Source organism: Myotis yumanensis, unplaced genomic scaffold, assembly GCF_028538775.1.
Source record: "Myotis yumanensis isolate MYYU_CA2020_CCGP unplaced genomic scaffold, mMyoYum1.0.hap1 SCAF_1, whole genome shotgun sequence".
Taxonomy (NCBI): Eukaryota; Metazoa; Chordata; class Mammalia; order Chiroptera; family Vespertilionidae; genus Myotis; species Myotis yumanensis.
Genome location: NW_027223752.1, coordinates 80,683,599 through 80,755,687, shown reverse-complemented (window position 1 = coordinate 80,755,687; position 72,089 = coordinate 80,683,599). Strand labels below are relative to the sequence as shown.

The following is a 72,089-nucleotide window of genomic DNA, read 5'->3' as shown; positions in this document are numbered from 1 at the left end:
AATTTGCCTGAGAGCACTTTTGAGGGTCTCCAGTGCTCTATCAGGCACAGAATAAGGAATAGGCAGGTTCTCATTTGTGGCACCCTATCCCTAGCTCAAACGGCCTAAACAGGATGAGAAGACCAAGATTTAAGCTGTTTCAATGAATTATGCTTGAAGATATTGGGGAGGGAGGGCGGTTGAATTAGTGAGATTAATGCTGAGTTAAATTCGGGTCTTTGCTTGTTACAAGTTGGATCACTGCATTCTCAACTCTACCACCTAGAAGGTAAAGCAAACCCCTTCCGCTGTTCTTGTGCCTTTCCCCCAGCCATGCTCAGTACCAACCCTTCTAACTCTAGCTTGCCCTATTCAGATTCCATACTCACATTCACAGGTCCATGGGGATTAGTGTGTGAATCTAAAGAGCAAAGTCAGGTCCTTTCCCTTTTCTTAGAGCTAAGAAAGGAATATATGAGGGAAGTGCAGTGTTCCAACTGATTGGCAGTGGTGGAGGGGGAAGAGGGGACAGCCTTACTCTGTGCACCTGTTTATCTCCTCATCTAGAACACTGGGGGTCACTCTGAGAAGAGCCTGGAGCAAAGGGGTCATACATCAAAGACAGTCCTCTAGGTACAAAGGAATGGCAAGGCTCTGGGGGCAGGAGTTAAAGAACAAAATTCAACCAAGTAAGTTTGAAGATCTAATTGGCTGTATAAGCAATTCAGGAATTGGGCAGCATGCCTTCTAGCAACCAGAAAGGTGCTTTGGTGAGTTGTACAAAATGGAAGGTTTTTATAGGCAGAAAGAGGGTGGTGTTATGGGGCAACCCACAGAGACGACCATCAAGGACTCAGATCAAGATTTAGGAGCCTTTATTAAGCTGGCCAGCGACTACAGTTACAGCACCCTGCCGAAGCAAGGGCTGAACTGCAGTGCCGACTATAGGAGTTACAGCGTTTTTATTTGCAAAAACTACAAAGTTAGTTACAAAGCCTTGTTTACACAATTTGTTCCTGACACAGTACAGCATCAGTACAGTGACTACCTTCCTATCTATGTGTTTTAGGAACAGAGAGCACAGCGTGCCCCGCTTGGCCAAAGCACCAGATATGCAGTCCAGCACAGTGGGACTACATAGTTAGAAGACTGGATTATTTTAAGCAAGGGCACCTTAATTCAGGGGAAGGCAGAGGGTCTTATCAGCCAGATTACCTCATCAGTGCTGACCAGATAATTCTAAATTGACTGGTTTAAAATTTCACCTCTGGAAGAGGCTGAAATTTGGTTAGTTGTTAAGTTTTAGTGTGGTGACATGGATTAGCAAACATGATTCACAATTTTTTTATAAACTAGAAGTCCAGGTCACAAAATCCCTGCACTGGTAGGGTCCTTAGTGGCTGCTGGCTGCCGGCTGCTGACCAGGTACTCCCTCCCTTCCCCCAGTCGCCTGCTGCCGCAGGCCCGAGGCCTCCTTCCCTTCCCCCAGCTGGCCCCGACCCCTGGTCGAACTCCCCGAGAAACTCCTGGTCGAGGGGACAATTTGCATACTACGCTTTTATTATATAGGATTTTCATGCCTATGGTTTTTTGACTTTACAATGGTGTGAAAGCAATATGTAGTCAGAAGAAACTGGTGGGCTAAGCTATGATGGTCAGTAGTATTGAAAAGAATGGTTGAAAACAATCCAAATTGGGGTCACTTTTGGTAACCATGTGAGTTAACTGATACATTAATTAGCTTGATTGTAGTGATTCTTTCACAATGCAAATGTATACTGAATCAGGTTGCACACCTTAAATATAAATAATTTGTATCTGCTGCAATTCAAATATGTTCAGTTTAGTCCTTTCACGTGCACATACACACACTCTCACATACATACTTTCATTTTTTAACTGCTAGTGTCTTCATACATCTCTGTTCCCCAATTTATTTCAAAATAATCAAAGGGAAAAGGGAGGGGTAAGAGAATTGTCTTTAGTAAATGACACAAATATTTCTGTGTTGTGGTCATTGATCCAATAGTTTTAAACATGGACCAGTTTATGAGGATATTAAGTTGTTGGTGCATGTTTATAAACTAGAAAAGGATTAAAAGAGGATAAAAGAAAAAAATTCCACACAAGAACCACAGCACCATCTTCACAGGTATCTGCGGTTGGAGTTCTTTATTGCAAAGAAAACATGAAAAACCTTTCTAGTCAGGAAGAGTGAGTGAGTCTTAATGATCTAGTACATTGTTAATACTCTGACTTACTACAGTGATTCAAAAGTTTGTGAAGAGAAAGAGAAAGTCCTGTATAATTTCCTAATCTTATAGGTACAAACATAACAAGGTTGTCAAATTATACAGACAGAGCTCTTATTTTGTCAGTTCATATTTCTGAATTTTTAATGGTTCCCCCAACAGCTGACTTTTGAGAATATCAAAAAGCAGTTACTTTTAAAGCACTCCCTGTGATGAAGTAGGAAAAGCCCTGGATTAGTAGCCAGTTGAAATGGATTTTTTTTTTTGAAATGGATTTTTTGTGTCAGCTTTTCTACTATCTTCATGTTCTTCAGCAAATCCTTTAACGTTGGGCCCTTTTTGTAGCAACATGAGCACCACAGTGGTGTGGTGGTATTAAAATGAGATAACTGAGATGGAAGCACCTTAAAATACTTGAAATGCTACATCATACACATAATGACTACATTCCAGAGGATAGGATTTGAGAGAGCTAAGCTGACCAGTATTATAAAAGGAAGCAGAAGAGTTTGTAGAACATTTTATTACAGAAAGCCCAGTCCCATTATACGTTTATGTCTCCATTTCTCATTGATGCATTTAACAGAATGGATTATATAGAGAAAAGGGAGTAATAAGCAGAGGAGAAAGAGCCTGAGAGAGCTCAAATGCATTACTCATTGCAATTCAAGGAATAAGTAAAAGGTCAACCATGGGGCCTTAACCCCTTGGGTAGTATCTATCCGTCAAAGTGCACAGGAACCGGGGCGTTACCTTCACAGGTGATGACAACACGCCTAGAGCTGCCCCTGCCCTGATATCTGCAGTTTTGAGGGGAACTTCCTGTAAGCCTGCAGTCTGTGACTCTCACTACACCCTCATGGCAGTTCTCCTTGCCATTCTTGCACCGGATATTGGGGGTCCTGCAGATGTTGTTAATGGCACCGATGTCTGCATGGATGAAGGTGTTGAATTGCTTGCACCTAGGCCTAGTCATCCCCCGTCTTTCCATCATCGTGTTGCAGTACGAGCTGGTGACACCTCTCTGTGTAGAATCAACATGTTGCCGCAGGAATCGTTGGTACATGAACTGGCCATAGGAGGGCTGCACCAGCCCCAGCCCCAGCAGGGTCAGCAGCGAGAGCAGAAGCAATGAAAGGGTCTTCTGGAGAGCCATCACTATTTTGGAGGTGCCTGGAGAGAAACAAAGGGGAAGGAGAAAGGAAGGTAAGAAATGGGCACCAGAGAGAGGTGTGGAGAATGGCAAGTTGATATTTCCCAACTTTACAGTCTACTCTTCCTCCCCACTTCTCTGCTCACAACTTTTCTCATCAAAGCTTCCCCAAGAGCTAAAAGTTTGCAAATATGATCTTCTCTGAAAGCAAGAGCTTTACTCTTTCATAGAGAGACGGTGCTGTAGCCAGTACAGTGACTTGGGTCAGAGACTGAACAGGTGGAAGCCCAGGTGTATATGTCCTGTATGGCCAGGGTGTGAAAAGGCAGATCTAAATGACACTGGAGTTGTCTGTCTCTTGAGGAAATTATCTAGTCATGTGATCTTTAGAGAGTGTTTTGTTCCCTGAAGACTCTGAATCCCAAAGGTTTGGATAGATAGGATATGCCAATGAGAGTTTGTGACCTGATTTTAATTCCTGACATCTGGGAATTGAGGAAGATGTAGGGAAAAAAAGGATAGAGTAATGTTTAGGGTTAGCCTCTCCTCTCATGTGTCTATACTTTTTTTAAATTAAAAAATTTCAATTACAGTTGACATATATTTGTTTCATGTGTACTACATAGTGATTTATATACATTAACAAGTGATCACCACATAAGTCTAGCATCCATCTGACACCATACATCGTTATTACAATGCTACTGACTGTATTTCCTACGCTGACTTGACATCCCCATGGCTATTTTTAAAACTGGCCATTTGTACTTCTTAGTTCCTTCACCTTTTTCACCAAGTTGGCATTCTTTTAATGGTATTAAAATCAAGTCATTTTGGAAATCTTGTTAATCCTATAAAAAATAACACACAGAGTATCCAGCCAAAGTGCTCTGAAGATAATAAATATTGACTGAGTGAACTAATAAACAAAACGAGGGAACTGGTGAACGAATGAAACAAAATGGCTTGTGGAACTGACTGATAAAAGACATTTAAAAATAAATGTCAACAGCACAATCGCCACAAAAGAGGACTTAGACTGTCCTTTTTCCTTGCTGTTTCTATGCACAACCACAAACTAGGTCCTGGTGATATAATCCATCATCATGCATGTATCCTTCATGCTGTGTCTATCTTGTCAATAGCTGTTGTTAGTTTTCTGTTGTCTCTAGTTGCAGAATCCTTTTGGCACTTTTGGCAGTGGAAAATAAACATATGTTTTATAGAGTTTAAAAACAACACAAAAACTAAAGAAAAACCTTCAGAGCCACAACAAAGAAAGCATTGCCATATAGTGTCAGAACATTGCTTCTATTGACTGAGGAAAGGAAGGAACCCAGACCTATCTGACTCTAAAATCAGTGCTTTTCCCACATCTTCTACTCCCTCTCTCTTTCCACTGTCCAAATATTCAGGATATTAAAGACATTTATGTTCAGAGTTGCTTCTTTCTAGCAACAGAGTTTAATCATGGGTGGGATAGGGGAGGAGTGGAAGTGGGAATCGCTTACCAACACCAACTAGCTTCAGCGGTTCTCAATCTGTGGGTCGCGACCCCTTTGGGGGTCGAACGATCCTTTCACAGGGGTCATTTGAAAATACATCCTTTATATCAGATATTTACATTACGATTCATAACAGCAAAATTACAGTTATGAAGTAGCAACTAAAATAATTTTATGGTTGTTGGTCACCACAACATGAGGAACTGTATTAAAGGATCCCTGCATTAGGAAGGTTGAGAACCACTGAACTAGATGCTGCCATCTAACGGTCTCTCCTGGGATTGGCATGAACTCATGAACTGTGAATCTTGACCCTGGCAATGAGACAGGGCTGACTCACTAGAGCAGTGATTTTCAACCTTTTTCATCTCATGGCACACATAAAGTAATTATTAAATTCTGCAGCACACCAAAAAATATATTATTTGTCAATCTGACAAAATAAATAGGTATAATTTTGATTCATTCACACCAAGCAACTATTGTTTTGGTTGTCATTTTTTAATTTGACAATCTAAGGGAAAAGAGGTCAGTGCTCCTGACTAAATAGTCAGGTATTGCATGTTTTAAAAATTCTTGCAGCATACCAGTTGAAAATCGCTGTACTAGAGCAAATAAAATTAATCTCTGACTCAACAGGAACTCAGCAACCCAAAAGAGAAAGGACAGTTATTTGAGGGTCATACAGGCCCATTTCTACATATGTAGTCGAAGGGCTGATCATAGCTGAAGTCCCGGTTTGATGTATATGGGTACTACTGTCCTCTGTTTTCAAAGATGCTGCTTCATGATGGCAGGTCACACTGTCTGGGTGACTGAAATGGCTGATGAGGGACCTGCATACCAGTTTCAAACACAATTTCATTCTTTAAAATGTTATCTATTATATTCACAGCCACTTTTTGCTCGTATACAAAAGGCTAGAAAGCTCTACGGCACATTTCAGTGCCCACAGCTATAGATATGCTATATAGACTTAGGAAGAGAGAGAAGTGAACAGTTGTGGGGACAAGAGTAGCAGGGAGACATGATGCTTGATTAACTCATAATCCTTAGATTAATGGATAGAACTTCTGAAGGTACACTTAGCATTTGGGTAATAGCTTCATCACAACCATGTACTTTGGGTTATTTTCCCCAAATCTAATCTTGCATGGTTAATCTTGCACCTCTGATTTTGCATGGTTTTGTCTAATTTTTTCTCATCCTGCTTCTTTGTGTCCAAGATATGATTTAGAAAGATGACTGGCTACAGAGAAGACCTAAACTATTCATGCAAGAGCAAACCCACAGCCTCAGCCACAATAACCAACTGATTTAATAAGACATCAACAAATATTTGGCAACAGAAGTCCAATATAGCCATCAATGGGTGTATCTCAAGACTCTAGCTACAACAGAAAATGAAATGATCCCCAAACCATCCCAACACATACTTTTTGGTCAGAGCTTGCCCAAAAGGCTTTCTCTACTCTACCACATTGATTCTCAATAAGAACTTTTGATACTGTGATCCCAAAGAACTAGCCCTGCCACTTTAACTATATGATCTTGGGAAGATTACTTAACCTCTTTCAGCATTATTCCTCATATGTAAGTGAGTATAATAATACCTGCCTCTAGGGATGGTATGAGGAATAAATGATAAAATCAATGTTAAGTACTTATCATTATGCCAGGTACATGGTAAGTGCTCAGTAAGTGTTGGCAATGATCATTTTTGCAATTTCTATTTTTCTTAGTTTCTTTTGCTTCCTTCAATCTGGATAAAATAATGAATGACTACACCACATTGTGTATATTATTATTCCCCTCTCTCTTATTTTGTAGAGTACCTGTATTCCTTGCAAATTAGAAGGCTGTTTTTAAGTTGAAATATCTTAGCTACTAGAATTTATACTGTGTCCTACAGAAAATTTTCCTCTTCACATTGAATGGAATTTTCTTCCTTGCATATCACCATCTTCAAAGGGCTTGGGCATTTTGAGGTTTTTGTTTTCTTTTCCTTGCAAAGTTGACCAGGACTTTAATTCCTCAAAGGATTCACTTGATGTAAAGACTGACTTGCCTGTCATATGACATTTCACTTTAAGCAGCTTTAGGTTGTGAGAGCACAAGAGACTGAGAGCAAAGAGTGCTAGGAATGGCTATCCAGCTGCTAGTTCCATCAGCAGGTCAGCAGGCAGCCCCACTCAATTGCCATGTGATTTCCTAGGAAACAGTCATTTGCCCTAACACCAGAACAGAGAATGCAACGATAAATGCTCTAAGCATATTTTTGGAGAAGATATGTGTTTTCCCAGCTATGGCACACTCAATATAATAATGGTCCATACTTGTGGCCTTCCCTATAAAGGCTTTGAGTAGGTCAATAATCTCTATGGAAGTCATCCTGCATCATCATATCAGGGTGAAAGTACTGGTTGGAGAACCTGAGAAAAGGGTCCAAATATTCTGCCAAAATCTGAACCTTTCTCACTTCCTAAGGGATTTCTGAGATTTTACAATAAGGCAAATTTTCTATTAAGAGAGGTTTGGAAAACTCTTCTTCCTACTTTCTTAGGAAATGACAGTAATATCAAGTTTGAATTAGGTTAACTCAACGAAGAAAGATTAATGTGCTGAGTGTGCACCAGTAATTTACTTCTCCATTTCTTCCGCCATAAATTTAAATACTTTCAGTGAGTCTGGGCTCTCCCTGGTGGCACCTGGACACTGATCTATAACCTGGGTATTGAAGAAGCAAGGCTTTTGGCCCATTTCAGGGCAATGTAGGCACCAGGAGAGGATACCATTGTGAATATGGTGACCAGTACAGTCATATGTTCACAAGACAGCAAAATTAGTAATTCATAACTTTAATTTACTAACAACCACTTTATAAATTATAAATAAAATATTCAGGCACCTGTTGATAGAAATTAGGTAAGGGGAAGTTAAGCATTAAATCTGTGAATTGATTAGTATATTTTATAAAGAAAGTGTCTATTCACCTAAGTATGTGTTTAATTGAAAACAAATCTAGATGGAGGAAAATAAAAGATAAGCTTGGAATCTTTCTATAAATTCCCAAAGACCTCACAGTTGCCTGACGTCTGTTGCTAAAGTAAAAGTTTAAAGAGAAAATAATGCAAAGTAATCAAATTTTAATCTTTATATGAAATAACCAGGAGAATACCCTGGGAGAAGTCTAGTCAAAGCAACTCAAAATTACCTCCTGCCTAAGACAAGAAGTGTATACTAGGAGTGAATTTTGGTGTTCATGCAGGAGTGTGTGTGTGTGTGTGTGTGTGTGTGTGTGTGCTAGAGAGAAAGAGAGAGAGAGAGAGAGAGAGAGAGAGAGAGAGAGAGAGAGAGAGAAAGTTTAAGAAGGAGGTAGATAGAAAGTTTAATTAATCTGTTGGTATTTAGTTCTAAACACTATTCCTCAAAGCTTAACTTTTGTAAAACTTATATTGGCTTATTTGACAGCCAGAACAATTTGCCTTTCCTTAAAATTTTGCTTAGCAGCCATGAGCTTTGGAATTTTCCATCTCTCTCTGTAAGATGAATTTAACATCCATCCTTCCACTCACAGGAAGGGGAAGTCTACCTCCCTATTGCCTGAGAAGGCACTAACTGATAGGGAAAAGGGCATTTGTATTCCATGCCCTCCTCTCTGGTAGCTCCTGAGTAGAGAAGATGGGGAAAAAAATCAATAGGTCAAGAATTGATGAGAAGACTTTGATTCTTACTGATTTCAGAGACATTTTTATTTATTAACATATTGTAAAACAGAAAACAAAAGGCAGCTCATTTTCTGGGCCCCTGGCAATGAATGTAGTCACCACTGTTTTGTAGTGTGTGGGGAAAATGCCAGGAATGGAAAAAAGACTCATCAAAGGGACAGGCAAGCCATGTTCACAGGCAACATCTATGTCCCTGTACCCTGATGTGTCTCTGCATCGGCAGGGGGACCAAGGGGACCCTCTTTATGCCTGCAAGTAGTGACCTGGAAAGGAGAACTGCTTATTCTGAAAAAGTTTTTATAAGACGTTCCATTCTCATCTTCACTAATAACCTTGATGTTGTTACTGGTGTCTTTGCAGAGTGAAGTTAGCTGTCATCTCCTCATTGTGGTTTCACAGTATCTGCCATTGTGGCCACTTAGATTGGCATCATAGTGCTGGGCCAGGGAGAGTCTGTACCTGTTGTCATTTGAGCCAGAGTCAGTGGGGTCAGTCCCAGAACCAGCATGAAGACAAGCAACAGGAGACCCCGGCCCATCATCATCTCTACTAACAAAGGCTCCTGCCAAGGGCAAAAGGTATGGTGGGGAAAATTAGGCTAAAAGGACAGGTATCCTCAGTCACCTAAATTGCATATTTTCTTTTCCTCATTAATCTCACATTTCTTGTCAATCCATTCCTTTGGAAAATCAATCTAAGTTTCTTGAACACAACTTTCAGCCCCAAACATTCTTTCCTATTCCTTAAGACTCACTGAGTATTTACCTTTCTATCAGTCATAGCAAGCAATATCCATTCACACTCTCATTCATTTATTAATTAATTGCATAACAAACATTACATAAGTTCCTCTGGGTATAAGGCACTGTTCTAGGTCCTGGCACACAGAGACCATTAAAATATACCCAACTCCTCACTAAAAGTAGGTGTAGCATCCATGGGGAAGGGATAGGAGCTCCAGTTCACTGAGGTGAGACAATAAGATAGGAGACCTATCAAAAAAATGGACTTCGAAAAAATATGTTTACTTGATTTTAATCAGATAGGAAGGGAGATGGGGAGAGAGAGAGAAGGAGAGAGAAACATTGATGTGAGAGAGAAACATCTATTGATTGCCTCCTATAGGCACCCAGACTAAAGATCAAACCAACACCAGGGGTTTGGTCTGACCAGGAATCCAACCGGCAACCTTTTGGTGCATGGGATGATGCTCAACCAACTGAGCTATACTGATCAAAGAGGTCAAAGGGGGGACTTCTAATGAATCCTAAACCAAGGAGAGGGCGAATCAGCAGATTGTTAAAGTCAGGATTCCAGGTATTGAAGTCAATAAACCAGCTAGCTATAAGGAGAGCAGTTGAGTGCAATTTTGCCCTGAGGTGAATGGAGACAGACCTACCAGTAATTCCCCTAGACTTAGTTGGTTTGTGGCTAAAGGTGGAATTATTATGTACTATTTAGAAAATACAGAGAGGAGCATGGAAGAATCAATGCAATTCCTTGAAGTGGGTCTCGGTTAACTTTTATAGAAAATTAAAGGAAGAAGAATTCGAGCTTTTTTTTAGGAACAATGTGGATTATTCTCAGAGAATATTTTCTAGTTTCCCTATAAATGTACATAGACTGTTATACAATAGGCAAGTGATGTTACTATGTGATAAACAACAACAAAGAAAACCTCTTCAGAACTTTCCTCAAGCCAAAGACCTTATAATGGGCTGTAATGATTTCTTAACATCTTCCTGAACAGAAGAATAAGCCCTAGCTGGTTTGGCTCAGTGAATAGAGTGTCAGCCTGTGGACCAAAGAACGGTTTGATTTAGGTCAAGGGCATGTGCCTAGGTTGCAGGCTCCTTCCTGGCCAGGGCCCTGGTTGGGGCTCCTACAGCAGCCAATCAATGAATGTGTTTTTCTCACATTGATATTTCTGTCTTCCCTTCTCTCTTCTACTCTCTCTAAAAATCAATAGGAAAATATCCTTGGTTGAGGATTAAAAAATTAAATAAATAAAGTATTTTTTTAAAAAAAAAAAAAATAAGGAAGAGAAGACAATTGCTACCATCATCTCTCAAGAGTTTTCAGTCTAAACTGTAGTGAGTTCTAAACTGTAGTGAGTTCCCAGGGGCAGTGTGTCACAGACACTCAAATAAACCCATAAAGTAAATATAATGCTTCTTCCTGGAGTATGATTTTATCTCAATGATAGCTATTAAAATAGAATTAAACAAGTATAGATTATAACAAAATAGAAAATGAATTTCTTATGAACTTTTAAAACTTTATGTATTAAGAAATGTGAAGATTTGAGAACTGAAAACTATTTGGTGTTTGCAGCAGGTAGTTTCTGACAATATCTTTAGTTCTTTGGAGAAAAATTTAAAGAACATTCAGAGCCTTTAAAAACCACCATATCTTCCCCCACATTATATCAAATATATGTGAGTGTTCCCACATCCAATAATAAAAGTGATTTTTCACAAAAATTTGAAGCAAATTAAGAATTAGAAAGAGAGCAACAAGAAAACCCCAGAGTGAGCAGAAGGAAGGAGATAATAAAGATTAGAGCAGAAATCAATGAAATAGAGACCAAAAAAACAATACAGAAAATCAATGAAACCAAGAGCTGGTTCTTTGAAAGGATAAACAAGATTGACAAACCCCTAGCCAGGCTCACCAAGAAGCAAAGAGAGAGGTCCCAAATAAACCAAATCAGAAATGATAGAGGCGAAATAACAACAGACCCCACAGAAATACAAATGATTGTTAAACAATACTACGGGCAACTCTACTCCAACAAACTAGACAACCTGGAGGAAATGGACAAATTCCTAGAAAAATACAACATTCCAAAACTCAATCAGGAAGAATCTAAAAACCTCAATAGGCCAATAACTATGGAAGAAATTGAAGCAGTCATCAGAAAGCTTCCAGCAAACAAAAGCCCAGGGCCAGACGGCTTCACAGGGGAGTTCTACCAAACATTCAAGGAAGAACTAAAACCTACCCTCCTCAGACTACTACAAAAAATTCAAGAGGAAGGAACACTTCCAAGCTCATTCTATGAAGCCAGCATCACCCTAATACCAAAACCAGGTAAAGACATCACAATGAAAGAGAATTACAGGCCAATATCCCTCATGAACATAGATGCCAAAATCCTCAACAAAATCTTAGCAAATCGGATCCAGCAGTACATCAGAAGGATCATACACCATGACCAAGTAGGATTTATCCCAGAGATGCAAGGATGGTACAACATCCGTAAATCAATAAATGTGATACATCACATAAACAAATTGAAAGAAAAAAACCACATGGTCATATCAATTGATGCAGAAAAAGCATTCGACAAAATCCAACACCCATTTTTGATAAAAACTCTCAGAAAGGTGGGAATAGAAGGATCATACCTCAACATAATAAAAGCGATATATGACAGGCCCACAGCCAACATCATACTCAATGGTCAAAAACTAACACCATTTCCCCTAAGAACAGGAACAAGACAGGGATGCCCACTCTCACCACTCCTGTTCAACATAGTACTGCAAGTATTAGCCATTGCAATTAGGCAAGAAGAAGAAATAAAAGGCATCCAAATTGGAAAAGAGGAAGTAAAACTGTCCTTATTTGCAGATGACATGATATTATACATACAAAACCCTAGAGACTCCATCAAAAAGCTACTAGACTTAATACATGAATTTGGCAATGTAGCAGGATACAAAATTAACCCCAAGAAATCTGAGGCATTTCTATACACCAATAGTGAACTTTCAGAAAAAGAGATTAGAAAAACAATCCCATTTACCATCGCACCAAAAAAATTACGATACCTAGGAATAAACTTAACTAAAGAGGTTAAAGACCTCTACTCAGAAAACTACAGGACGTTGAAAAAAGAGGTAGAGGAAGACATAAACAGATGGAAGAACATACCATGTTCTTGGATTGGTAGAATCAACATCATTAAAATGTCCATACTACCCAAAGCAATCTATAAATTCAACACACTTCCCATTAAAATACCAATGGCCTTCTTCAAAGATCTAGAACGAACTCTCCAAAAATTCATCTGGAATAAAAAAAGACCCCGAATAGCTGCAGCGATCCTGAGAAAGAACAAAGTAGGTGGGATCTCAATACCAGATATCAAGCTGTATTACAAAGCCACTGTTCTCAAAACTGCCTGGTACTGGCACAAGAACAGACATATAGATCAGTGGAATAGAATAGAGAGTCCAGAAATTAGCCCGAACCAATATGCTCAATTAATTTTTGACAAAGGAGGCATGAACATACAATGGAGCCAAGATAGTCTCTTCAATAAATGGTGTTGGGAAAATTGGACAGATATATGCAAGAAAATGAAACTAGACCACCAACTTACACCATACACAAGAATAAACTCAAAATGGATAAAGGACTTAAATGTACGACAGGAAACCATAAAAATTCTAGAAGAATACAAAGGCAACAAAATCTCAGACATATGCCAAAGCAATTTCTTCACTGATACAGCTCCTAGGGCAGTTGAAACTAAAGAGAAACTGAACAAATGGGACTACATCAAAATAAAAAGCTTCTGCACAGCAAACGAAACCATCAACAAAACAACAAGAAAACCCACCTCGTGGGAAAACATATTTGCCAACGGCATATCTGATAAGGGCTTAATCTCCAAAATTTATCGGGAACTCATACAACTTAACAAAAAGAAGATAAACAATCCAATCAAAAAATGGGCAAAGGATTTAAATAGACACCTTTCAAAAGAGGACATTCAGAAAGCCAAGAGACATATGAAAACATGCTCAAAGTCACTAATCATCCGAGAGATGCAAATCAAAACAACAATGAGGTACCATCTCACACCTGTCAGAATGGCCATCATCAACAAATCAACAAACGACAAGTGCTGGAGAGGATGTGGAGAAAAAGGAACACTTGTGCACTGCTGGTGGGAATGCAGACTGGTGCAGCCACTATGGAAGGCAGTATGGAGGTTCCTCAAAAAATTGGAAATGGAACTCCCATTTGACCCTGTGATCCCACTTCTAGGAATATATCCCAAGAAACCAGAAACACCAATCAGAAAGGATATATGTACCCAGATGTTCATAGCAGCACAATTCACCATAGCTAAGATCTGGAAACAGCCTAAGTGCCCATCAGTAGATGAATGGATTAGAAAACGGTGGTACATCTACATGATGGAATACTATGCTGCTGTTAAAAAGAAGGAACTCCTACCATTTGCAACAGCATGGATGGAACTGGAGAGCATTATGCTAAGTGAAACAAGCCAGTCAATGAAGGAAAAATACCACATGATCTCACTCTTTCATGGATAATTAAGACCATTACAAACTTTTGAACAATAATAAATACAGTGGCAGAGCTGCCTCAAACTGATTGTCGGACTGCAGTGGGAAGGCCAGGGAGGGTTGGGGGACAGAAGGGAGGGGAGTAAGAGATCAACTGAAGGACTTGTATGCACCCATATAACCATAACTAATGGACATAAGACACTGGGAGGTAAGGGAGGGCAGGGGCTTGTCAAGGGCGGGGGGTAAAAAAGGACACTTATGTAATACCCTTTGTAATACTTTAAGCGAAAAAAAAAAATTTGAAGCAAATTTATATAATTTTGTTTTTCAAATTGTTTGTGAATGAGGAACTTATTTACTTTATGACTGCCTATGATTTCCTAGCAACCATCACACTTAATGAGAAATTCTTACAATGGGAGAAAAAATTAGACCTTCAAGTTATTCTTAAGTGTGATGTAATTCATATAAATCCTAAATTCAGAGAAAACAAATGTTACGTTTTCATAGACATTAAATTAATTAGTAATCTTTATTTTGTACTTTTCTAACTAAATAAAAATTATTTTCATGTCAAATATTTTTATACCCTTAAAGATGCCACAGGTTCTAGCACTAAGCCTGTAGTATTATTAAGCAGCCCTTGGAGTATGTCTGTGAATCTAGAAAGACCAGGAAATCCAGGGTTCTGATAGTTTCATGGGAAGGCATGTGAAAAAGGGAGCTAAGTGAACACTCTTTCTCATCATGATTTGGCATTGATACACCTTGTCTGATTTCATAATAATGATACACAAATTTGGCACACTGTTGAAGAATACCAAATCATACACTAAGAAAATTTTTGGTCATTTCACAATACTGAAATAAATAACAGCTGAAAAAAATTCCATTAAGAGCATCAATTATCTATACTAATAAAAGAGAAAGATGCAAATTAACCAGTACTCTGTCACTCCACCACTCCACTACACCCACAAGCCATGCCCACCAGCCAATCAGGAGCAAGTATGCAAATTAGCCCAACTAAGATGGCGGCGGACTCAGAGCTGAAGCTAGCAGGAGGCTTGGGTTGCCCCGGGCGATCAAGGAAGCCAAGCTTCCCACCTGCCCTGGCTGGCCTGGGCTCCGCTCAAGCTTACAAAGTTTTTTGTGTTTTTTTTTTAAAATATATTTTATTGACTTTTTACAGAGAGGAAGGGAGAGATATAGAGAGCTAGAAACATCGATGAGAGAGAAACATCGACCAGCTGCCTCCTGCACACCTCCTACTAGGGATGTGCCCGCAACCAAGGTACACACCCCTGACCGGAATCGAACCTGGGACCCCTGAGTCCGCAGGCCGACGCTCTATCCACTGAGCCAAACCTGTTTGGCACAAAGTTTTAATTATAGAAGATAAATAAATCCCAGACAAAAAGAAAAACACAAGAGGCTGGCAGCTTGGGTCGCCGGGGGGCATGGACAGCCTGAAAATGGCCATCAGCCCCTCACCCAGGCTGGCCAGGCACCCCAGCAGGGACCTCCACCCTGAAGGGGGTGTGGCAAGCCTGAAAACAGCCCTTAGCCCCTCACCCAGGCTGGCCACACCCCCATGGGGTGAGGGTCCCCTCTGGGGGGCTTGGCCTGTCTGCAAACAGCCATCAGCCCCTCACCCAGGCTGGCCAGGCACTCCAGTGGGGACCCCCACCCTGAAAAAGGTGTGGCCATCCTGAAAATGGCTCTCAGCCACTCACCCAGGCTGGCCAGGCACCCCAGCAGGACCTCCACCCTGATCCGGGACACCCTTCAGGGCAAACCAGCCGGCCCCCACCCATGCACCAGGCCTCTATCCTATATAATAAAAGGGTAATATGCAAATTGACCCTAACAGCAGAATGACTGGGAATGACTGGTCACTATGACACACACTGACCACCAGGGGGCAGATGCTCAATGCAGGAGCTGCCCCCTGGTGGTCAGTGCTCTCCCACAGGGGGAGCTCTGCTCAGCCACAAGCCAGGCTGATGGCTGCCAGCACAGCGGTGGTGGCAGGAGCCTCTTCCACCTCCTTAGCAGTGCTAAGGATGTCCGACTACAGCTTAGGCCTGCTCCTCGTTGGCAAGTAGACATCCCCTGAGGGCTCCCGGGCTGCCAGAGGGATGTCTGACTGCCAGCCTGGGCCTGACCCCCTTGGGGAGCTGGCCTAAGTCAGCAGGTGGACATCCCACGAGGGGTCCCAGACTTTGAGAGGACACAGGCCGGGCTGAGGGACCCCAATTGAATGCACAAATTTTTGTGCACTGGGCCTCTAGTAATTTATAATAGAATCAAGTGAATGCATGTTCTTGGAACTTGAGCAAAAATGCGATTCATGACTAAAGAGAGAAGAGCCAGCCATAAAAAATAACAAGTATTTATACATGGCCACTGCTTCAGCAAAGCTGCTGGCCTGCCATGCTCCCCATTTGCCAAGCTCTTTACATTTACACTCTGCTTTTTAGTCTTCTGGGTGTGTTTTCTTTTTCTAGTTTTGTGGAAGATCTCATCAAAGTTTTATTGATTTAGATTCATTTAGGTCTCTTGCTCTTCAATAGATAAATATTGCCTTCTAACATCAAAGGCAATTACTACATCTCAGGCTCCCAATATGGAACAAGACCTTCGGGTTACCAAGTCAACACCTCTCTGCCTCGGGCCAGAAACCCAGAGTTCAAAATCACAAAGTAGAACCAGAGCTGTAGTAGCCAAAAGAGTCATTAGGTGGCAGTGGTGGGTAGAAATGTTGCCAACATCTTTCATGCAGTAATGGAGACCATGGGTCCTTTGTAAGATGTGCCAGTACTCTACAGGTTGTGGGGATGTTGTTGTTCAAAGAAGGGGGTCTGAGCTGCTGAGCCTGTCTAGAGTCTGTCCAAACACTCTGTGCTTAGATATTGAGACCAAGGACACCCCGTTAGAAACAAATGTCAAAGAAAAAGTCATAAAGCTCAGGATCTGCTCACAAGGATATCGCAAAATAAACATATACCTATTGCCAATTTCCACGGGTGCCATTTCCAAGCTGTTATCCAATCACCTGTCTCCTTGTCAGTGTTTCCTACTTGTGTACAGTCTGCAGGAGGGCAGAGCCCATATTATTCACCTTGAATCACAGTGCCTGCCTCACAGTAGACCCTTAATATTTTTAAATATTTTTTAGTGATTGACTTAATTTTCCTCTCCAGGTTTAAGTTTGTTTATCTATAGAATGAGAGAGTTGCTAACTCTAAAGTCAAATCCCATGGTTCTCATTAAGAATAAGAGAATCTTTTCCAGTTTTAGTAGCGAAAGTCTAGCAGAATTACAGACACAAGGTTGTATAAGTTTAGTTGGTAGATAGCATAAGGCACCTTGTGAAAGAAATAGATGATAAGAAGACCTGTGATCCAACCTCACTGAAATGTATGATTTCTTAAGTCTCAGTGTATAGGCCAAATCGACAGACCACCTCTAATTATGGCCCTCGACTGATGCTATACAGTGGCTTCATATACTACAAAGCCTCTTGTTGGTAGGAGGTTGAAGGCCTCCCATCCCAGTCTGGAGAAGTAAAGGAAAATCTTTGTTTGTAATTTTCAGAAATTGCACATTAATTCTTTAAGAACTCAGCTAAATTTTGCTCAGGCTTATTGTAATCTTGACTTCCTAAGACATACAGAATGCAAATCCTGATATACACCATGGCCACCAGTATCTAATATCTGCTCCTCCACTCACAACTTTCTCACATATATTCAATCCAAAATTTCCCCAAAAGAGGTAAAATGAAATGGCAGAAAACAAGTATGAGACATTACTTGTGGTACTCAAGTGAATCTGCCTAGGCCAAGGATGCAGAGCCTCACATCTATTGGTCAAACACATAACCATCCATATTCAATCACATAACTCATCTTTTTGTTAGTGAAATTTGTCCCCACTGTTCTTCAGACAAACTTTATGGTTAGTTAGTCTTCAGACAGTCTATGATGAGTAATTATGGTTATACTTTCCATACATGTAGCTTCACACTTTTATATATTCTAAGGCAATACTCCTCAAAATGAAAGCATAACAACCAATGCATGCTCCTTCTTTTATCTCTTTTCCTTCTTTCTTGCCTTCAACCTGTCAATATACCTTCTTTTGATCTTGGGTGTGTTCCACTTCACTCTTAAAGAGCATTCAAAACTTTTTAAAGGAAAAAATTTGTAGGGAAGATTAGAAGAAAACAGAACTAAAAGCGTACTTTTGGTTTCTTTCCTCACTGTGCCACATTTAATGCCTATTCCCTGGGGGCATCCAGATGCCCTTCAGCAATTGGCTTCCCCAGGTTTTTGGGGATTTTTATCACAATTCAGGAATTCCTCCTAAACCTCCATTGCTCCCAGTCTCACTAATCTCCATTTATACACACATACCATTGTCCTGGTGCATGAAGTTCGTGTGGGGGGGGTGGGTCCCCTCAGTTCAGCTTGCACCCTCTCCAATCTGGGACATCCCTCTCACAATCCTGGACCACTGGCTCCTAATCGCTCACCTGCCTGCCTGCCTGGTTGCCCTTAACTGATCTCCTCCCCCTGCTGACCTGATCACCTCTAACTGCCCCCCCGCGGGCCTTGTCACCCCTAACTGCCCCTCGCTGCTGGCCAGGTTGGCCCCAACTGCCTCCTCCCTGCTGGCCTGGTCACCCTTACTGCCCCCCTGCCGGCATGTTCTCTCCCAACTGCCTGTCTTGCAAGCCTACATGCCCCTCACTGTCCCCCCTCCCAGCCTATTCGCCCTCAACTGCCCCCTCCTGCCAGCATGGTCGTACCCAACAGCACTCCCCCCCAATAGTCTGGTCGCCCCCAACTTCTCCCCCCGCCAGCCTGGTCACCTCTTAATTCCCCCCTCCTGGCCTAGTTGTCCCCAACTGCCCCCCCTTGCTGACCTGGTCACCCCTCATGGCCCCCCCGCTGGCCTGGTCACCACACAAATTAATTTAAAAAATGTTTTAGGAAGACTGGGAAATTTACAGTATTTGCTTTTCTTCCAAGAAAGTTGTCACTTTTATGCCAGAGTGAGAATTATTTGTATACTTTGTATGTCAGCATTGGGCCACTGTGACTGGGGGGCACTTAGCTTGACTTGAGAGTAATTACCTTGCTCACTGGCTGGGAGGGAGGGTGTGTGGCAGAGGAGATAAATACTGGGTTCTGGATTATTCATAGATTGCTGACTTTCTGGATTGATTGTGCAAGCCCCTCCTTTTATTGATGTCCACCTTCTATTGACAGACATCTACCTTGGGAGAGAAATGAGATGAAACCCTCTTTCTTTTCATTGTAAAAAGCATTTGAATTCCTAAGGTGTGATAAGGCCACCCAGCCATCCATAGTCAAGGTACACATTTTCATGGAGGATGTTCCCACTCTTGAATAAATTAAAACAATTTTTTTCTTTTAATTTAAACTTTCTTCTATAACTGTTTTCTTGTTACTTAAAAGCTAGTTTTTTTTGAAACTGCTTCCAAAGCTTTTCAAGCTGTATATGTCCTTGGAATGAATTTATAAATAAGAATTGAGCCCGGCTGGTGTGACTCAGTGGTTTAGCATCAACCTATGAACCAGGAAGTCACAGTTTGATTCCAGGTCAGGCCACATGCCCAGGTTTTGGCCTGATCCCCAGTACAGGGTGTGTAGGAGGCAGCCGATCAATGATTCTCTCTCATCATTGATGTTTCTATCTCTCTCCCTCTTGTAGAGAAGGTCATGTGACAGCTGTTAGTACCCACTGCCCTTGACCTCAACCTCCCTGCTACTAACCCTCAGAACTATCCTTGCCATATTTCCTGGGCTTCTCCTTACTTCATGCTTAGCTGTTCACAAGAGACTAACCAGGAGCCCACAATATTCTGTTCCTTGTAGCACAGCTGCAAAACTGATTATCTCCACTGATAAGCATCACTCCTTTAATGATTAATTGACCTCATTGGCTCTCCATTTGATAGAATAGACTGAGAGAAGAATAATTGTCTTTTTCTTCTCTACAGTCTTAGTTTCTAAAACAGTGACTGACACCTAAGCCCAAAGTTCTTTTCATTGTCCCTCCTGGTCTAAAAACCCATTCTCCAATATCACTTTGGGGACCCCAACCATGCAAACTCTCCTGGTTTCTCTCAGGGCTCACCAGCACAACTGTGTTTGGAGTGGTTACCAAACAAGGCATTTAGAGTAGAAAGGTTTCCAAGAGTCACAGGAAAGCTCTGCTTCTAGCTTACTGATAAATCCTAAAAATCCACAGATATGCCTTCACTTCGAAGGTACTGGTCCCTGTTCCAAAGCACTCACCCTTAGGAGAGATAACCTCTTTAAACAGCTGTCAGTGGGTTACACATGTGTGGGCATGTGCTCTAGAGCCTATCTTAGGAACAGTTTTGGTAACCGGAAGGGCTGGAGGATTTAGAGGAAGAAAAGTAGCTGAGGCCGTTTAATAAAAACTAAACTAAGGAAATTCTCTAGCAAGTGAAATGAGGGAAAAGGAGACAAAATATTTAAACAAAGGGTCAAGCAATCGTGACAACCAGCTTATAAATCATAAGATTCTATCTTCCCCAATCAAGGACATGTAGGAGCAAGTGGTTTACACCTCTACTCCCCAACCAGAGAGTGAGTAGCTTAAATCACCTTAGTCAGGTAGATAAATAACAGAGACCCTGCAGTGCCATTAGTGCCAATTAAACCCAAGAACCAATGTAGTCACGGGAATAAATAACAAAACAAAACAAAACAAAAATTAGAGCCAGACAAATCCAAGATAGTGATAAAGATCTTCAGAGAATGATCCCAAAGCCCACTAAATGCTCATTTGATACATAAGCATGTTAAAGTACACACCTAAAAAGCTGATGAATAATCTGATGAGACCTTCACTAAAATTCCCGTCTACAGAAAACACATAAAATCCTCAAGACAAAGAACCAAGTACATACTCTCCCTTGAGCACACCTCCCTTTCCTCATGTGTGTAATAATACTTTCTCCTAAGCTCTGAGGGCCCTCCTTTTGCCTACCTTTCAGTGAGCCAAAAGCAGTCCCCACTTGGCTCACTTCTGTCACTCATACTTGTACTTCTCAGTGATCTAGCAGCCCAGCACAGGCTCACTTCTGTTACTATGACTTCCTTTCCTGAGTCTAGGCAGCCCAGTCGAGGGTCACTTCTGTTACTGTCATCTTGCTTCTTCTATCCTAAGTCCTTCCTTTGTTTTACTGTCCCAACCTTTATTAAACATAGTTGCAAGATCAGTTTGGCTTGTGTCTTGAATTATTTCCTGCATGAAGTAAACCACTCACAAATACCAAACCGCGCTTGGGCAGACCTGACGTGGCCCAGTCCTATTCCTTTCTGGTGACATGAGCAGCATGGGGAACTCAAAAAAGACAAACTTCACCTTCTTTTCAGTTGTGTTGGGATACAGTCCTGCCTCAGCTTCACTCCCCCTTCCCTCTCACCCCTTGTCCTCTCCCTTCTTCCCTAAAACCCCAACCAAATCTAGAGCTAAAAGGAAAAAAGTTGAAGGTAGTGAGAAGAGGACCAAGCAAACTGCCATAAATGGCTTTCCCTCAGTAGTTGGTGCCTCAGGGTTACTGAAGCCTCTGGAGAGTAAGGGACAGGCATGACTCTGACCAGAACATTTGTTCTGCCAAACAACAAAGTTCAATGTCTTTTACACACAAAGAGAGGAAGAGGATATGGGGTCCATAGAGTGGGGCCTCTACTGGCACCTAGCAGAGTGCCCAAACTTTCACTGTTCTTTCATGGGTAGACAAACTATTTGAGAGTGGAATTTATTTTAAATTAATCACATATCACTTTCTAACCAGTTAAATGCCACACATCCAAAACAGAAACCATCCCCACATGCCACAATATTTTGAATTTAATTAAAAAATCAATTTGCAATGAATATTATAAAAATAAATACAACTCACAATTTGGGTTTTCTTGAATATTTTCAGTTGAAAATTCTCATGAAAAATGATTTTGAAGTGTCTATAGATGCATATGGCATACTAAAGGTTAAAGAGACACTGAATAAGTGAGCTCTAAAAAATTATCAAGAAACACCAAAAGTAGAAACTGCATAGAGATTGGTAAGAGGGGTGGAGTCACCAAAGGGCTGGCTGAAAGCAACTGAAGTTTCAAAGAGATATCTTAGCTGTGGGTAGTTACCAGTGAGAATGCTGGGGTCTAATCCCCAAGCTGGCCTTCCAGCATAGAGCACCAGAACTGAGAAGGGTACCACATAACATCTGGCTGTGAAAATCAGTGGGGTTGCTGACTGCCAGGGAGAGATGGCTAGAAATTCAGGTACCCTCTCAAAGGACCAAGGCACAAAATTCCCTATGGAACCACTCACCTTGTGCTCTGGCAGAGGGAGGGAAGAGAGGACTAGACCGGTGTGAGCAGAAGCCAGGATTGGGGGCTCTGAGGTTAGAGTTCAGAAGGAAGACACCCTGGTTTCCTGTGCTGAGTCATTCCTTCATGCTGCAGAGGTCATCTTTCTCATGCAGACATTTGCTATTCAGGCAGCCTTGACTGGGGGGAAAGACAGTTGACCCATCCTATTGTAAAACACCTTGCCTCTCTGTTGGGGAGATAATGAGGCCAATTAAGACCCTTAAAATCACAGTTAGCCTTCTGGCAAAAGCAATTGCCCACCATGTTGAAAAAAACTTGCCACACCTGTGGATTATTGCCTGAGGGCAATTCAAGATGAAATCTTATCTGTAGACAGAAGTGTTCTCTGGAGGCTTAAATTTTTGCCTGATCTAATTAGTCTGAAATAGAGTTTGACACTGTCCTGCGCTAGAGATTGAGAGGCATAGCAGATGTACCTAATACATAGTCAAAAACCTAAACAGGCAGCCCTAATGAAGAGACAAAGAAACAACCCCCAAATGAACAAGAGAATTCTCCAGAAAAAGAGATAAATGAAGTGGAGATAAGAAATTTATGTGACACAGCATTCAGAATAATGATGATAAAGATACTCAACAGCATGCGAAAAGATATAGTAATTATGAATACAGAGATTAAGAATGACATAGCACAAATAAAGAACACATTGGAAAGAAGACAGAGCAGATTAGGGGAAGCTGAGGACCAAATCACTGAATTAGAAGACAGGGTTGAAAAAATCTCTCAAAGAGAGAACCAAAAAGAAAAAACAATTAAAAATAGGAGGACAGTTTAAGAAAGCTGTGAGACAACATGAAATGTAACAATATTCAAATAGCAGCTGTGCCAGAAGAGTCAGAAAGGGAGAAAGAAAATGTTTGAAGAAATAATGGCAGAAAACTTCCCTAACCTGGTAAAGAAAAAAGTCACACAAGTTCAGAAGTCACAGAGAACCCTAAGCAAGAAGAACCCAAACAGGACCATGTCCAGGCACATCATAGTTAAAATATCAAAAACTAAAGACAAAGAGAGAATCTTAAAGACAAAAAGAAAAACTTTGTTACCTACAAAGAACTCCCAAAAGGCTGACACCTGATTTCTCATCAGAAATGTTACAGGCCAAAAGGGAGTGGTTTGAAGTAGTCAAGGTAATGGATCTGCAACCAAGGTTGCTATATCCGGAAAGGCTACCATTCAAAATAGATGGTCAAAAAAAGAGCTTTCTGGGTTAAGAAAGGCTAAAAGAGTACATCACTACAAAGCCAGCATTATAAGAAATGCTAAAGGAACTACTGTAATAAAGAGACAAACCTAGGCATACAGAATTAAAATGGCAATCTCTAAGTACCTATCAATAAAAACCTTAAATGTAAATGGCTTGAATGCTCCAATCAAAAGACATAGGATATCTGAATGGATACAAAAACATGACCCAACTATATGCTGTCTACAAGAGACCCACCTCAGAACAAAAGACTCACATGGGATGAGAGTGAAGGGATGGAAAAATCCATGCAAATGGAAAAGAAAAATAGCTGGAGTAGCAATACTCATATCTGACAAAATAGACATCAAAATGAAGGCCATCACAAGAGACAACCAAAGTGACTTCATAATACTAAAGGGATTGATCCAACAAGAGGATATAACTATGGTGAATATATATGCACCAATATAGGAGCACCTAAATATATATAAAAAAAATTCTAGAGGACTTTAAGGGAGAGATTGATAATACAGTCATAGTAGAGGACTTTAACACCCACTGACTTCACTGGATATATCCTTCAGACAAAAAAATTAACAATGAAGCAGTGACTTTAAAGGACACAATGGATCAAATGGATTTAATTGACATTTATAGAACATTTCATCCCAAACTGCAGAGTATACATTCTTCTCAACTGCCCATGGATCATTAACAAAGATAGACCGCATATTAGGACACAGAGCAAGTTCTACAAGTTCAAGAGGATTGAAATAATATCAAGCATCTTCTCAGATCACAGAGGAATGAAATTAGAAATCAAACACATAGAAGCTATCCATCATGTTATTATACAATGAACGGGTTACCAATGAGATCAAGAAAGAAATCAAAAACCTTCTGGAAATAAATAAAAATGAACACACAACAACCCCAAATCTCTGAAAAAACAGTCCTGAGAGGGAAGTTCACAGCACTACAAGCCTACTTAAAAAAAAAAAAAAAACAAGAAAAAATAACAATAAACTATTTAACCCTACAACAAAAGAACTAAAAAGAGAATAAGAAAAACCCAGAGTATGTAGAAGGAAGGAAATAATAAACATTAGTTCAGAAATAAAAGACATAGCCCTGACTTGTTTGGCTCAGTGGATAGAGAGTTGGCCTGCGGACTGAAGGGTCCCAGGTTTGATTCTGGTCAAGGGCATGTACCTTGCTTGCGGGCATATCCCCAGTGGGGAGTGTGCAGAAGGCAGCTGATCGATGTTTTTCTCTGATCGATGTTTCTAACTCTCTATCCCACTCCCTTCCTCTCTGTAAAAAATCAATAAAATATATTAAGAAAAAAGACATAGAGGCTAAAAAAACAATACAAAAACTTAATGAAACCAAAAGTTGATTATTTGAAAGGATAAACAAGATTGATTAACCATTAACCAGACTCATCAAGAATTAAAGAGAGAGGACCCAAATAAATAAAATCAGAAATGCAAGTGGAAAAGTAACCACTGACATCACAGAAATACAAAAGATTGTGAGAAAATACTATGAACAACTATATGCCAAGAAGTTGGACAATGTGGATGAAATCCTTAGAAAAATTCAATCTCCCAACACTAAATCAGGAAGCATCAGAAAACCTAAATAGTCCAATAACAACTGATGAAATAGAAGCAGTAATTAAAAAACTCCCAGCAAACAAAAGCCTGGGTGTGGACAGCTTCACAGGGGAGTTTTACCAAACATTCAAAGAAGAACTATGACCTATACTCCTAAAACTATTCCAAAAAATACCGAGAGAAAGGAATACTTTCAACCTCTTTTTAGGAGGCCAGCATTATCCTAATTCCAAAACCAGATAAAGAAACTATGAAGAAAGAGAATTACAGGACAATACCCCTAATGAGCATAGATGCTAAAATCCTCAAAAAAACATTACCATATTGGATCCAGCAATCTATACAAATAAAAGGGTAATATGCTAATTAGACCGGGAGACCTTCCAGATGTCCTTCCAGACAAAGCCATAGTGGCGGGGCCTAGGCAGAGGTGGATATGCACGATCAGGCTGGCAGGGGAGGGGAGTTGGGGGTGAGTAGGCTGCCGGGGCGGGGGGGGGGGGCAGTTGGGGGCTATCAGGCTGGCAGGCCGAGTGGTTACAGGTGATCAGGTGGGGAGGCAGGTGAGCAGTTAGGAGCCAGCAGTCCCAGATTGTGAGAGGGATGTCTGACTGCCAGTTTAGGCCCATGCACTGGGCCTCTAGTATATTAAAAAGATCATCTACCATGACCAAGTGGGATTTATTCCAGGGATGCAAGGCTGGCACAATATTCACAAATCAATAAACGTGCTACATCACATAAACTAATTGAAATACAAAAATAATGTGATCATATCAATATATGCAGAAAAAGCATTCTATAAAATCCAGCACCTACTTTTAAAAAACTCTCTACAAAGGGGGAATAAAGGGAGCATATCTCAACATGATAAAGGCCATTTATGACAAAACTACAGTAATCATAAACCCAGTGGACAAAAACTAAAACCATTTCCCTTAAGAAAAGGAACAGACAGGGATGTCCACTTTCACCACTCTTATTCAACAGAGTACTGGAAGTCCTAGCCACAGCAATAAGATAAGAAGAAGAAATAAAAGGCATCCAAATTGGGATGAAGGAAGTAAAACTCTCATTATTTGCAGGTGACATGATATTGTACATAGAAAACCTTAAAGACTCTACCAAAAAAACTACTAGATTTAATAAATGAATTTAACAATGTAGCAGGATACAAAATCAACACCCCAAAATTGATGGCTTTTTCATACACCAATAATGAATTCTCAGATAGAGAAACTAAACAGATAATCCCATTTACCATTGCAACAAAAAATAACATAATTAGGAATAAACTTAACCAAGGAGGCAAAAGACCTGTACTCAGAAAACTGCAGGACATTGAAAAAAGAGATAGAAGAAGATATACACAAATGGAAGAATATACCACATTCATGGATTGGTAGAATCAACATCATTAAAATATCCATACAACCCAATGCAATCTATAGATTCAATGCAATCCCTATTAAAATACCAACGGCATATTTCACAGATCTAGAACAAATACTTCAAAAATTTATATGGAATCAAAAAAGACCCCAAATAGCTGCAGTAATCTTGAGAAAGAACAATATTGGAGGAATCACAATACCATATTTCAAATCTATACTGATAAAAGGGTAATATGCTAATTAGAATGGGAGACCTTCCAGGAGACTTTCCGGACATTCTTCCAGACAAAGCCATGGTGGCGGGGCTGAGGCAGAGGTGGTTAGGGGCGATCAGGCCGGCAGTGGGGGGAGCAGTTGGGGGCAATCAGGTCAGCAGGGGGGGCAGTTGGGGGTGAGAAGGCCAGCGGGGGGTGGAAAGTTGGGGGCAAGCAGGCTGGCAGGGGGGGCAGGTGGGGGTGAGAAGGCTGGCAGAGGGGGCAATTGGGGGCGAGCAGGCCAGCAGAGGGGGCAGTTGGGGGCGAGCAGGCCAGCAGGCAGAGTGGTTAGGGGACATCAGGCAGGCAGGCAGGTGAGCGGTTAGGAGCCAGCAGTCCAGGATTGTGAGAGGGATGTCCAACTGCTGGTTTAAGCTGATCCCACAAGCATCGGGCCTAAACTGGCAGTTGGACATCCTCCGAGGGGTCCCAGATTGGAGAGAGTGCAGGCTGGGCTGAGGGACACCCCCTCCCGTGCACCGGGCCACTAATTATACTATAGAGCCACCATAATCAAAACAGCCTGGTACTGGCAGAAGAACAGGCAATGGAACAGATCAGTGACCCCAGAAATCGACGGAAACCATTGAGCTCAATTAATATTTGACAAAGGAGGCAAGAGCATATAATGGAGTCAAGATTGTCTCTTCAATAAATGGTGCTAGTAAAATTGGACAGATATATGCAAAAAAATGAAACTAGACCATCAATTTATACCATACACAAGAATTAAACTCAAAATGGATAAAAGACATATGTAAATCATGAAACCATAAAAATCCTAGAAGAAACCATAGGCAACAAATCTCAGACATCTCACATAGTAATATGTTTACTGACACATCCCCTAGGCCAGTGGTTGGCAAACTCATTAGTCAACAGAGCCAAATATCAACAGTACAACGATTGAGATTTCTTTTGAGAGCCAAATTTTTTAAACTTAAACTATATATGTAGGTACATTGTTATTAACTTAATCAGGGTACTCCTAAGGCTTAGGAAGAGCCACACTCAAGAGGCCAAAGAGCCGCATGTGGCTTGTGAGCCGCAGTTTGCTGACCACGGCCCTAGGGCAAAGGAAACTAAGGAGAAAACAAACAAACAAATGGCACTACATCAAAATAAAAAAGCATCTGCACAGTAAAAGAAGCCATCAACAAAACAAAAAGGGAGTCCACTGTATCAGAGAATATATTTGGCAATGATACTTCTGATAAAGGGTTAATATCCAAAATATATAAGGAACTCATACAACTTAACAAAAGGAAGACAAACAATCCAACAAAAATAGGGCAAAGGACCTAAATAGACACTTCTCCAAAGTAGATGTACAGATGTCCAAGAGACATATGAAAACATGCTCAAAGTCAATGATCATCAGAGAGATGCAAATTAAAACAACAATGAAGTATCACCTCACAGCTGTCAGAATGGCTATCATCAACAAATCAACAAATGACAAGTGCTAGGGAGGATGTGGAGAAAAGTGAAATCTAGTACACTGCTGTTGGGAATACAGACTGGTGCAGCCACTGTGGAAAACAGTATGGCATTTCCTCAAAAAATTAAAAATGGAACTGCCATTTGAGCAAGTAATACCACTTCTAGGAATATATCCCAAGAAACCAGAAACACCAATCAGAAAGGATATATGCACCCCTATGTTCATAGCAGCATAATTTACAATAGCTAAGATGTGGAAGCAGCCTAAATGCCCATCAGCAGATAGGTGGATTAGAAGACTGGTACATCTACACAATGGAATACTTTGCTGCTGTAAAAAAGAAGGAATTCTTACCATTTGCAACAGCATGTATGGAACTATGCTAAGCTAAATAAGCCAGTCAGAGAAAGACAAGTATCACATGATCTCGCTTATATGTGGAGTCTAAATAACAAAATAAACTGATGAACAGAGTGGATCCAGAGACATAGAAGCATGGAACAGAGTGTGGAATCTCAGAGGGAAGGCGGAGGGGAGAGTGGGTGGGTGGAAGGTAATCAGCCAAAGAACTTGTATGCATATATGCATGGCCCTTGGATACAGACTATGGGGTGCTGAAGACCAGGGCGGGGAGTGGGGGAAGGCTGGAGGGAGTCAACAGGGCGCGGGGGAGGGGTGGTGGTGGTGGGGGCAGGTGGGGGAGGGGACATATGTAATACTTTCAACAATAAAGTATTGTTTTTTTTTAAGTTATCAACCAGTCACTTGCTAGGGAAGATGGCTGCCGGGCCCATTCCAACACCCTGATTGCCTCAGCAGTCCCAGGACACTGAGGCAGCGGCCACCTCCCACAGCCTTTGGGGACAAGATAACTTGACCAACACAACCCTTTTCTGATGAATAACCTAATAACAGAGACAAGGGACTCCACTCCAATGTCACATTCACACACAAACAGTCCCCTGGCCTGAAACACCAGTTCCAGCCCAGCTCACACAGACAGATCAGCCTCTGGGATTGGTTTGGCAGTGATGGCGGGAGCAGCCTCCAGCCTCTGAACACAGCCACATCCCTTCTCTGCCTCTAGGATTTCACTGAATAACCTTGGGGAAACCCACAACCTGCCTACATGGTTGACAGTGCAGAGTCAGGTGATTGTTAAATGGTTGCTTTCATCTTAATTGTTTTATTTTCAATTTGGCATAATGAGGTTACAATGAAAGAGAAACTTAGGTTTTTTGGGGGGAAAAGTTTTACAATTTTATTAAAGTGCATCTAAGTGCTTATACATTTGTGTTTCAAAATACAAGAAATTATAGTCTATGGTTAATAAACATTATATCTTTGCCAGTGATTGCAATAGATGTGAAACAATTGCCAACAGAAAAATACACTCATATATTTAAAAATGTTCTGACAGCTTGGACTTGAAAGTTATTCTCATTTTTCTAAAATGTTTTTCTATGTCTCTTCTTCAAGCCAATAATTTCCCTGCACAGACAGAGGAAGCTTGGGTTCTCCTTCTAAGGCAGCGGTTCTCAACCTGTGGTTCAAGAACCCTTTGGCGGTCGAATGACTCTTTCACATCCTGCATATCAGATATTTACATTACTATTCGTAACAGTAGCAACATTACAGTTATGTAGTAGCAACGAAAATGATTTTATAGTTTTTATGGTTGGGTCACAACATGAGGAATTGTATTTAAAGGGCCAGAAGGTAGAGAACCACTGTTCTAAGGACTCTAGTGTTGGTGTACTTTCCCCCTTTATACAGAGTACATATGTTTAATTCTATCATTAAGACTAATAGTAAGCCCTAACCGGTTTGGCTCAGTGGATAGAGCGTCGGCCTGCGGACTCAAGGGTCCCAGGTTTGATTCTGGTCAAGGGCATTTACCTTGGTTGAGGGCACATACCCAGTAGCGGGTGTGCAGGAGGCAGCTGATCAATGTTTCTCTCTCATAGATGTTTCTAACTCTCTATCCCTCTCCTTTCCTCTCTGTAAAAAATCAATAAAATATATATTTTTAAAAAGACTAATAGTAAAATTGTGTGATGGAGGGAAGAGTTTAATTTCCACATTTCTTTATAACTCTTACATAGTTTTGGTCTATAGGCATGAAACTTACTTAAGAAGAAAAGTAATGGTTAAAAGAGGATGATGCTCACGTGAAAAGAAGGATCATGCCTCCACTTCCAGGAAGGGGAGACAGTTCTGATAGAGGGAGACAGACCTGCTGACATGGCTCTATTTCCAAACAGAAAATAATTAATCATTCACTTTCTCACAAACTCTAGGCTTTATGCCCATTCTCTTTTAACCAAATGTTTGAAGGTGTTCTTCTGAGAATAACTATTTACAGAGATTGCTTTTTGCTCAAATACAGAATAATGGAAACTCCTAAAGAGGGGTTTTCCAGCCTGCTTTGGTCCACTTTCTTAGCCATCTACTTTAATTTGTAAATCACACTGGTAAATGCTCCCAACAATAACTTGACCAGCCTCTTACCTTTGCCTATTTATAACCTGACATCTGCACTTTCGACAAAAGCCAGAGGGAGTCCTCTTTTCCTGGAATGGCTTTCCTTATCCTCTTTGCCAAATGATAGTTTTTCTCCTCATTATAGGAGTACCTTCTTTTTCTATGAGTCCTGTTACAATACCTGGCCACTCCATGCAATCATAGAATAAGAGAGAGAGAGGGACCTCAGAGACCATTGTGTTAAATCCTCATTTTACAGATGAGGAAACTGAGGGACAGAGAAAGACAACATGTATGGCCCAAGGAACATCTGTGGTTCCTAAAGTAGAAGCTTCCCAATGCACAGCTATCAGGTTCTAACTAGTAATTTCTAGAAAACCCAAGCTAATTGTAAAGGTGCCTGTGAAAGTTGCTGTTTAAGGGAAACCTACTTTGAGTAGTTCCCTAAATTCAAAAAATATTTTACTTTATCTGTAAAAAAAAAGTTTCTTGAAATGAAATGTAACACAATTATCATTCTGCACTAACTAACTAGTTAGTAGCTGTGCAGTTTATGTAGCTCTTTAAATATTGAGGCTGCTTCTGGGACGTTGGCTACTTGCTGTTCAGATAATTATGTCAGTTGTGTTTCTAGTGATTATATTTATGGCTTGATTATTAGGTTCTTAACAACACAAATGGAGGGTCTTGGCTAAGTTAAGATTTCCCTAGTCCCCACAATGGTGCTGAGACTGTTTTTATTGTCCTTTAGAAACAAAGATGTCATGTCATGCCCATGTGCTGTTGTCTGTGGGTGTGCTGTCTCCGAGTAAGAAGACTGAGGATTCCAATGTTGCAGTAAGAGGCTGTTGGCAGTGTCTCCAAGAATTCCAGACACTGGCTATGGGTGGGTTAAGGATGAGGAGACAGAGGTGAGCAAACAGAAAATGAAAATACCAAATGTCATTTCCAATAGCAAGAACTGAACAAGTTCTGCTTCATAAATCTGGCGATCAACATAGTAGCAAGCAAAGAATCCTTGGTTTGAGCAAGTGTGGGCCTCCCTGGGCCGCCCCGGCGGTGGTCCCTTCTAATTCTAGGCTATAGGCATTCGCACTGCCATCTCTGTCCAGCTTCGGAAAGTAAACATGGGGCAGGAATGTAGCACCGCTGACTTTCAATACTGCATTTTTGCCTCCTTCCCATTCCTCAGCTCCCAGTCTGGTGCCACAAACTCCTCCTGAATTTCCTCAGCTAAGAAGGGACTACCCCGGCCAAAGCGCCCCTGGTAAACTTAGGACACGAAGCAGGAGGAGAAACAGAAATGTAATACTCTTTGTAATAATTTAAGCAATAAAAAACAACAACACACACACACAAAAGAAGAAGAAATGTGAACCCATCCAGGCCTGGGAACAAAGTTGCAGAAAAGTGCAGGGCAGTGGAAAGAGAAGTTTTTGTTTCTCACCCACTTCTTCCTCCTTTGTAAGAAAAGGGGGAGCTGCTAGAAAACGTGAAGATGTTCTGACTCCTGCTTTGGATCTGCGTGGTGTCTGCATGAGTGTGTGTGTGTGTGTGTGTGTGTGTGTATACTAATGGGATTGGGTGCAGTATGGAGGGTAGACGCAGTGGGCCAGCCCCCAGGTAGTTGGTACCAAGCCCAGTTTCTCTGTGGAGATCCCAAGTGCTGGGGTCCTGCCTTTGTAGCTGGCGCCACATCATCCCCACAGCCTCAGAGGCCCTGCTTGGCCTGGAGCGACCCTGGAGATCTGCATTGGAGACATGAAGTCAGAGAAGACGCAGCCGGCTTGGACAGCAGGACTCAGGACAGCAGGAGGTGGGACACCAGCCCTGCCTGCAGAAGTCTGAAGGGACAAAGGCTGCTGCTCCCAGGAGCAATAGGGCCCCTAGAGTCCAGGAAGCTAGGGAATTTCGTCTGCAGTACAGGTCACCTGCTTCGTGTTAGTTCAGTGCACCTCTTGTTTGCTAACAGTTTGGAACAAGCCTGGAACAGAAGTTTTGCAGTAGCTCACAAAGGAGGAAAGCAAATTTTAAAAGCTTGGGCTAGTCCAGGATTTGAACCTGGGACCTCTTGCACCCAATGCCAGAGTCATACCCTGAGTCCAGGGAGCCCAGATGAGCACCTGCTCACATTTAGGATCCCTATGGACCCCTCTATAGGAATTGATCCCAAGCCCAATTCCCAGTAAACTTCCTGAATGCAAATCTTTATCTCAGTGACTCTTCACCAGGGAACATGACTTAAGACACAAAATACAAATGTACAATGTGATGTTTTATTGTTTTCTCACATGAGGATAGGTGTTTTTTTATTTTTAGAGAGAGAGGAGGGGAGAGAGAGAGTACGAGAGAAAGAGAGAGAGAAACATCGATGTGAGAGAGAAATATCCATTGGCTGACTCCTATACCTGTCCTGCCTGAGGAGTAGAACCCTCAACCTAGGTATGTGCCATGACTGGGAGGGAATCCAACCCATGACCTTCTGGTGTGTAGGGCAGCGCTTCAACCAACAGCAACCCGGGAGGGCTAGATGGTTTTTTGTTTTTTCAAAATGTTTTTATTGATTTTAGAGAGAGTATTAATAGAAGGGAGAGGGACAGAGAGGTAGAAACATCGATTGGCTGCCTCCTGTAAGCTCCCAACTGGGGATCCAGCCTGCAACACAGGCATGTGCCCTGAACGGAATCAATCCATTACCTCTTGGTTCATGGGTCCATGTTCAATTTGAGCCACACCAGCCAGACTAGATGAGTTTTTATTTTAGAATGCATACATGTAAAAAGTTGTAAATGTTATGAATGTCCAACAATAGAGAATTTGTTTGATGGTTCATGCTACATCCTTAACATGAAATACTACAGAGCCTTCAGAATAATATAGATATTTGTTGACTTGGAAATATGTTTATGCTGCATATTTTTGAATAAGCTTTTTTGTTGTCATATGTAATATAACATATTTGCAGAAAAATGAATGAATTTTAATTATAAAACTCAATATATTAATCCAAAGTGAACATGTCTTTGTTCACTACTATCTAAGTTAAGAAACTGAATTTTAACAAAAGCCCAGATGCATTTTAAGAAAAAAAGCAGAATCTGAAGCAGTATATACATAGTATCCAATATCCCATATGTTATAAAAACATATACATAGCATAGACAAAAGTGTTGAGAATTATGCACTAAAATATCAAAGTTTTCATGGGTGATGAAAATACAAATAATATATTTCTATTTGTTTATCAGGTATTTTACTATTTTGTGCCTTTTCAATATTTACCACCCACTTGGTAACTTAGAGAAATATATACTGGAGCTTTCTTATAAATAATGACTTACTAATGACTTGTTTCCAAAATTAATTAATGAGAGCCTCTAGTTCTATGAACGCTATTCCTAGATTTATCTCTAATTTCTGGGTCTCTGATAAGACTGTATTCTTGAAATTTTCATTTATCCAAAGAATTGATGATGGAGCCACAGATAGGCTGACATTGTTTTTTCCTACTATAGAAATCAACATATAATAAATTAGTGTATTAAATTGCAATACTTATTTTTTGTGCAACTCAGCTATACAATTAAAGCTTTACATGTCTTTACTGAAGACATTGGTGTTTTTAAAATAAAAGATCAAAGTTTGTGCCTTTTTAAAAATATTAATATGTACAAAATTCATATTGGGGTAAAAATTCATTCTATTGCTCATATTTTGACAGGAATTCAGGAGGGTGGGAGTGGGGGTAAATAAGAATTTTTCTCTCCCTTTCTGCATTTCTGTGTGAATGAATTTCCTTTTTATTTAAACTGAAGGCAATTAATTGGTGAGTACTGCAGCAAAAGCAACTTTGGCTCTTTGAAAAACATAAAAATATTATGGAAATAGATGTTATATTGAGAGCCAATCTATCTTTCTGGGAAGTGTTGAGAGGAAGAGCTTTAGAAACAGAAAACACTGAAATATTGTTTTAACTGAGTGCAATCTTACAAATCATCTTTCTTCAAACTTTCATTTCTCAGAAAACAATTCCAAGGCTCAGAGAAGTCACATGGTTTGGCCACAGTCACTGCATGACCTGCTGACAGAGGCCTTGTGTTCCAGCTGGTGGAGGGGGCTGGGTGTCCTGCACCAACACTTAAGCTCACACACGTGCTTGCTGACAGAGGGATTTTCTCTCCTGCTCATCATATAAAACAACCATAGCTCTGCCGAGGTCTGCTTTTCTAGGTCCTCTGTGAGAGATAAACTGGCAAAAAGGGGGGGAAAAGTAGAGCTGAGTTTGGGGCAGTACCAGAATAACAGAGAGGGATTAAGTGTTAGCCTTTCTGGAGAAGTGAGACCCATAGTCAATGATAGGGAACTCCTTCCAGATCAGAGTGCAATGAAAGAAGGCATCAGGACGTTTAATACACAACTCAAAGCAGGTCAGCCAGTTGGTCAGAAGGTTGGACTTAGCAAGTCAATAAAAGGCTCCACTTAATTAGATGTGAGACTTGTCCCCTGAACTGGTGAAAGCTGAATTCTCTTCACTAGATATGCCTGCATGGACTTCCTCATCCACATGGTTGGTTCTTGACAATATCTCCCAGCTTTTGGAAAAGAAGCACTATTGTGCTCATTGCACCAGTCCTGATGATTAACTCAAGGAGGAAAGCAGGAGATGGAAGATGTGAGACCCCAAATATTTCTAAGCAAATGAGTGTTCTCAAGACTTTACATTCTTGCTGGAGCCAGCATGTGAGGCTTCTTAAAGAAAGGGGGAGATACTGCTTCAGGTAGATATTCTCCTGGGGACCTCTTCCTCCTAAGCTGCTTCCCTTCCTCCCAGGTCTCTAGTAGAATTAACCAATGCACCCTAGAGCCTGGGGCTGGGAGCACCGAGCCACTAATTCCCTCTCTGCCTCCCCATCCCTCACCCCAGCTGCTGCAGTTGAACTACACCTGATGGTACCTCAGTATGAGTCTCCAGCCTCTGGAACTCCACAGATGGGGGCAGCAGCAAAGCTATCCTGCCTTCATCCACCAGACTTCACAGCAGGGAGGGCAGTGGGAGAACTCTATGGGAAATCAGAACTAGAAGAAGAGATCAACTTCACGAGATATTGCAGTCTTTTGGGTGCACATCCTGGGGGCATATTCCCTACAAAGGGCACATCAGGCAGCAAAGTGTAGTGAGGACACTGCCCTGGAAGTTGGGGACCTGAAGCTGGTTTCTGTTTCTGCTGCCAAGGTTTTGTCTGACCTTGGGACTGCTGTGACCTTCAGTCTCCTTGTGTGCATAAAGGGAAAATGATGGAAGTTCCTTTCCATTTTTTATGTCCTGTCATTCCTTGAGTTCAAAGTAACTGTCTATATCTTTTACTTATTGAAGTGTTTTGCTTGGTATTGAAGGTACTTCTATTGGGGCCTACAGTTTTCTTTTCTGTGCCATCCCTCACCTCCTCTCAGGCACATAGAGGAACTTGTTATTTTCTAAATACACAGTGCTCTACCATGAGCATCTACTTCTCTCTCTAGACTTTTATTTATTTTTAAAATCTGAATTGCCCTTCCCCTATGCCTAATAAAAAACACCTATTTACTAGTATCCTTCAAAGTGGTCCCCAAAGTAATCTTTGCTTTGAAACCTTCACTGATTTCCCCCACTCCACCCTTTTTCTCCCATTGCTTTATGATAACCTGGTCCTCACCTATACAAAGTTCTTATCAAGGTTTGTTTGTATTACAACTGTAGGTGCTGCTTCTGTGGAGAGAATTCTCAGCACTTGGATCTAAAATTAAGTCCTTAAATTAAGTGCTTAGCTCTCCTCAGGAGAAGACAAGGTCTGTGGCTCTGGTGCAGACTGCAGAGTCCAGGCTCCCAGCTCCCCCAGGTGTCCTGCTTTTCTCTTATCAGTTGCATTCTTTCTTTCTTTCCTCACCTGAAAATATCTGTTTATTAATTTTTTTTAGAGAGAGAGAAAGGGACAGAAAGAGGGAGAGAAACATCAATGTGAGAGAGAAACATCAATTGGCCACTGCCCCCATCTCTCCCTCCCACACACATAATTCAATGAAGGTTTGAGCCCACAACCTCAGTATGTGCCCTTGACCAGGCATTGAGCTCGCAACCATTTGGTGCCCGGGATGATGCTCCAACTGACTGAACCACCAGGCCAGGACATCAGCTCTTTTCTTTTACTCAGAGATCTGGGTCAATATTTAATGTCACTGTGACAAGCTATCACAAGAGCTGGCACAACTGGGTTACACTTAAATAAGGAATGGAGGCACTGGTGCTCGCCCTACAAGGAAAGGGCAGGGGAGAGTCTCCTAAAATGGGTGGAACCAAGAGGACCATGAACTGCCTAGGCTGAAAGGAAATTAGGTCTTCTCCCAAGTCTCTGTCTTCCGTGGAACACCTTGACCAATATCTGACCTCCATTAAGACTCAGGGTGGCACTCGGAGTGGGAAAGGACATAGGGAAGATGCACTCAGTCTTTGGGGCTGAAGAAAACTGATAGTGATGGGAAGCATAGAGTGAGAGGGAGGAGACTGGGCCCTTCTCTGTGTGCTCTAGAGACCAGGCTATTGACTGTACCTGGTGGGCTCACACACAGGTCAGAGCCACCCTCTGGGAAAGTGCAACATTTCCCTGTTAGCCTCAAACAAGGGTTCAGATGTTGGAATCCCCTTCTTCCTAGTTCACACTGTTGGATGGATGGAAGTGAATTGGGCTTGGAAAGAGAAATGAGAAATGTAATCACATAAAATCGTCAATAGGAATGATAACCTGCACAGTCCTGAAAGCATTTTACACTTTTGTCCTTGGCTCTAAGAGGATTTCAGAGATTAATTTCCAGGCATCGATGGAAGGGGCAAAACCGTACTTCCCTTCACTTTCCCACCTACACCTGGGATCAGGCCAGTCACTAATGTAGTTTCATAATGTCCTGTGGTCTTGGGAGCCTGCCTTGAACATTCAATTTTATCCTTTCTCCTCCCTTTTGTGCTTCTTCATCTGCATGTGAATAAACTTTATCTATTCTCTCCTGTTAATCTGGCTTTCATCAGTTAATTCACAGGCCTCCAAACAGGAACCTAAATGGTTAGGAAAATTTTTCCTCCCAACACCATTCAAGATGGTAAGAGTATTATCTAAGGACTAAGAGACAAACAAAACATGGATGGCGAGTGAGGTGGTGGGTGAACTACAGAAACATTAAACTAAAAGCTTATGCTATGCCATGGCTTCCTTAGCCCCCTGCTACTTCCAATCAAATACATGTTAGGTCTGATCAAATAATTGAATCAATACCCTTCTGCTGGGAACTGACCTTTAGGCCACTTCACAATGGACATTTCTTTTGGCTTAGACCACATTCCACTTGCTGAGACCATTATCTGTCCCCTCCATACATTTCTAGAATCAGGGCCAGCCCAGAGAACTCTCCACCCTGAAAAAGCCTCCCTAGAGTCCTTAACACCTCTGACTCACTGAATCTGGGTACTGGCGCCATTTTGGGGTTCAGCTCCTTTGTTATCCAGTTGACCTAATTCTATCTAATAAAGAGGTAATATGCAAATTGACAATCACTCCAACACACAAGATGACCCCCATGTGGTCAAAGAATGCTGCCCCCATGTGAACACAAGATGGCCAACATGGGAAGGCAGTTGGGAGGGACCTAGCCTGAAAGGGAGGGCAGCTAGGGGCGACCATGCTGACAGTTGAGGGCAGTGGGAGGGACCAGGCCTGCAGGGGAGAGCAGTTGTGGGCAATCAGGCCAGCAGGGGAGGACAGTTGGGGGACCGAGGCCTGCAGGGGAGGGCAGTTAGGGGCAACCAGGTTGGCAAGGGAGGGAAGTTAGGGGTGACTAGGGCCGGCAGGGGAGGGCAGTAGTGGGTGACCAGGCTGGCAGGGGAGGGCAGTTAGGGGCAACCAGGCTGGCAAGGGAGGGCAGTTAGGGGTGACCGAGAAAGCAGGGGAGGGCAGTTGGGGGTGACCAGGCCTGCAGGGGAGGACAGGGGCATCCAGGTTGGCAGGGGAGGGCAGTTAGGGGTGGCCAGGCCTTCAGGGGAGGGCAGTTGTGGGCGACCAGGTTATCAAGGGAGGGCAGTTAGAGGTGACCGAGCAAGCAGGGGTGGGCAGTTGTGGGTGACCAGGCCAGCAGAGAAGGGCAGTTAGGGGAAATCGGGCTGGCATGAGAACAATTAGGCATTAATAAGACTGGCAGGGGAGTGGTTAGGGGGTGATCAGGCTGGCAGGCAGATGTGATTAGGGGCAATCATGCAGGCAAGCAGGTGAGCGGTTGGGTGCCAGCAGTCCTGGATTGTGAGAGAGATGTCTGACTGCCTGTTTAGGCCTGATCCCACTGGGATGGTGCCTAAACAGGCAGTTGGACATCCCTCAAGGGGTACCAGAATGGAGAGGGTGCAGCTTGGGCTGAGAGACAGCCCCCCCGCCCCACACAAATTTTGTGCACCGGGCCTCTAGTAAATTTATAAACCCTTACCACTTTGGCTTTGTGCATTCCTCCTTTAGTGACTCTAACATTTGGTGCTGAAATCTGGGAGGATTCCAAGGGGAAGAGGAACCATTATCCTGGCTTTTGTCACCCTAAGTTTGCTACTCAGAAAGCAGTAGGCAGCATCAGCTTGTCCTGTACTTACTTCAGAATCCTACTCTGGTAACTGAATTGCTGGTCTCAATAAGGCCTCCGTTTCTTACAGACCCTCCTGAATCAGCCAAGGAGGATGCAGGATTGGGAATCTTTCTCCATTGGTGACCCTTCATCCCGCACCAGCCAATCTTTTCTAGGTGAGAGACATTCCACAATTCCCCTCATTTTGTACCTTCTGCCCACTCACTCTCACGGACTCTTCAATAGTCTCTCATCTGAAAAATCCTAGTGCTAGGCCTGAAGACTCCTCAGCCATTTGGCTTTGGGTCCTTCTTGATTGGGTCCAGTGTGGAGGGTCACCCTCTTTTCTTCTGGTGATTTGTTTAGCAGTGGGGACACCTGCCCTAAACAGTCACCTTTGGATCTGTGGTCTGTCATTCACCCTTCCTCTCTCATGGGCCATGTTACACTCCCTCTGCATACTCACAAGGGAGATCATGCCCAAGCACCTCATTTTCTTTTGTAATACTGTTTGGCCACGATATAAACTAGATGATAAACTTCAGTGGCCTAAAAACGGAACTTCCAATTTTAACACATTGTATGATTTAGATAATTGCTGTCACCGCAATGGACAATGGTCAGAGATTCCCTACATCCAGGTTTTTTTACCCTCTAGTCCAAAACCTCTCTCTGTCATTCCTCTGCCCATCAGATCCTACTCCTTTACACAAAACATCATATCCCAAACACTTCTGATTCTGAATCCACTTTTGACCTAGCTGACCACTGACCTCCACCCCTTAGGTGTTCCCACTCCATCATCTGCAGTAGAGTCCAAATACTCAGACCCCCCCTAACCAACAGCCACCTTCTTGCCTGGTCCCTGAGAGCTCAAATCCTGAGAACTCAAGCTTCAATGCATCCCTTTCCCTACCTAATACTGCCTCTCAGGCCAAAACCACCTTCCTCAACAGCCACTCTATTCCTGCACCCATTATACCCTGAGAGAGATAGCAGGAACGGAGGGTACTCTCTGAGTACATATCCCATTTCCCATGTCCAACCTTGCTGGGACTAAACAGCAGATCCTGAGTGGTAGAGGAATGATTACTCTGACACAAGGTTCTGTGAAAGAGATGGCTAAGGGACTGCCTGGCTAAAGGAACCATACTATTAGCAGGGTAAGTACCCTTGAGTACACACATGTATCTGTAGTGTCTTTAAAACAAGGACCGTTTGAGGTCTAGACATAAAGATTCCAGTAAAACACCCAGGGGGCTCAGAAAAGTCAAGGCAAGGTCTGCCGCTTTGGCAAGAATCCCCTTGAGCTCTCATTGAGGAGCACTGGCTGGTGGGAGCAGTGGAGTCTGAGGCAGCAGAGTTGGACTGGGAGGCAGTGGCTGCAGAGCACCAACCACAACCACACCCACACCCACGTCACAGGCCCTGTCCTCACTTGTCCTGACTTGTCATCCCGTGGGAGGACCCGGAGCATCTTTCCCCATCGAGAAGGCCTGGGCTGAGCGAGCGGAAAGATGCGGCTCTGAGGGTCTGTGCTGCTGGGGGACTTCCTGAGGCCACCAGATGCCAGCATGGCCCTGAGTGGTTGCAGCCTCTAGCCAAGCTCTGTGGTGGGGCGGGGGGCGGACGGCTGGTGGTCCGGCTCCAGGGGCCTGTCCAGCTCACCCTCTAAGATCCTGCTGGAGCTGGGCAAGGCGGACAAGCAGCAGCTGCAGGAACTGCAGCAACAGAACTGCAGCCCCGGGCGTCACCACCCGCGGCCCCGCCAGCATCAGCCACGCGGATGGCTCCAGGCACAGGGACTCATTCAGCCACAGCAAAGGAAGGAGCTGGCGGCTTCCGGCCAGAGTAAAATAAAACAGGGTCTGTTACCTAGCTTGGATGAATTGCTGTTCTACACAATTGCAGAAAGACAAGAGAAAATACCTGTTCATACATTTATTACAGCACTCAAATCTACAGAATTGGGAACATCTGATCCCAGGTTGAAAGAGTGTATGGATATGTTAAGATGAACTCTTCAAACAACATCAGATGGTGTCATGCTAGACAAAGATCTTTTTAAAAAATGTGTTCAAAACAACATTGTTTTGTTGATGCAAGCCTTTAGAAGAAAGTCTGTCATTCCTGACTTTATGTCTTTTACTTCTCATATGGATGAGTTATATGAAAGTGCTAAAAAGCAGTCTGGAGGAAAGGTTGCAGACTATAGTCCTCAACTAACCAAGTTCAGTCCTGATTTGTGGGGTGTATCAGTTTGTACAGTTGATGGACAGAGGCATTCTATTGGAGATACCAAAGTTCCATTTTGTCTTCAGTCCTGTGTAAAACCTTTGAAATACGCCATTGTGGTTAATGACCTTGAAACAGAATATGTGCATCAATATGTTGGGAAAGAACCAAGTGGATTAAGATTCAGCCAACTGTTTTTAAATGAAGATGATAAGCCACATAATCCTATGGTAAATGCTGGAGCAATTGTTGTGACTTCATTAAAAAAGGATTGGTGGTGATCCTCAGGAAATGGGGCAAGAGGCAGAACAAGTGTTCAAAAGGATTAGCAGATAGTGGAAAAAAGGGAAAAAAGGAGGATTTGGACAGAAGAAACCTGTTGCATAAATTCTTACCTATTAAACATGTAGGAAACCACCAATATTTAACATTTTAAACAAAGCTATATAGATAAATACCTTCATAAAAGAAATGTCATTTTGTTTATAAAAAGAACATAATAAATAAAACATTGAGGTACAAAAAAAAAAAAAAAGAATCCCTTGCCTAGAGCAAGCATGTCAAACTCAAAGGCTAGCATGGCCCAAATAAACAAGGTTTAATTTTATGTGGGCCGCAAAAAAATAAAAGCTAAAATTTTCATAGAAATGTAAGCTTATTGCAATAGGTACATGCTGAATACAAATGGCTGAAATGAATGAGTAATCGTTAACATAAAATAATAGAATATTTTAATAAAAATTAGTATTTTTTATTGAACAAAACTTACCAGACACTGAATAACCACACAAATTAATAAGCATAATGCAAATAAAACTATTTTTCGTGTTCTCAAAAGTCAAATATTTCCTGTTGCACTCACCAAACAGTTCAGTCCAAGACTAATGACGTGGCAATTGGCAGCTAAAATATTCGCTGCTAGTATTAGTGGAGAGAAATGGTGTGCCTGCATGTAAGGGAACTGGATGCAACATGATTATAGTATTTATTCATTAGTGAATATTGTAGTTCATTATTAATAACTAGAGGTCCAGTGCGAGGGCATGAGGGTCTGATGACCATATGCATATTAGCTCTTTATTATATAGGATTATGTATAACAGGATATTGCAAAAATTAAGTTATGAAATTTTTATTAAAACATTTCTTACATACTGTTATATTGTGGGCTGCATGTGGCCTGTGGGCCACGAGTTTGACATGGTTGGTATAGAGTGATAGCTTCTTCCTCCCTCCTGGTCACAGGTCCTATCAGACTATAACTTCTACCATCAAAGATCAAACTGTACACCCCAAATGCTTTTTCTTGGATAGTCCAGGCGGTAGTGGGAAAATGTATCTTTATGAAGTTTTAATACATTATATTAGAGGTCATGGTGGTATAGTTATTGCTGCAAATTTCCTTCTCAGTGGAAGAACCTTTCATTCCCAATATAAATTACCAATTCCATTAAATGAAACTTCAATTTCTAGACTTGATATAAAGAGTGACGTTGCTAAAACCATTAAAAAGACCCAATTCTCCTTATTGATGAATGCACCATGGCATCCAGTCATGCTATAAACATCATAGATAGAATACTAAGAGCAATTATGAATTTGAATGTTGCATTTGGTGTGAAAGCTCTCCTCCTCGGAAGGGATTTTTGACAATGTCTCAGTGTTGAGCTGCATGCTATGTGATCAGCCATAGTACAAATGAGTTTAAAGTACTGTAGTGTTTGGGGATGTTTCAGACAGTTGTCTCTTAAAACAAACAGATCAAAGGATTCTGCTTATCTATATAATAAAGAGCCAGGGTCATAATGACTAATTAGGGTGAAAGGCTCAACCTGATGGGAAGTCACTGCTGACCCAGCACTGCCTAGGGCCACTGTGGAGGCCCAAACCAGCACTGACTGCCTAGGGGGCTTTGGATCAGGCCCAGAGAGAGGCCTGCAGAGAAAGAGGCAGGGTTTGATCCATAGCCTCTGTGGCAGCTGTTGATCAGAACTTGCATCTCTTTCTCTCCTGTCCTGGCCAACATCTGTGCCTCCATTTCTTTCCAGTCCTCCACTGGGGCTGCTGATCAGCCCCACCTTTCTGATCAGGAACAGTTGATAGGCCCAGAGAATCTGACTGGCATAGAAACTAACCAATCAGAACCAAATCTGGGTGAATGTAAGGAGCCAATGGCTGCCTAGGAGGCAGAGCTTTTGACACTGACTGGCATAGAAACTGACCAATCAGAACCAAATCTGGGTTAACTGTGAGGAGCCAATGGCTGCCTAGAAGGTGGAGCTTTTGACACTGGCATAGAAACTGACCAATCAGACCAAAATCTGGATCAACTGTGAGGAGTCAATGGCTGCCTAGAGGCAGAGCTTTTGATGCTGACTGGCACAGAAACTGACCAATCAGAACCAAATTGGCCGGCAGAGGAGGGCAGTTGGGGGTGAGGTCAGGCCAGCAGAAGAGGGCAGTTAGGAGTGATCTGGCAGGTAGAGGCAGTTAGGGTTGATCAGGCAGGCAGGGAGAGAGGTTAGGGACAATCAGGCAGGCAGGCAGAGGGGTTAAGGGCAATCAGGCAGGCAGGCAACTGAGTGGTTAGGAGCCAGCGGTCCCAGATTGTGAAAGGGTTGTCCGATTTCCAGTTTATGGTGGTTGGACATCCCCCGAGGGGTCCCCAATTGGAGTGGGTACAGGCTGGGCTGAGGGAATGCCTTCCCTCTGTGCATGAATTTCGTGCACTGGGCCTCTAAGTAGTGAATGGCTAGTAAAACTTTGAGATGACAAACTTGATAGCAGTTTTCATTTAGGAATGGATATTATTCAAATCCCCCTTGAAATGATTTGTAATGGATCTATTATTGAAGCTACCTTTGAAAATAGTATATCTGTAGATATATTTAAAAATATATCTAAACGTGTGATTCTTTGTCCAAAAAATGAGCATGTTCATAAATTAAATGAAGAAATTTTGGATATGCTCAATGGAGATTTTCACACATATTTGAGTGATGATTCCATCGATTCAATGGATGATGCCAAAAAGGAAAATTTTCCAATCGAATTTCTTAATAGTATTACTCCTTTGGTAATGCCATGTTATAAATTAAAATTGAAAGTGAGTCCAATCATCATGCTACTGAGAAATCTTAATAGTAAATGGGGTCTTTGTAATGGTACTAGATTTATTATCAAGAGATTGTGATCTAACATAATCAAAGCTGAAGTATTAACAGGATCTGTGGAAGGAGAGGTTGTTCTGATTCCAAGAATTGATTTGTCCTTATCTGGCACCAGCCTCCCATTTAAATTAATTTGAAGAGAGTTTCCTGTGATGCCAGCATTTCGATGACTACTAATAAATCACAAGAACAAACACTAGACAGAACTTGCACTGGGCAGCATCTTTGTAGAGGCAGTTAGGATACTTCCCTGCAGTGAGATTGCAGTTAGTGAGGTTAATAGGTTTTGGGCTCTGGTTGCCATTCTTGCAGACAGTCTTGGGCAGATCACAGGCAGCAGCCACATTCTGGAAGGAGTCATGCAGAAAGGTGGTTTGAGGCTTACAGTGCTGAGTATAATTATTGATACCATGCATTACCTTGTTGCATTGCAGAGGGTTTGGTTGTGTATGATGAATTTCTAAACACTGAGCCTTGGTGAGATTTTTAGGCAAAGCATTGTTGCTAGATTGGATGCTGCTGGATTTATGAATCACTTAATAAAGCCTAATTTACTCTGTTGAATTTTGTTTGGTAACAGAGGGGAAGGATTACCATGAATTGGAGCCTACAAGCTTCTCAATGGCCAAAGAACTAAACATAGGACAGTAGCAACAAGTAGGAAAGGAGTTTCAGTGGCTGAAATGTGTATAGTATATTCCTGGAACCGTAAGTGGCTAGGTATGACTGTTTTTAAGAGGAAAGTAAAGTGAATGATAGGAGATGAGGCCAGAGAGGTGAGCAAACATCAGATTATGTAAGAGATTATGTGCTGTACTAGAGAAAGTTGGTATTTTCTATAGGATATGCATGTAGTATACATGAAAAATTCCAAAATTTGGATGGCATAGTCATGCCAGTTGGTGATCATGAAGATCACAAATGTTGCAAATTGATTTTATTCATCAGAGTTTTTGGTTGCCAACAACTCAAAACAATTTGAGGTAGCTTAAGGGGAAAAATGTAAATGGTGGTGTGAGTAGGGTGGGGATTTATTGGAACAACTTGGGAGAGATTACAATATGAAAAAATTATAGCAGAAGAATTGGTCTTTGGAAATAGCTGAAATCCAATTAGCTGAGTTAAGCTGGACATCAGGGCTTAATGGGCATAAATCCACTTCCTTCTTCTTCTTTTTTATTTTAACCCTGAATCACTACTTGAAATTCTGACTCTGAAGACAGTGTAGGGGAGAAAAAAAATCTTTTTCTTTTATCCTTCTAGGTTCTCAGCTAAAGCCTCTGTAACCAAAAGCAGATTAAAGAGAAAAACAAACAAGTATTATCATGAATATCTCATACATACATGAGAAAAACTCAAAGATGAGTAACTGAAAGAGGTGGCCAGGACTTGGGCACATACTATCTTCAGCTAAAACAAAGGAAGAAGAGTGTGCAGAGGCAAGTTGTGGAAAAGTGACTGTTAAATCCGTGCTAATGAAGCATCCATCTTATATAAGAACTGCTGTTTGAAATTTTAACCCGGCTATTTTGGCTTCTGTAAACACTTGCTTGCTTAAATAATAAGGAAAATAAGACTACTCCCATTCCAGAGAGGCTATAAACTATGCTCCAAAGTTGTCAGTGCTGGCACCAGGCCAGGCCTTGAGATATGGTCTCATGGCCCCTTCCCAGCACACAGGCCTTCTTTCTCAGAAGGCCAGGAAGTCTCATTCCAAATTTGGGAGACAAAGGGCTGAAAAAAGTATAAATAGAGAAAGTTTCCTCCATGTTGGGTGCTCATAATTTGAAAGACACATTTTTCTTTGGGCCTGCGCATAATTACAATTAAAATGTAACTTCCCTTTCTTTAAGCACTGCTTGTTTTTTTCTCCGGTCTTCTGTAACACTGACAGGAGACAGACCAAGAAACATTGTGAAAGCTTAAGAAATTTTGTTGCATTCTCTCACAGTGGGCTGGGTCCAATGTGTTGATGTCAGCAAGCAAGAGTAAGAAGGGATATATATATATAATCTCCTGTGCAGGACAGGGTAACCAGTCCAACCAAGTGCAGGTGGGAGGCCAGATATATCAGGTGTATCAATTAATAATGCGGATTTTTTTCAATAGATGGAGTTACAGGTATGTTGATATATATGTGATTTGATACCTATGCTATTTTGTTGTATTGAGCACAAACTTCAAAACTTCATATGTCAAATTTTCTGAAGGTGTTAACATCATATATATTTTTATGCTTAAAAATGTTGAATTTGTGCTGAAAAAAGAGCATATGCAGGAAGTTTTAATTCATTACTTTACTTTGAAGAAAAGTGCTGCTGAAAGTTATCGTATTCTTCGGGAAGCTTATGGTGAACACGCTCCATCTGAAGATACTTGTGAACACTAGTTTAAATACTTTAAAAGTGATGATTTCAATGTGAAAGGCAAAGAACACCCAGGTCAACCGAAAAAGATTGAAGACCAACAATTAAAACCATTATTGGGAGAAGATGCATGTCAAACTCAAAAACACCTTGCAGAAAGATTAAATGTTGCTCAGCAAACAATTTCTCATCGTTTACAAGCAATGAAAAAGATTTTAAAGGAAGGAAAATGGGTGCTACATCAACTGAACAAAAGACAAATGGAAAACCGAAAAGTCATCAGTAAAATGTTGCTTCAATGGCATGAAAGTCTTTTTTTTTTTTTTTTTTTTGCATTGAACCATGACTGGCAATGAAAAGTAAATTTATTTTGAGAATCCCAAATGCACAAAAACATGGTTTGATCCAGGTCAACCATCAACATCGACTGCAAGGCCAAATCGCTTCAGAAAGAAGACAATGTTCTGCGTTTGGTGGATCAGGAAGGTGTGGTGTATTATAAGCTTCTAAATCCAGGTGAAGCCCTAACCGGTTTGGCTCAGTGGATAAAACATCAGTCTGCGGACTCAAGAGTCCCAGGTTCGATTCTAGTCAAGGGCATGTACCTTGGTTGCAGGCACATCCCCAGTAGGGGGTGTGCAAGAGGCAGCTGATTGATATTTCTCTCTCATCGATGTTTCTAACTCTCTATCCCTCTCCCTTCCTCTCTGTAAAAAATCAATAAAATATATTTAAAAAAATAATAAAACCAGGTGAAACTGTTAATACTGATCGCTACTGACAACAAATATTCAATTTGGACCACACTTTGATGGTAAAATGACCAGAATGGGCCAGAAGACATGGCAAAGTAATTTTGCTTCATGATAATACCCCATCACACACTTCGAAACCAGTTAAAGACACGTTAAAAGATCTTGCCTGGGAAGTATTAGCCCACCCGTTGTATTCACCAGACCTTGCTCCTTCAGATTTCCACTTGTTCTGATAGATGGCACATGCACTTTCTGAGCAGCACTTCAAAACATATGAAGAAGTGGAAAATTGAGTCTCTGAATGGTTTGCCTCAAAACAAGAAAAGCTCTATTGGGACGGTATCCACAAATTACCTGAAAGATGGGGAAAATGTGTAGCTAGCGGTGGACATTACTTTGAATAAAGCACTTTTGATGTTTCTCTTGAATTATCGTGCTTTCCGCATTATTAACCAGTACCAATTTATCTCCTCATCTCAAAAACTGGAGGTCACTCTGAGAAGAGCCAGGAGCTCTTTGTGTCATACATCAAAGACAGTCTTCTGGGTGCAAAGGAATGGCAAGGCCCTGGGGGTAGAAGCTAAAGAATAAAATTCAACCAAGTAAGTTTGAAGATCTAATTGGCTTTATTAAGCAATTCAGGAAATGGGCAGCATTCTATCTAGCAACTAGAAAGGCGCTTTGGTGAGTTGTACAAAATGGGACGTTTTTACAGGCAGGAAGAAAGTGGATTACCAAGTTAATAGAGTGGAATATTTTAAGCAGGACACCTTCATTCAGAGGTAGGAAGGGGTCATATCAGGCAGATTACCTTACTAGTGCTGATCAGGAAATTTCAAATTGATAGGTTTACAATTCCACCTCTGGAAGAGGCTGAAATTTGGTTAGTTATTAAGTTTTAGTTTGGTGACTTGAATTAGCAAAAATGATTCACAATTTTACTCATGAATTTTCATGCCTATGATTTTTTGACTTTACAATAGTGTGAAAGCAATATGCATTCAGTAGAAACTGGCTGCGCTAAGCTGTGATGTTCAGTAGTGTTGAAAAGAATGGTTGAAAACAGTTCAAAATAGAGTCACTTTTGGTAACCATGTGAGGTAAAAGATACATTGATTACCTTGATTGTATTGATTTCTTCACAATGCAAATGTGTACTCAACCAGGTTTCACACCTTAAATATAAACAATGGATATTTCCTGTAATTCAAATATTTTCTGTTTGGTCCTTTCACGGGGGCGTGCGTGCACACACACACACACACACATGCACACACACACACACTCACATACATATTTCCCTTCTTAGCTGCTGGTGTCTTCATACATCTCTGTTTCTCAATTTGTTTCAAAATAATCAAAGGGGAAAGGGAGGGATGTGAGAATTGTCTTTAGTAAATGACACAAATGTTTATGTGTCGTGGTCATTGATCCAACAGGTTTTAATCATGGACCAGTTTATGACGGTATTAAGGTGTTGGTGTATGTTAAAAACTAGAAAAGAACTAAAAGAGGATAGAAGAACAAAAATCTCCACATAAATACCATAGCACCATATTCACAGTTATCTGCAGTTTGAATTCTTTATTAAAAGGAATACATGAGGCCTCCTGGTGCTTACCACAGGCTGTGTTCTTACACTGACTGTACAGAAATAGGAGGCAGAGTAAACTTACCCCATATACACCTCAGCTCAGGCTCTTTGCCTGATCTGTATTGTGAATGGGGAGACATTGAAAAAAAAAAGGAATACATGAAAAGTCTTCTAAATCAGAAAGAGTAAATGAGTCTTAATGATCTAGTACATTGTTAATACTTTAACTTACTACAATGATTCAAAAGTTTGGGAAGAGAAAAATAAAGTTCTTTGTATCATGTCTTAGCCTTATTAGATCCAAACATAAGGTTGCCAATTATACAGACAATTGTACAAAATGAAGTCTCATTTTGCCAGTTTATACTTCCAAATTTGTAATGCTTCCCCCAATAGCTGACTTTTGAGAATATTAAAAAGATGATACCTTCAAAACACTCCTTATGATGAAGTAGAAAAAGTCCCGGATTAGTAGCCAGTGGAAGTGGATTTGTTGCTTCAGCATTTCCACTAACTTCATGATCTTCAGCAAATCCTTTAAGTTTGGGATCCTATATGTAGCAACATCAGCATCACAGGGGTGTGGTGGTATTAAAATGAGATAACTGAGATGGAAGCACCTTAAAATACTTGTAATGCTATATCATATACATAATAACTAAATTCCAGAAGATAGGATCTGAGAGAGGTAAGGTGCCCAGTATTATAAAAGGAAACAGAAGAGTTTGTAGAACATTTTATTACAGAAAAGCCCAGTCTCATTATAGGTTTATGTCTCCATTTCTCTTTGATGCATTTAACAGAATGGATTATATAGAGAACAGGGAGTAATAAGCAGAGGAGGCAGAGCCTGAGAGAGCTCAAATGCATTACTCATTGCAATTCAAGAAATAAGTAAAAGGTCAACCACGGGGCCATAACCCCTGCAGGGTAGCATCTAGCTGTCAAAGTGCACAGGCACCAGGGGGTAACCGTCACAGGCAATGACAATACGCCTAGTGCGGCCCCTGCCCTGATATCTGCAGTGCGGGGAACGTTCTGTAAGCCTGCAATCTGTGACTCTCACTACACCCTCATGGCAGTTCATGTCATAGCGATTTTTGCACAGAATATTGGGGTTGTTGCAGATGTTATTAATGGTCCTGATGTTTTCGTGGATGAAGGTGTTGAAATCCTTGCACTTAGGCCTAGTCATCCCCTTTTGGTCCATCCTACTGATGCAGTAAAAGTCGGTGCCACCTGGCCCTGTAGAGTCAACATGTTGCCGCTGGAATTTTTCATATCTGGTCTCGCCATAGGAGGGCTGCACCAGCCCCAGCCCCAGCAGGGTCAGCAGCGAGAGCAGAAGCAATGAAAGGGTCTTCTGGAGAGCCATCACTACCTTGGAGGTGCCTGGAGAGAAACCAAGAGGTAGGAGAATGGAAGGTAACAAATGGGCACCAGAAAGAGGTGCTGAGAATGGCAAGCTGATATTTCCTCAACTCTACAATCTACTCTTTCTTCCCCACTTCTCTGCTCACAACTTTTCTCATCACTGCTTCCCCAAGAGTTAAAAGTTTACAAACATGATCTTCTCTGAAAGCAAGAACTTTTCTCTTTTATAGAGAGACAGTGCCGTAGCCAGTACAATGACTCAGGGCAGAGACTGACAGGCTGGATGTCCAAGTGTGTGTGTCCTGTATGGTCAGGGTGTGAAAAGGGAGAAAAGGCAGATCTAAATGAAACTGGAGTTGTCTGTCTCTTGAGGAAATTTTCTAGTCATGTGATCTTTGGAGAGTGTTTGGTTCCCTGGAGACTTTGATTCCCACAGGTTTGGACAGACAGAATATGCCAATGAGAGTTTGTAAACTGATTTTAATTCCTGACATCTGGGAATTGAGGAAGGTGTGGGAAAAGGATAGAGTAACATTTAGGTTTAGCCTTTCCTCTCATATGTCTATTCTTTTTTTAAATTAAAAAAATTTTCAATTACAGTTGACATATACTATATTAGTTTCAGGTGTACCACACAGTGATTACACATTTATATAGCTTATGAAATGATCACCCCAAAAGTCTAGCACCTATCTGACACCGTACATAGTTATTACAATGCTATTGACTATATTCCCTATGCTGACTTGGCATCCCCATGGCTATTTTTAAAACTGGCCATTTGTACTTTTTATTTTTTTTAAAATATATTTTATTGATTTTTTTACATAGAGGAAGGGAGAGGGATAGAGAGTTAGAAACATCGATGAGAGAGAAACATCGATCAGCTGCCTCCTGCACACCCCCTACTGGGGATGTGCCCGCAACCAAGGTACATGCCCTTGACCGGAATCAAATCTGGGACCCTTGAGTCCGCAGGCTGACGCTCTATCCACTGAGCCAAACCGGTTAGGGCAGTACATTTTAATTCCTTCACCTTTTTCACCCGTTGGCATTCTTTTAATGATATTAAAATAGAGCTTTTTTTTTTTCTTTTGAAATCTTATAAATCCTATTTTTTAAAAAAAACAAAACGGAGTACCCAGCCAAAGTGCTCTGAAAATAGTAAATACTGGTTGAATGAACTAATAAACAAAACAAGGGAACTAATGAATGAATGAAATGATATGGGTATAGGGAATGAAGGTGTTTCCCAGGCTTGTGGAATTGACTGATTAAAGAAATTTAAAAAATAAATCTCAACAGCACAGTCTCCACAAAAGAGGACTTGGACTGTGACTTCTTTCCTTGCTGTTTCTATGCACAACCTAAAAACTAGGCCCTGCTAATATAATCCATCATCATGCATGTATCCTTCATGCTGTGTCTATCTTCCCAATAGCTGTTGTTAGTTTGCTGTCGACTCAAGTTGCAGAATCATTTTGTTGGCATTTCCGGCAGTGTCAAGTAAGCATATGTTTAATAGAGTTGTTTTTTTATTTTTTTATTTTTTTTATTTTTTATTGCTTAAATCATTACAAAGGGTATTACATATGTTTCCTTTTTTTTTCCCCCCGCCCTTGACAATACCCAGGCTTCCCCTACCCCCCAGTGTCTTATGTCCATTGGTTATGCTCATATGCATGCATACAAGCCCTTCAGTTGATCTCTTAACCCCCTCCCTCCTGCCCCCCAACCCTCCCCGGCCTTCCCGCTGCAGTTTGACAATCTGTGTGAGGCAGCTCTGCCTCTGTGAGTTGTTTTTTTAAAAAAACACAAAACTAAGCAAAAACCTTCAGAGCTACAACAAAGAAAGCATTGCCATATAGTGTCAGAACATTGCTTCTGTTGACTGAGGAAAGGAAGGAACCAAGACCTATCTGACTCTAAAATCAGTGCTTTTTCCACATCTTCTACTGCCTCTCTCTTTCCACTGCCCAAATATTCAGGATATTAAAGACATTTATCTTCAGAGATGCTTCTCTTTAGGAACAGAGTTTAATCAGGGGTGGGATAGGGTAGGAGTGGAAATGGGAATCTCTCACCAACACCAACTAGCTAGATGCTGCTATCTGATGGTCACTCCTGGGATTGGCATGAACTCATGAGCTGTGAATCTCCTTGACCATGGCAATGAGGCAGGGCTGACTCACTAGAGCAGCAATTTTCAATCTTTTTCATCTCATGGCACACATAAACTAATTATTAAATTCTGAAGCACACCAAAAAATATTATTTGTCAATATGACAAAAAAATTGGTATAATTTTGATTCATTCACACCAGGCGGCTATCGTGTTGGTTGTCATTTTTTTAATTTGACAATCTAAGGGAAAAGTGGTCAGTTTCCCTGACTAGTCAGATACTGTCAGTTTTAAAAATTTGAGGGGCATACCATTTGAAAATCACTGTACTAGAGCAAATAAAATTAATCTCTGACTCAACAGGAAGTGAGCAACCAAAACAGAAAGGACTGTTTTTTGAGGGTCATACAGGCCCATTTCTACACATGCAGTCTAAGGCTGATAGTAGCTGAAGTCCTGGTTTGATGAATAAGGGTACTACTGTCCTTTGTTTTTAAAGAAGCTTCATGATGGCAGGTCACACTGTCTGGGTGACTGAAATGGCTGATGAGGGACCTGCATACCAGATTCAATCATAACTTCATTCTTTAAAATGCTATCTCCTATAATCACAGCTGCCTTTTGCTTGTATACAAAAGGCCAGAAGGCTCTAGGTCACATTTCAGTGCCACAGCTATAGATATGAGATATGGACTTAGGAAGAGAGAGAAGGAAACAGTTGTGGGAAGAAGAGTAACAGGGAGAAATGATGCTGATTAACTCCTCATCCTTAGACTAATTGATAGAATTTCTGAAGGTACACTTAGCGCTTGGGTAATAGCTTCATCACAATAATATACTTTGGGTTATTTTCCCCAAATCTAATCTTGCATGGTTAATCCAATCACCTGTCTTCTAGTCAGTGTTTCCTACTGGTGTACATGATACAGGAGGGCAGAGCCCATATTATTCACCTTGAATCACAGTAGACCCTCAATATTTATTTTGTTTTTAGTGACTTACTTCATTTTCCTCTCCAGGCTTAAGTTTGTTCATCTATAGAATGAGAGAGTTGCTAACTCTAAAATCTGAAATTCCATGGTTCTCTTTAAGCATAAGAGAATCTTTTTCTGTTTTACTAGCAAAAATGTAGTGGAATTACAGAGACAAGTTTGTATAAGTTTAGTTGATAGCAGAAGGCACCTTGTGAAAGAAATAGATGATAATAAGACTTGAGCCCCAACTCACTGCGATGTATCATTTGTTAAGGCTTAGTGTATAAGCCAACCCCATAGGCCGCCTCTAAGTAAGGCCCTGGACTGATGCCACACAGAGGCTTCATAGTCTACAAAACCACTTGCTGGTGGAGATTGAAGGCCTCCCACCCCAGTCTGGAGAGATAAAGGGAAATCTTTGCTTCTAAGTTGCAGAATTTGCACATTAATTCTGTAAGAACTTAGCTAAATTTTGCTCAGGCTTATTGTAATCTTGAATCCCTAAGACATCCAGAAACCAAAGCCCAGTTGGTACACACCATGGCCCCCAGTATCTAATATCTACTCCCCCACTCACAACTTGCTCACTCATATATTCAATCTTAAATTTCCCCAAAAGAGGTAAAATGAATTTGGGAGAAAACAAGTATGAGACAGATTATTGTGGTGCTGAAGTGAATCTGCCTAGGCCAAGGGTTAGAGCCTCACATCTGGTCATCAAACTCACTCACACATAACCTTCCATAGTCAAGCACATAAATGTCAGTCAGCTTTTTGTCAGTGAAATATGTCCCCACTGTTCTTCAGACTAACTTTATCATCTGTCTCAAACCCATTCTTTAAACCTCAAAAGCATTAATATTCTCTTCCTCATTCCACAGGCAATGTTTTGTATTCAAGAGATCCATCCAACTTTACACATCAGGGACTTAATTTACAGTTCATGATAAGTAACTATGGTTTTAATTTCCATACATGTAGCTTCACACTTTTATATATATATTCTAGGGCAGTATCCCTAAAAGTGGAAAGCATAACACCCAATGCATATTCCTCCCTTTACCTCTTTTCCTTCTTTCTTCCCTTCAACCTGCCAATGTACCTTCTTTTGGTCTTGGATGTGTTCCACTTGGCTCTTAAAGAGCAATCAAAACTTTTTTTAAGTAAAAAAATTAGTAGGTAAACTTAGGAGAAAATAGAGCTAAAAACATACTTTTTTTTTTTTTTCCTTGCTCTGCCACATTTAATGCCTGTTCCCTGGGGGTATCCAGATGCCCTTCAGCAAATGGCTTCCCCAGGACTTAGGGGATTTTATCACAATTCAGAAATCCCCCCCGAAACCTCCACTTGCTCCCAGTCTCAGTAATCTCCCTCCATCCACATATATGTAGACAATCCCAAAAGAAATCTGCTTTCATTTTAAACTTTAGAATCTGGTTCACTTTCTTCTTAATTCATAAGTTGGCCCCAGAGATTTTAAAAGGGGATAAATGTTTCATTGAAATAGCTAAATGGCTAGAAATAATAGGTACAAATAAACAAACAGAGAAATAGATTATTCAGGTGTAAGAATCTTACAAAAATCTGGAAGAGTTCCTCCAACTGAAGATGGTTTCCAGCTCTTTGTTCCTGGAGATGGGTTCCAGCTGTGTGCACTGGATCCCTCTGGTTCTGATTATATACCGATCAAATGAACTGGGTGGGGAAACTAGTTCCAAAGAATCCTAATCCTGGCAGATGTTTGCAAACTAAGGACACGCCCCTTGACAAACAAGGAAATTCACATTTTCTTGCAAATGACTAGATCAAATATTTACCCACTAGAGTGGATTAAAGATTTATCTGGGAGGCTATTTTTTTTATTGGTAAGCATGGCCCTTTGTCCCAAAGCTGCCCTTTTTCTGATGTTCATGGTTCTTACTCTTGCCCATGACAGGACCAAGGTTTCATTGTTCACATATATGATCTGGACCCACAAGACCTTGTTTCAACTCCAAACACTGCCTTGGAAGAACCCCACAGAGAAAAGGTGGTCTCCCAGCAGAATGCTGTTCCCCTGCCCTGTCTATGTATCCACATAATTTGATTTCATGAAAGGATGCCATATTAATAAGTAGGTTATTCATAGATTTCACAGAACCAGGAAAGCACTTGTAGAGAAGGTTATGTAACAGCTGTTAGAACCCACTGCCCTTGACCTCAACCTCCCAGCTACTAACCCTCAGAACTATCCTTGCCATATTTCCTGGGATTCTCCTTCCTTCATCCTCAGCTGTTCACAAGAGACTAATCAGGAGCCCCCAATATTCTGCTCCTTGTAGCACAGCTGCAAAACCGATTATCTCCACTGATAACCATCATTCCTTATATGGTTAATTGATCTCATTGTTTCTCCATTTAATAGAACCCCTTGAGAGAAGAATAACTGTCTTATCATCTCTACAGTCTTAGTTTCTAAAACTGAATGACTCCTAGGCCCCAAGGTCTTTTTATTATCTTCATGGTGTAAAAATGCATTCTTTGATCTCACTTTGGGGACCCCAACCATGCAAACTCTCCTGGCTTCTCTCAGGCTTCACCAGCACAACTGGGTTTGGTAGTGGTTACCAAACAAGGCAGGTAGAGTAGAAAGGCTTCCAAGAGTCCCAGGAAAGCTCTTTTTCTAGCTTACTGATAAACCCTTAAAACCCACGGATATACCTTCGTTTTGGGGGTCTTGGTCCCTGTTCCAAAGCACTCTCTCCTAGGAGAGATTAACTGTTTAAACAGCTGTCAGTGGGTCACACATGCTTGGGCATGTGCTCTAGAGCCTATCTTAGGAACGGTGTTAGTGACTGGAAGGGCCTGAGGAGTTAAGGAGGAAGAAAAGTGGATGAGGCAGGTTAATAAAAAAACTAGGTAAGTTCCATGGCAAGTTCCAAGGAAAAGGAAGACAAAATATTTAATCAAGGACACTTAGGAGCAGGTGGTTTACACCTCTGCTCCCCAAACAGAGAGTGAGTAGCTTAAATCACCTTAGTCAGGGAGATAGATAACAGAGACCCAGTGGTGCCATTAGTGCCAAACCCAAGAACGAATGAAGTTGGGGGAATAAATAACAAATTAGAGCCAGACAAATCCAAGATAGAGCTAAAGGTGACCAGAGAATGATCCCAAACCCCACCATATGCTCCTTTGATACATAAGCGTCTTAAAATACATGCCTAAACAGCTGGTGAATATTCTGATGGAGACCTCCTCTAAAACTTTCTTCTATAGGAAACAGATAAAATCCTCAAGACATGCTCTCCCCTGAGCACACCAATGCCACCCTTTCCTCAGGTGTGTAATTTTACTTTCTTTCTCCTAAGTTCCCAGGGTCCTCCTCTTGTCTAACTTTTCAGTGAGCCAAAAGCAGTCCCCACTTGGCTCACTTTTGTCTCTCACACTGTTACTTCTCAGTGACCTAACAGCCAAGTATAGACTCACATCTGTTTCTGTGACTTCTTTTTCTGATTTTACACAGCACAGTGTAGGGGTCACTTCTGTTACTGTGACCTTGCTTCTTCTACCCAAAGCTCTTCCTGTGTGTCACTGTCCCAACCTTTAATAAACATACTCTCAAAATCAGCTGGGCTTGTGACTTGAATTCTTTCCTGCATGAAGTCAAAAACCCACACATCCCAGTCCTGCTGGCCCAGTGCTGTCCCTTTCTGGTGACATGGGCAGCATGGAGAACCCAAAAGGGACAAACTTCCCCGGCTTTTCAGTTGTGTTGGGACACAGTCCTGCCTGAGCTATACTTTCCCCCATCCTCTCCCTGCTTGCCTGCATCCCCAACCAAATCCTGAGCTAAAAGAAAAAAAGTTGGGGGTAGTGAGAAGAGGACCAAGCAAACTGCCATAAACAGCTTTCCCTCAGTACTTGGTGCCTCACGGTTACTGAAGCCTCTGGAGAGGAAGGGGCAGGCATGTCTCTGACCAGAGCATTTGTTCTGCGAAACACCAAAGTTTAATCTCTTTTAGGGGCAAAGAGAGGTAACAGGATATGGGGTCCTTAGAGTGGGGCCTCTACTGGCACCTAGCAGAGTGCCCAAATCCTCACTGTCCTTTGTGGGCAGACAAGCTATTTGGGAGTGGGACCTACTTTATATTAATCACATATCACTTTTTCAAGAGACACTGAGAAGTGAGTTCCAAAAGTTATCAACCAGTCACTTGTTAGGGAAGATGGCTGCCAGGCCCATTCCAACACCCTGATTGCCTCAGCAGTCCCAGGAGACTGAGGCAGCAGCCACCTCCCACAGCCTTTGGGGACAAGATGACTTGATCAACACAACCCTTCTCTGATTGTTCGCCTAACAACAGAGACAAGGGACTCCACTCCAATATCACATTCACACACAAACAGTCCCATGGCCTGAAACTCCAGTTCCAGCCCAGCTCACACAGACAGAGCAGCCTCTGGGATTAGTTTGGCAGTGATGGCGGGAGCAGCCTCCAGCCTCTGAACACAGCCACATCCCTTCTCTGCCTCTAGGATTTCACTGAGCAACCTTGGGAAAACCCACAACCTGCCTACACAGTTGACAGAGCAGAGTCAGGTGAATGGTGAATGGTTGCTTTCATTCTAATTATTTTTATTTTCAGCTTGGCATAATGAGACTATGAGAAAACAGAAAATTATGTTTTTTGAGAAAAAAGTTGTACAATTTTATTAAAGTGCATCTAAGTCTTATCCATTTGTGTTTCAAAATGTAACAGGAAATTATAGTCTATGATTAATAAACATTTTATCTTTTAAAAAAATCTTTATTGTTCAGATTATTACATATGTTCCTCTTCCCCACCCCCTCCCATAGCTCCCCTCCACCCTGTTCCCACCCCACCCCATGTCCTCCCTTCCTCAATGTCCTCATCCATAGGTGTAAGATTTTTGTCCAATCTCTTCCCTGACATCCCATATCCCCTTTCCCCCTGAGAATTGTCAGTCTGCTTCCTTTCAATGCTCCTGATTTTATTACATTCACCAGTTTATTTTGTTCATTAGATTTTTTTATTCATTTGATTTTTAGGTTCACTTGTTGATAGATATGTATTTGTTGTCACTTTGTTGTTCATAATTTTTTATCTTTACCTTTTTCTTCTTCCTCCTCTTCTTAAAGAATACCCTTCAGCATTTCATAATACTGGTTTGGTGGTGATGAACTCCTTTAGCTTTTTCTTATCTGTGAAGCTCTTTATCTGACCTTCAATTCTGAATGATAGCTTTGCTGGGTAGAATAATCTTAGTTGTAGGTTCTTGCTATTCATCACTTTGAAAATTTCTTGCCATTCCCTTCAGGCTTGCATAGTTTCTGTTGAGAAATTAGCTGACAGTCGTATGGGTATTCCCTTGTAGGTAGCTAACTGTTTTCTGTTGCTGCTTTTAAAATTCTCTCTTTGACCAACTGAAGGACTTATATGCATGCATATAAGATTAACCAATGGACACAAGACACGGGGCGGGGGGGTGGGGGGGTGGGGGGGTAGGGGCCGGGGGAATGTCAAGGGGGGGAAAAAGGAGACATATGTAATACTCTTTGTAATACTTTAAGAAATAAAAATTATTAAAATATTAAAAAAAAAATAAAAATATAAAATTCTCTCTTTGTCTTTTGCCCTTGGCATTTTAATTATGTGTGTCTTGGTGTGGTCCTCTTTGGATTCTTCTTGTTTGGGGTTCTCTCCGCTTCCTGGACTTGTAATTCTTTCATCAAGTTTTCTGCCATTATTTCTTCAAATAAGTTTTCAATATCTTGCTCTCCCTCTCTTCTTCTGGCACCCCCATAATTCGGCTGTTAATATGTTTGAAGTTGTCCCAGAGGCTCCTTACACTATCTTAATTTTTTGGATTCTTTTTTCTTTTTGCTCTTCCAGTTGGGTGTTTTTTGTTTCCTCTTATTTCAAATCTTTGACTTCATTCTTGGGATCTGCTAGTCTACTGCTGAATCTCTGTATATTATTCTTTATTTAAGTCAGTGTATGCTGAATTTCTGACTGGGCCTTTTCCATTTTTTTGGCATTCTCACTAAGATCCTTGAAGGTCTCACTAAGCTCCTCAGAGGTTTCTAGAAGATTCTTTAGTAACATTATAACTGTGGTTTTGAACTCTATTTCCAGTATTTAGCTCTCTTCCATTTCTTTCATTTGTGACATGTTTCTTTGTCTTCGCATTTTGGCTGCTTCCCTGTGTTGGTAGAGTGGCCTTGTGTGGAATGTGTCCTAGAGGGCCCAGTGGCTCAGCCTTCCCAATCACCTATGGTGGACACTCTTGGTGCACCCCTTTGTGGGCTCTGTACACAGTCTTGTTGTAGTTAAGCCTTGATTGTTGTTGGTATCACTGGAAGGAATTGACCTACAGGCCAATTGGATGTGAGGACCAGCTGTGTCTACAATGAAAGAGCTGCTGTCCAGGAGACATCCTTATGGGGCAGGACTCACTTCAGTGGGGCTTTGGTGCTCACTGAGTCTTCCCCTTGAGCATGTTGCTTATGGATGTGAAGAGTTGTAATCTGGTATGGTCTCACACTGACCACTTGGTACACTGGCTCTTGGATCTCCAAGGAGGTGCAAAGTCAGCCACTGCCTGGGCCCACCTAGCAGGAGCTACAGAGAGATCTGCAGATTCCTCCTCTTTGTATAGGATTTGGAAATGCTCAGATGAGGCCTAGCTGTAAAGTAAGGCAGGCTGCTGCTGCTGAGCCTTGGGCCTTCCTTTGACAGCTTTGGGGCTCTCAGACACAGCTGCTGCCTGTTTGACAGGTTTTAGGCTAAGAAAGGATAGGCCATTTGTATGCAAAAACTGCTGGGCACAGCTTGGGTAGGGTTGTAAATTGGGTGGGGTAGAATCTCAGGGAATCACCAAGGCAGAGCAATGGCTGCCAGTCAGTCCTGCACTGGAAAGGTCCTGGTGCAGGAACAATGATCACTGCCAGCACCTCCATCTGAAAGAAAGCCGCCCTCATGTTCTGGCCTGATGCCAGGCAGTCCTGATTCTCCCTGTATGAGTCTGGGTCCACAGAGTCTCGCCCGGATCTGGAGTTTAGAGCAATCAGGAGCTTGTATCTCCCTCCCTATTAAAAAAAGCAGCACACCTGGTTGCCACCCTGTTCTGAGGGTGCCTCCGCACCTCCTACCAATCTCAATGTGCTTTCTTCTTTACTTCTAGTTGTAGAACTTCCACTCAGCCAGCTTTCCCATGGTTCTGGATGAAAGCTTTTCTGTCTTTTGGTTGTAATTTTAATGTAGTTTTGAGAGGTAGCAAGTACAAGTATTTACTTATGCCAACATCTTGGTTCTCCTCAAGCACAATATCTTTGCCAGTGATTACAATAGATGTGAAACAATTGCCAATTTAAAAATATATTCATATATTTAAAAAATGTTCTGACAGCTTGAACTTGAAAGTTATTCTCCTTTTACTAAAATGTTTTTCTATGTCTCTTCTTCAAGCCAATAATTTCCCTGCAGAATAGGGTAAGTTTGGGTTCTCATTCTAAGGACTCTAGTGCTGGTATATTTTCCCCCTTTATACAGAGTACATATGTTTAATGCTATCGTTAAGACTAATAGTAAAACTGTGTGATGGAGGGAAGAGGTTAATCTCCACATTTCTTTATAACTCTTACATAGTTTTGGACTATAGACATGACGCTTACTTAAGAAGAAAAGTAATGGTTAAAAGCGGATGAAGCTCATGTGAAAAGAAGGATTATGCCTCCACTTCCAGGAAGGGGAGACAGTTCTGATAGAGGGAGAATGGGACACAGGCCTGCTGACATGGCTCTATTTCCAAACAGACAAACAATAATCACTCACTTTTCAACAAACTCTGGGCTTTATGTTCATTCTCTCTTTCTCACATATTTCAAGGTGTTCTTCTGATAATAACTATTTACAGAATTTGCTTTTTGCTCAAATACAGAATAATGTAAACTCCGAAAGAGGGGTTTTGCCAGCCTGCTTTGGTCCACTTTCTTAGCCATCTACTTTAATTTGTGAATCACACTGGTAAATGCTCCCAACAATAACTTGACCAGCCTCTTACCTTTGCCTATTTATAACCTGACATCTGCACTTTTGACAAAAGCCAGAACCCTTCCTCTTTTTCTGGAATGGCTTTTCCTATCCTCTTTGCCAAATGATAGTTTTTCTCCGCATTACTGGAATACCTTTATTTTCTATGAGTCCTGTTACAATACCTGGCCACTCCGTGCAGTCATAGAATAAGAGAGAGGGACCTCAGAGACCATTGTGTCAAATCCTCACTTTACAGGTGAGGAAACAGAGGGACAGAGAAAGAGAACATGTGTGGCCCAAGGACCATCTATGGTTTCTAGAGTAGAAGCTTCCCAATGCACTAAACAGCCATCGGGTTCTACTAGTAATTTTTAGAAAAACCAAGCTAATTTTAAATGTGCCTGTGAAAGTTGCTGCTTAAAGGAAACCTACTTTGAGTATTTCCCTGAATTCAAAAAATATTTTACTTTATTAAAAAAAGTTGCTTGAAATGAAGTGTAACACAATTATCATTCTGCACTAACTAACTAGTTAGTAGCTGTGCAGTTTAAGTAGCTCTATGAATACCTGAGGCTGCTTCTGGGAAGTTGGCTACCTGCTGTTCAGATAATTATATCACTTGGGTTTCTAGTGGTTACATTTATGACTTGATTATAAGGTTTTTAATGACACAAAGGGAGATCTTGGCTAATTCAAGATTTCTATAGTCCCCACAATGGTGCTGAGACTGCTTTTACTGTCCTTTAGACACAAAGATGTCATGTCATGCCCATGTGCTGTTTGTTGTTTTTGGTTGTGCTGTCTCCGAGTAAAAAGGCTGAGGATCCCAATGTTCCAGTAAGAAAGCTTAAAGAGGAGGCTGTTGGCACTGTCTCCAAGAATTTCAGGCACTGGCTGTGGTTGGGTTAAGGGTGAGGAGACATAAGAGAGCAAACAAAATGAAAGCATCAGACGTCCTTTCCACTTGCAAGAACTGAACGAGTTCTGCTTCATAAATCTGGCAATCAACATAGTAGCAAGCAAAGAATCTTTGCTTTGAGCAAGTGTGGGCCTCCCTGAGCTGCCCAGGTGGTGGTCCCTTGGGATTCTACCTTCTAGGCCAGGGGTGGGCAAACCATGGCACGTGTGCCAAACATGGCACGCCAGTAACTTTTGCTGGCATGCGAAACACTCTCTTATAATCTTCCATTTACAATTGTGAATCTTTGTTCTCAGTGATGAATTTTGTTAAGTCTCATAATAGGAGTAGCCTGACGGATGAAAGTAGTAGCTCCTGCATATCTCTGAAGGTCACGAAATATAAACCTGATTTAAAATCTCTGTCATCAGTGATGTAGCAGCAAAAGTCCCACTGATAATATCAAACGGAATCATAAAGTTTTCTGTCGGACTATCAGTGTACATGTATACATTAAAAAATAAATGTATTTTTCATCATAATATTGTGTTTTTGTAGCTCGAATGAATTTTATTATTTCTTCAAGGTTCTTCACATAAGTACACCTTAAGAGGTATCAAGTTGCCGTAACATGTTCTCAAAAAATTAGGGTTGGCACGCAGAAGAATTTTGAGTCAGAGATTTTGCTGGTTTTGGCACGCACTCACAAAAAGGTTGCCCACCCCTGTTCTAGGCAATAGGCATGTGCGCTGCCATCTCTGTCCAGCTGCGGAAAGTAAACATGGGGTGGGAATGCAGCACCGCTAACTTGACAAAACTGCACTTTTGCCTCCTTCCCATTCCTCAGCTCCCAGTCTGGTCCCACAAACTCCTCCTGAATTACCTCAGCTAAGAAGGGACTACCAGGGCCAAATTGCCCCTGGTAAAGTTAGGACACAAAGCAGGAGGAGGAACGGAAATGTGAACCCATCTTGGCCTGGGAACAAAGTTGCAGAAAAGGCAGAGCTTAGAAAGAGAAGTTTTTGTTTCTCACCCACTTCTTCCTCCTTTGTAAGAAAAGGGGGAGCTGGTAGAAAACGCGAGTATGTTCTGACTCCTGCTTTGGATCTGCGTGGGGTCCGCCTGAGTGTGTGTGTACACTAATGGGATTGGGGTGCAGCGTGGAGGAGAGACTCAGTGGGCGAGCCCGTGGATAGTTGGTACTATGTCCAGTTTCCTGGAGGAGACCCCAAGAGTCCCGCCCCAGTTGCAGTGGGAGAGTCCCTGCCCAGCCCTCCAGTGACCCTAGAGATCTGCTTTGGAGACACAGGTTCCGCAAAGACGCTGCTGGATCTGACAGCAGGACTCAGGACAGCAGGAGGTGGGACACCAGCCCTGCCTGCAGAAGCCAGAAGGGATACTGGCTGCTGCTCCCAGGAGCAATGGGGCCCCTAGAGCCCAGGAAGCCAGGCAATTTCGTCTCCAATACAGGTCATTGGCTTCCTGTTAGTTCAGTGCACCTCTTGTTTGCTAACAGTTTGGAAGAGGCCTGGAACAGAATTTTTGCAGTAGCCCTCAAAGGAGGAAAAGCAAATTTTAAAAGCTTGGGCTGGGCTGAGATTTGAGCCTGGGACTCCTTGCACCCAAAGCAAGAATCATACCCTGAGCCCGAGGAGCCTAGATGAGCACCTGCTCACACTTATGATCCCTGGACCCCTCTATAGGTATTGATCCCAAGCCCACTTCCCAGTAGACTTCCTGAATGCAAATCTTTATCTGAGTGACTTTTCGCCAGAGAACCTGACTTATGACACAAAAATACAAATGCACATGTGATATTTTATTGTTTTCTCACATGAGGATAGGTTTTATTGATTTTTAGAGAGAGAAAAGGGGAGATATTGTGTGTAAGAGAGAGAGAGAGAGCCGGAGAGAGAGAGAAACATCGATGTGAGAGAGAAACATCCATTGGCTGACTCCTATGCCTGTCCTGCCTGAGGAGTGGAACCCTCAACCTAGGTATGTGCCCTGACTGGGAATCGAACCCATGACTTTTTGGTGTATGCGAAGATGCTCCAACCAACAGCTATCCAGTCAGGGCTAGATGGGTTTTTTGTTTGTTTGTTTTTTCAATATGTTTTTATTGATTTTAGAGAGCACAGGAGGGAGAGGGACATTTAGAAACATCGATTTGCTGCCTCCTACATGCCCTCCATTGGGTATCTAGCCTGCAACCCAGGCCTGTGCACTGATCAAATCAAACCATGACCTCTTGAGTTCATAGAGCATACTGACCACCAGGGGACAGCTCCTGCATTGACGTCTGCCCCTCGTGGTCAGTGTGCATCATGGAGACCTGTCTTTCCAGTCGTTATACTGTATTGGTCACTTAGGCTTTTACTATATAGATGCATACATGTAAAAAGTTGTAAATGTTATGGAAGCCCAACAATAGAGAATTTGTGTGATGGATGATGCTACATCCCTAACATGAAATACTACAGAGCCTCCAGAATAATATAGATATTTGTTGACTTGGAATAAATGTTTATGATGCATATTTTTGGATAAGCTTTTTTGTTATTGTTATATGTAATATAACATGTATGCAGAAAAATGAACCAATTTTAAGTATAAAACTCAATAAGTTAATCCAAAGTAAACTCACTACTATCTAGGTTAAGAAACTGAATATTAACAGGAGCCGAGGTTCATTTTAAGAGAAAAAGCAGAATCTGAAGCAGTATATACATAGTATACAATATCCCATCAATACTAATAACAGGGTAATATGCTACTTAGACCAGATGTTTTCTGAACATCCTTCGTACAAAACCACGGTGGCAGGGGATGAGGCAGAAGTGCTTAGGGGCCATTAGGCCAGCAGTGGAAAGCAGTTAGGGAGCGATTAGGCTGGCCAGGGAGAGCAGTGAGGCACCATCAGGCCAGCAGGGGAGAGCAATTAGGGGGCGATCAGGCCAGCAGGGGAGTGGTTAGGAGCAGTTAGGCCCACAGGGAGGGGGGCAGTTAGGGGCAGTCAGGCTGGCAGGCAAGCGGGTGGTTAGGAGCCAGTGGTCCTGGATTGAGAGGGGGATGTCCAACTGCCAGTTTAGGAGCGCCCCCCGCCCCCCACATGTATATCGTGCACCTGTCCTCTAGTCTCTCTATATAAAACCCTAATATGCAAATAGACAGAATGGTGTAACAACTGAACAACCAGTTGCTATGACGTGTGTTAACCACCAGGGAGAGCATGTGGAACATGGCGGGGGTTAGCAGCAGGCTTCATAGCATGGAACATGGTGGGCATTGGTGGAGGTGGGATGGTGGAGCAGGTGAGCGGAGGCCCCAGACAAAGGCAGGGTGCCAGTCACTATCATAGGAGCGAGCCTCTGGTGGTTACTGAAAATTCTTTGCTCGCCCATGCCACAGTTCTGCCAGGTGCTCCCACCTGCTGTTGGCACCAGCCCCACTCTCACCTACTGCTGGTGCTGCAGCTGCTGCTCTCACTTGCTACCAGCGCCGGGTGCCAGCCCTAATTTCTCGGTGCCGTCAGCAGGTGCGGGTGGCATCTGCTAGCCATGATTGCCCTTCAGGGATTCTCCATCTCCCCCTGCTCCTGAGGGGCAATCAGGGCCAACAGCCTCCATTTGCACCCACTGCTGGCACTGGCAACACTCGCACCCGCAGCCAGCACTGGAGCCACCGCTTGTACCTGCTGCTGGTGCCCAACACTGTTCCTGATTGCTCGGAACTGTCAGCAGGTTTGAGCAGTGGCTGCTGGTCCTGATTGACCCTGAGGGATTCTCCACCTCCCCCTGCTCCTGAGGGGCAGCAGCTGCTGCTCACACCTGCTGACGGTGCCAGCCCTGCTGGCACCCACTGCTGGAGTTGGCCCCACTTGCTCCACACTGTCAGCAGGTGGGAGTGGGGCCAGTGCCATCAGCATGTAGGAGCAGCAGTGGTGGGAGCAGGGCTGCCGGCAGACAGGGGACCAAAGGCTGCGGCAGAAGGTGCCGAGCAGGGGCTCAGAGGATGGGCCAAGACACACCCCTGTGCCCATCGCAGCCTCGTGGCCCACAGTTCCTTTCAAGGTGCACAAATTCGTGCACTGGGCCCTAGTATGTTATAAAAACATGTACATTGTGTAGACAAAAATGTGATAAATTATGCACTAAAACATCAATGTTTTTATAACTAATGAAAATATAAGTAACATATTTTTATTTATTTATCAGGAATTGTATTATTTTGTGTTTTTCTCAATATTTACCACCCACTTGGTAACTTAAAGAAATATATACTGGAACTTTCTAATTGAATAATTACTTTCTATTGAATTGTTCCCAAAATTAATTAATGAGATGTAGAGAGCCCCTGGGAAGGCACATGGGCATTTCTTTAATAAATTGTCAGCTGAATCCAGGGCAGTAGGCAGAGCCACGTCCTGGAAACACATCTTGCCAAAAAGGCAGAAGTGTTCTCAGCTTGACCTTCATTTCTGCCCAGGTGCCGGGGAGTGGGTTTAATTATGTAAATCCAGCCAAGGACCAGGAATGAATATGACTCGGGCCCACCCAAAACTGACATTACAAGAATGAACATAATCTCCTTTGTCTTGACCTTTGGTGAAACTTCCTGGTATTTGGGTATAAAATAAACACACTGTATTGGTGCTGGGTCTCTGTCTCTCCATCAGAAGAGGGCAATGGTCCCACCTGGCCCCAGCTTTTCCTTCCATCTCTGTGTCTGTCTCTTTCTTTCATTTTCTCAATCCCCAGCAGCCCCTATTAAAAGAACCAGACCACACTAGTTGCGCTGGATGCGGAAAAGAGAGAACCCTCCATAATGAGAGCCTCTAGTTCTGAACTCTATTCCTAGATTTATCTCTAATTTCTGGGTGTCTGATAAGACTATGTTCCTGAAATTTTCATTTTCCCATTGGATTGAAGATGGAACCACAGATAGGCTGACATTGTTTTTTTTCCTACTATAGAAATCAACATACAATAAATTAGTGTATTAAATTGCAATACTTATTTGTCACCTCAGCTCTACAATTAAAGCTTTAAACTTCCATTTTGAAGACATTATGTTTTTCAAATTAAAAGATAAGAGTTTGTGCATTTTTTAAAGTATGAAAATATACAAAATCTCTATTGGAGTAAAAATTCATTATTTCCTGGTATTTTGACAGGAATACAGGAGGGTGGGAGTGGGGGTAAATAAGAATTTTTTTCTCCCTTTCTGCATTTCTGTGTGAATGAATTTGTTTTTTATTTAAACTGAAGGACATTAATTGGTGAATACTGCCACAAAAGCAACTTTGGCTCTTTGAAAAACATAAAGGTCTTATGGGAATAGATCTTATATTGAGATCCAATTTTTCTAACTTGGAAGTATTGAGAAGATCTTTAGAAACAGAAAACACTGAAAAATTGTTTTAACTGAGTGCAACCTTAGAAATCACCTTTCTTCAAACTTTCATTTCTCAGAAAACAGTTCTAAGGTCAAAGAAGTCACATGGTTTGGACACAGTCACTGCATGACCTGCTGACAGAGGCCTTGTGTCCCAACTGGTGGAGGGGGCTGGGTGTCCTGCACCAACACTTATGCTCACACACGTGCTTGCTGACAGAGGGATAGTCTCTCCTGCTCATATAAAACAACCATAGCTCTGCTGAGGTCTGCTTTTCTGGATCCTCTGTGAGAGATAAACTGGCAAAAAGGGGGAAAAGTAGAGTTCAGTTTGGGGCAGTACAGAATAACAGAAAGGGATAAAGTGTTAGCCTTTCTGGAGAAGTGAGACTCATATTTAGAAAGAGGGAACACCTGCCAGATCACTTTCCAATGAAAGATGACATCAGGACTGTTTAATGCACAACTCAAAGCAGGTCAGCCAGTTGTGCATTAAACACAACTTACAAAAGGAAGATAAACAATCCAATCAAAAAATGGGCAAAGGTTGGACTTAGCAAGTCAATAAAAGGCTCCACTTAATTAGATGTGAGACTTGTCCCCTGAACTGGTGAAAGCTGAATTCTCTTCACTTGATATGCCTGCATGGGCTTTCTCATCCACATGGTTTGTTCTTGGCAATATGTCCCAGCTTTGGGAAAAGAAGCACTATTGTGCTCATTGCACCAGTCCTGATGATTAACTCAAGGAGGAAAACAGGAGATGGAAGATGTGAGACCCCAAAAAGTTCTAAGCAAATGAGTGTTCTCAAGACTTTACATTCTTGCTGGAGCCAGCATGTGAGGCTTCTTAAAGAGAGAGAGAGAGATGTTGCTTCGGGTAGATATTCTCCTGGGGACCTCTTCCTCCTAAGCTGCTCCCCTTCCTCCAGCGTCTCTAGTAGAATTAACCAATGCACCCCAGAGCCTGGAGGTGGGAGCCCCGAGCCACTCATTCCCTCCCTGCCTCCACATCCCTCACCCCAGCTGCTGCAGTTGAACTACACCTGATGGTACCTCAGTATGAGTCTCCAGCCTCCGGAATCCACAGATGGGGGCAGCAGCAAAGCTATCCCGTCTTCACCCACCACACTTCACATCAAGAAGGGCAGTGGGAGAACTCTGGGGTAAATCAGAACTAGAAGAAGAGATCAACTTCACGAGATATTGCAGTTTTTTGGATGCACATCCTGGGGGCATATTCCCCACCCAGGGCACACCAGGCAGGACAGTGTAGTGAGGACACTGCCCTGGAAGTTTGGGACCTGAGGCTGGTTTCTGTTTCTGCTGCCAAGTTGCTGTCTGACCTTGGGACTGCTGTGACCTTCAGTCTCCTTGGGAAATATATAATGGGAAAATGATGGAAGTTCCCTTCCATCACCTGTGTCCTTCCATTCCTTGAGTTCAAAGCAACTGTCTATTGTTTTATATATTTGAAGTCTTTTACATATTGAAGTCTTTTGCTTGGTATTGAAGGTACTTCTATATGGGCCTAGAGTTTCCCTCACCTCCTCCCAGTCACATGGAAGAACTTGTTATTTTTAAATACACAGTGCTCGACCATGTGCATCTACTTCTCCTTTTGGACTTTTTTTTTTTTTTTTTTAAATCTGAATTGCCCTTCCCATTTGCCTAGTAAAAACCACATATTTTTTTAATCTTTTTTATTTTATTTTATTTTTAAAATTTTTTTATTGCTTAAAGTATTACAAAGGGTATTACATATGTGTCCTTTTTTTTCCCCACCCTTGACAATCCCCTGGCCTCCCCTACCCCCCAGTGGCTTATGACCATTGGTTATACTTATATGCATGCATACAAGTCCTTCGGTTGATCTCTTACTCCCCTCCCTCCTGTCCCCCAACCCTCCCTGGTCTTCCCACTGCAGTTTGACAATCTGTTTGAGGCAGCTCAATCTGTTTGTTCAAAACTTTATAATGGTCTCTATTATCCATGAATGAGTGAGATCATGTGGTATTTTTCCTTCATTGACTGTCTTATTTCACTTAGCATAATGCTCTCCAGTTCCATCCATGCCGTTGCAAATGGTAAGAGTTCCTTCTTTTTTACAGCAGCATAGTATTCCATCGTGTAGATGTACCACCGTTTTCTAATCCATTCATCTACTGATGGGCACTTAGGCTGTTTCCAGATCTTAGCTATGGTGAATTGTGCTGCTATGAACATATGGGTGCATATATCCTTTCTGATTGGTGTTTCTGGTTTCTTGGGATATATTCCTAGAAGTGGGATCACAGGGTCAAATGGGAGTTCCATTTTTAGTTTTTTGAGGAAACTCCATACTGTTTTCCAGAGTGGCTGCACCAGTCTGCATTCCCACCAGCAGTGCACAAGTGTTCCTTTTTCTCCACATCCTCTCCCGCACTTGTCGTTTGTTGATTTGTTGATGATAGCCATTCTGACAGGTGTGAGATGGTACCTCATTGTTGTTTTGATTTGCATCTCTCGGATGATTAGTGACTTTGAGCATGTTTTCATATGTCTCTTGGCTTTCTGAATGTCCTCTTTTGAAAGGTGTCTATTTAGGTCCTTTGCCCATTTTTTGATTGGATTGTTTATCTTCCTTTTGTTAAGTTGTATGAGTTCCCTATAAATTTTGGAGATTAGGCCCTTATCAGATATGACATTGGCTAAATATGTTTTCCCACGCAGTGGGTTTTCTCCTTGTTAGGTTGATGGTTTCTTTTGCTGTGCAGAAGCTTTTTATTTTGATGTAGTCCCATTTGTTCATTTTCTCTATAGTTTCAAGTGCCCCTGGAGCTGTATCAGTGAAGAAATTGCTTCGGCATCTGTCTGAGATTTTGTTGCCTTTGGATTCTTCTAGAATTTTTATGGTTTCCTGTCGTACATTTAAGTCCTTTATCCATTTTGAGTTTATTTTTGTGTATGGTGTAAGTTGGTGGTCTAGTTTCATTTTCTTGCATATATCTGTCCAATTTTCCCAACACCACTTATTGAAGAGACTATGTTGGCTCCATTAAATGTTCTTTCCTCCTTTGTCAAATATTAATTGAGCATATTGGTTCGGGCTGATTTCTGGACTCTCTATTCTATTCCATTGATCTATATGCCTGTTCTTGTGCCAGTACCAGGCAGTTTTGAGAACAGTGGCTTTGTAATACATCTTGATATCTGGTATTGAGATCCCACCTACTTTGTTCTTTCTCAGGATTGCTGCAGCTATTCGGGGTCTTTTTTTATTCCAGATGAATTTTTGGAGAGTTTGTTCTAGGTCTGTGAAGTATGCCATTGGTATTTTAATGGGAAGTGTGTTGAATTTATAGATTGCTTTGGGTAGTATGGACATTTTAATGATGTTGATTCTACCAATCCATGAACACGGTATGTTCTTCCATCTGTTTATATCTTCCTCTATCTCCTTTTTCAACGTTCTGTAGTTTTATGAGTAGAGGTCTTTTACCTCCTTAGTTAAGTTTATTCCTAGGTATCTTAATTTTTTTGGTGCGATGGTAAATGGGATTGTTTTTATAATCTCTTTTTTTGAAAGTTCACTAGTGGTGTATAGAAATGCCTCAGATTTCTTGGGGTTAATTTTGTATCCTGCTACATTGCCAAATTCATGTATTAAGTCTAGTAGCTTTTTGATGGAGCTTCTAGGGTTTTGTATGTATAATATCATGTCGTCTGCTAATAAGGACAGTTTTACTTCCTCTTATCCAATTTGGAT

At 41.8% G+C, this 72,089-nt stretch overlaps 2 protein-coding genes and 1 non-coding gene across 3 annotated transcripts; 1 reads left to right on the top strand and 2 right to left on the bottom strand.

Annotated features, from left to right (window-relative positions):
* Nucleotides 1-2,949: 2,949 nt before the first annotated feature.
* LOC139003829 (ribonuclease 4-like) lies at nt 2,950-3,402 on the bottom strand. Its single transcript, XM_070406172.1, has one exon. It carries the CDS (start codon nt 3,385-3,387, stop codon nt 2,950-2,952), a length of 438 nt encoding a protein of 145 aa, XP_070262273.1. The 5' UTR covers nt 3,388-3,402.
* A 46,099-nt stretch (nt 3,403-49,501) lies between these two features.
* LOC139003824 (ribonuclease 4-like) lies at nt 49,502-55,690 on the bottom strand. The gene is made up of 2 exons (XM_070406159.1): nt 55,587-55,690; nt 49,502-50,930 (listed from the first exon to the last, which is right to left on the bottom strand). The coding sequence occupies exon 2, from the start codon at nt 50,911-50,913 to the stop codon at nt 50,476-50,478; it is 438 nt and encodes a 145-aa protein (XP_070262260.1). The 5' UTR covers nt 50,914-50,930; nt 55,587-55,690; the 3' UTR covers nt 49,502-50,475.
* Nucleotides 49,549-49,680, top strand: LOC139001416 (small nucleolar RNA SNORA51). The gene has a single exon (XR_011470005.1). It is a non-coding gene; the product is annotated as a small nucleolar RNA SNORA51 (small nucleolar RNA).
* Nucleotides 55,691-72,089: the final 16,399 nt, after the last annotated feature.

Coding starts and splice junctions, on each gene's coding strand:
- LOC139003829 (XM_070406172.1), bottom strand. CDS start 3,387: ATGGCTCTCCAGAAGACCCTTTCATTGCTTCTGCTCTCGCTGCTGACC.
- LOC139003824 (XM_070406159.1), bottom strand. CDS start 50,913: ATGGCTCTCCAGAAGACCCTTTCATTGCTTCTGCTCTCGCTGCTGACC.